Source organism: Lacerta agilis, chromosome 1 (assembly GCF_009819535.1).
Source record: "Lacerta agilis isolate rLacAgi1 chromosome 1, rLacAgi1.pri, whole genome shotgun sequence".
In the NCBI taxonomy this organism is placed as follows: Eukaryota; Metazoa; Chordata; class Lepidosauria; order Squamata; family Lacertidae; genus Lacerta; species Lacerta agilis.
Window position 1 is genome coordinate 19,841,178 of NC_046312.1, and position 63,352 is coordinate 19,904,529.

General features: G+C 42.6%; 4 protein-coding genes and 2 pseudogenes across 4 annotated transcripts; 2 read left to right on the forward strand and 4 right to left on the reverse strand.

Moving 5' to 3' along the window:
- Nucleotides 1–4,965: 4,965 nt before the first annotated feature.
- Nucleotides 4,966–10,069, forward strand: LOC117060611 (annotated as a pseudogene).
- A 3,204-nt stretch (nt 10,070–13,273) lies between these two features.
- Nucleotides 13,274–18,444, reverse strand: LOC117060766 (serine protease inhibitor 2.1-like). The gene is made up of 4 exons (XM_033173300.1): nt 17,865–18,444; nt 16,641–16,911; nt 14,631–14,784; nt 13,274–13,480 (listed from the first exon to the last, which is right to left on the reverse strand). The coding sequence occupies exons 1-4, from the start codon at nt 18,442–18,444 to the stop codon at nt 13,274–13,276; spliced, it is 1,212 nt and encodes a 403-aa protein (XP_033029191.1).
- A 9,000-nt stretch (nt 18,445–27,444) lies between these two features.
- On the forward strand, nt 27,445–31,476 carry LOC117060619 (alpha-1-antitrypsin-like). The gene is made up of 4 exons (XM_033173010.1): nt 27,445–28,063; nt 28,317–28,587; nt 29,210–29,357; nt 31,285–31,476. The coding sequence occupies exons 1-4, from the start codon at nt 27,454–27,456 to the stop codon at nt 31,474–31,476; spliced, it is 1,221 nt and encodes a 406-aa protein (XP_033028901.1). The 5' UTR covers nt 27,445–27,453.
- A 5,468-nt stretch (nt 31,477–36,944) lies between these two features.
- On the reverse strand, nt 36,945–40,170 carry LOC117041549 (alpha-1-antiproteinase-like). The gene is made up of 4 exons (XM_033140464.1): nt 39,516–40,170; nt 38,837–39,107; nt 38,394–38,541; nt 36,945–37,282 (listed from the first exon to the last, which is right to left on the reverse strand). The coding sequence occupies exons 1-4, from the start codon at nt 40,153–40,155 to the stop codon at nt 37,091–37,093; spliced, it is 1,251 nt and encodes a 416-aa protein (XP_032996355.1). The 5' UTR covers nt 40,156–40,170; the 3' UTR covers nt 36,945–37,090.
- A 7,938-nt stretch (nt 40,171–48,108) lies between these two features.
- On the reverse strand, nt 48,109–49,731 carry LOC117060783 (annotated as a pseudogene).
- A 2,406-nt stretch (nt 49,732–52,137) lies between these two features.
- On the reverse strand, nt 52,138–58,105 carry LOC117041556 (alpha-1-antitrypsin-like). Its single transcript, XM_033140477.1, has 5 exons — nt 58,087–58,105; nt 54,641–55,300; nt 53,960–54,230; nt 53,514–53,661; nt 52,138–52,474 (listed from the first exon to the last, which is right to left on the reverse strand). Exons 2-5 carry the CDS (start codon nt 55,278–55,280, stop codon nt 52,283–52,285), a joined length of 1,251 nt encoding a protein of 416 aa, XP_032996368.1. The 5' UTR covers nt 55,281–55,300; nt 58,087–58,105; the 3' UTR covers nt 52,138–52,282.
- Nucleotides 58,106–63,352: the final 5,247 nt, after the last annotated feature.

The following is a 63,352-nucleotide window of genomic DNA, read 5'->3' on the forward strand; positions in this document are numbered from 1 at the left end:
GTAAACAAACTGTTCAACAGCCAAATGTTTTACTCATTAATTCATTCTGAGGTCTATCAATAACCAGCTGTATGTTTTATTTCTAATGTAGAATTTATATAGTGCAGCCTGCAAGTATCTGGAGGGAGGAGATGTAATGGAGAATTAATTGTTATACTGCTACTTCAACTATAGGTGGCACTGTGTGCAACTGAGGCAGTGAATCATGCTGCTGTTCTAGTTTGTTCTAGTGCAATATGATTACAAATTGTTTGCATTTGTTTTGGCAAGTAGATTGAAAAAGATTTTAAAAGAATTGATTCAATTCATGATCAATCTGGATTTCTCCAGGTAGACAAATTAAAGATAATATTAGAAATCTATTGAATATTATAGAATACCTGGAAGTGAGAAATGAGAAAAAAGCAGCATTAATGTTCATTGACGCAGAGAAAGCATTTGACAACATATCTTGGAGTTTTATGAGGAAGGTGATGGAAGAGATGGGATGCGGAGTGCATTTTAACAGGGGAGTACAGGCTGTTTACTCAGAACAAAATGCAAAACTAATTGTAAATCGGGTGATAACGGATAAATGTATCAAGACAGGGGTGTCCATTATCACCGCTGTTGTTCATTCTGATCTTGAAAGTCTTGACAAGAAAGATAAGAGAAGATAGAGAAGTAGTGGGAATAAAAGTGGAAAAAACGAGCATAAATTAAAAGCATTTACAGACGATTTTGTAATAACGGTGGAAGATCCAAAGAACTCCCTCCCCAGAGTAATGAATATAATACAAGAGTTTGGTCAAGTGACAGGATTAAAATTAAATAAAAGTAAAACTACGGTAAATTGTTATTTAAAAAAAATCTTAAAGAATTTGAAAGGAAGGAAATAACAGAGATGGTAGGAATTGAAGTATATAAAAATAAAGTATTTAGGAGTTTGGATAACCACAAAAAATATAAATATTTTTAAAGATAATTATGAAAAAACTTGGAAGGAACTTAAAAAAAATGGAAACATGGAATAGGATGAATCTGTCCCTAATGGGAAGAATTGCAGCTATTAAAATAAATGTACTTCCAAGAAAGCTATTTCTTTTCCAAACTATTCCAGTAATAATGGGGAATGCATGCTTCAAAGACTGGCAAAGAGAGATTTCAAGATTTATATGGAATAGGGGGGGGGGAACCAAGGATAAAAAAAATAAGATATTAACAGATGTGAAAGAAAGAGGTGGTTTTTCACTTCCAGATTTAAAGTTATACTACGAAGCTGCATCTCTAGTGTGGATCCATGATTGGATCAAGTTAGAGAGAGAAGAGATAACAGAATTGGAAGGACGTGATAACAGGTTCAGATGGCATGTCTATTCATGGTATGGAAAAGGAAAGATACACAAAGGATTCCACAATCACATAATAAGGAAATCATTGTAAAAAGTATGGGAAAAATATAAAGATCTACTAGAACCTAAGACACCTTGGTGGCTATCACCTATTGAAGCATTGTCACTTAAAACATGGGGGGGGGATATAATGGCCAACATATAGAGATTTACTGGTTGAAGAAGGGAAATTAAAATTGAAAGAATATGAAGAAATAAAAGAACACCTCCAAAGGTGGTTGCATCATAGACAGCTGAAGGACATATTTAAAGAGGACAACAAAAAAGGCTTCTCATATTCGCTTTCCAAATTCCAAAGGGAAGTCATAGAAGAAAATACAAAATTATTTAAAAAGGCATATGACATCCTTTTGGAGTGGGAAACAAAAGATGAGGAAATAAAATCAGTAATGATCAAATGGGCACAGGATATAGGACACAATATACAATTTGATGATTTGGATAAAATTGTGGAAGATAAATTTGAAATTTACCAATTGTATACTGTTGAGCGAGAACTACATGAAGATGATGTATAGATGGTATATATCACTGGTGAAATTGGCAAAAAAATGTACAAAAAGGAAAAGAAAGAATGTTGGAGATGTGAGGCAGAAGGTACTTTTTATCATATGTGGTGGGATAGTAAAAAATGTTGAAAATAACATTTGTAAAACAACCAGAAGCTTTTTTTGCTAGGCATTCTAGGCCAAGATATACCAAAGGAGAAGAGGACGTTGTTCATGTATGCTACAACTGCTGCGAGAATCTTGATAGCACAAAATTGGAAGACTGGAGAAATACCAGCTAAAGAACAATGGCAAGAAAAACTGATGAACTATGCAGAAATGGCAAAATTGACAGACAGACTTTGTGAGAAAGGCAACAGTGACTTTGAAAGAGAATGGGAACCTTTTATATTTTATTTGCAGAAACAAAAGAAGACTAGTGACTTGATGGTAGGATTTAAATAAACACTCACAATTTTATTACCGTAGTAATAATATATAGTAGATAAGGAAGTAAAATAATGTAATTTTAGATATAGCAGCGTGTAATAAGGGGGAAACAAACCAGAAGTGGAAGTTGGGGGAGGCCCCAGGAGGGAGGGAAGGGGGACTGTATTATGAATGTTATGGGTATGTGATGTATGTAATAATAGAAAAAGAAAATGAATTTTAAAAAATAGTTTGTTCTAGTGCAATAATGCTGTTTCTCTATTAAGTAAAAATTTGGCAGAGCTGTCTGTTTTTCTCCTTTTTTATTGTACTCAAACAGCTCCCCTTTCCATTCCTAAGGTACTTGGTGTACTCTTGATACTATGTGTTGTATTCAACATTAAGTGTCCTGTTCTATGTAGTAAATTAAAACATATATTCCATATACGAACTTCCATCATATACCTGTACGTATGCAGATTGAGACCCTAGTATACATCTGTTTACATCTGTTTTCCTCTTGATGTAGCTCTTCTAAATGTTAGCAGGGAAAATGTCGGCTTGATGTTTAAAAACATTTGGCACAATTCATGAATTTCTTAGAAGAGTTTGTTCATCTGTGAATAAGGCTCTCCTGGGTTTCAGGAGGAAATGATGGAAATCTTAATGTACTTCCTGATTTCAGTTTGGTTAAAGCCACGTCTTGACAAATGCTAGCTCAGAGTGGTGCTTTTATCCTCCAGTAAGCAGCACAGGAAAGATTAAAAACAAAACATTATTGCTGCCAGTCACTGAGAGAACCTGATAGTAGAACGTTCTGCTCAAATCAATTTACTCTGTGATATTTTCATGTAAACCAACCAGTTGTCATCACTTTTAGACAGAGAGTGGCCATTGTAAATGGCAGGAGTGGTCTGTACTCCTCTTACTCAAACTTTTCCCTTTTCCATTCCTCAGGAGTCTCATATGAGAGAGACAAAAGCTGTGGAACCCTCAAATATCATCATGACACTTCCACACCATGTTTTTGCACTTGTGGCACCATGAGTTTCCCTGTGGAAGCTTTAGAAATCAAACTACTTTACAACTACTTTCACACTTTAGTGCACGGTTTTTGCCATCTCCGAAGTGATGAAACGAAGCACATCCTCCCTTGAATCCCTACTCAATGACAATTCACTTTGAACTTCACTGGCGAAACTCGCCATACTCTGGGATCTAACTTGTCCTAAATCCCACTGTTTAACTACAGCTCACTGGAACTGGATACAGTTGAGTTGCTGAACCACCACATATTCTTGTTTTTGAAACCATGAAGTCGTGATCATATCAGCTGGCGCAGCATCAGATAGAAACCATCTTGGTGTCCTTACCCAATTGGCTGCTGCTGCAGCAGCAGCAGGTAGAAGCAATCCAGGGTCATAAATGGAAGGTAACATAGGAAGAAGAGAGCTAACTCTACAAGCAAGAGGGAAGAGCAAACATCTCAGCCCAAAGGAGCAAGTGTCAAAGTAATAAGCAGGACGTTTTGGGGAAAACCCAGGTATGTATACAAATGATCTGAGAATGAATGAATTTATTTTTACGGTCACAGACCAACTCACTAAATCAACAATATAAAAGTGATACATTAAAATTTGCCCAGCAAATACCATACACGTATATACACGTATACAGCAGCATTTAAAATATATAGATTAGAATCGGGGCATTTAAAATATTGGCTAAAAATTGCCATTTAGGGTTCTGTTCATAGCGATAACACCGCTTGTTCTCTGAGCTTTATGGCTGCTACACAGTATTTTGCTACTTTCAGGGTAATCTCAGAGTCCCTGTCTTCTACAAGGCATAGAAAATCATTTGAAGGATTTTGTATAACTGGGGAAATAAAAACACGGCGTATGTCATTGTAAAAGCGGCAACGTAATAAAACATGAGTAACAGATTCTACCTCCGGCAGGCCACAGGGGCAGAGTCGTTCCAAATGATCTGAGAAATAAGGGACAGTGAAAGCTAGCTGAATGACTGTGAATGTACAGGTTAACATCAGGCCACCTGCCCCCTTGCAGAAGTGGTTGACTCTAAAAGGCTGCTGTTCTAGGAGCACTAGGCCCTGGTGAGGTTGTGTACTCTCTGTCTGAGTGGCTGAAGCAGCTCAGGACCCCCCCCCCAAAACCAGGACACCTTTCATTAGTGCTGTGGAAGGGAGAATGCAAGGCAAGCCTGCTGAGGATGTTGTGCAGCATCACTGGCAAGGATGATGAGCAAGAGGAAGCCCCAGGCAGTCCAAGCAAGTTATGCAGATGTGCAAAGGGACAATAAGTAATACCCACTTACTGAATCATTTGATCAAATTAATTCTGACCAATAAGGGCACAGTAAGCTCCCAATGTCTTCTGGGATCCAAATCCTGGCAGAACGTACAACTCAGGAGATAAATTCCTAGAGTAGGAAGCCTATAGAAAAGAGCTAGTGTTGTGTAAAACTAGGCAACAGTCAACAAATGAGAATGACACATTCCCAATAAATGTTACTCTACAACGAAAAGAATCCCTTTGAGTAGGTTTCCATAGAAGAGTGCTAATATATGCTGTTGTTTGTTTGTTTGTTTGTTTGTTTGTTTGTTTGTTTATGTGTTTAGGAAATCTCAAACTGCAATGAAACTCGCCATCCATTTCTCCTTGTTACTGATTGTCCTTCAAGCCCACAATGGTCATGGAGATAACGATCCACTTCAAGAAAAGCTAGCTTCCAGCATTGCTGACTTTGCATTTAAATTATCCAGACAAATAGCTTCACTCCAGGGTGGCAAAAATATCTTCTTCTCTCCTCTGAGTATCTCCATGGCGTTTTCAATGATCGGCATGGGTGCTAAATCCAACACCCAAAATCAAATTTACGAAGGACTCGGATTGAATTCAATTGACACTAGCAAGATCCATAAAGGATTTGAACAGCTCATTCAGATGCTGAACAGTCCTGGAGCTAAGACGGACATAGGAAATGCCATGTGGATAAAACAGTCACACCAAATTCTTCCTAAGTTTTCAGAGGATGTCGAAAGCTTGTACAAAACAGAGAGCTTTAAATTTGAAGAATCCTCAGTGGCTGAAAAGCAGATAAATGATTATGTGGGACAGAAAACCCATGGGAAAATTACTAAAGCAGTTGATGGCTTAGATCGAGAAACCATCATGGTTCTTGTGAACTATATCTACTTCAAAGGTATGTTAAAGAAAGTTAAGTTATAAATATTTAATGCTTTGTGTTCAATTGGCTAAAACTGGCAGGAATAACTTATACCTTCAAAACAAAGGAAGCTTTGCTAATTAAAGTACATAACTTTCCACCGTTGCCCACCAATGCTATTCGTTGCAAAGGGGTGGCTTGAAAGCTATGTGTTTATAGTTGATATTTTGAATGGTATATTGAAGATGGGGTTTTTAGGAGCGTTTCTACAGTGGAACCAGCAATTTAGTTGAAAGTTCTAAAAGACGTAGCATTTAATGCAGAATTAGAGAAAGAAAGGGGTTGAGGTTGAGGTGGCTAACCTGAAGGCTTCCAGGTGTTCTTGGGCAACATCTCCCACCATCCCTGACAATCGGCCATGCTGGCTGATACTGATGGTGGTGAAGTCCAGCAACATCAAGATCCCTGCCCCGGATGCTTATAAACCACACAGGAAGCAGTTTCACTTGACTTAGTCCATGTTTTAGCCCGCGGGATCCCACTCTTCCCATTTCTTGCTGTCAATAGCATGATGACTTACCCTTGGTAATCTTTTCTCCTTTGTCTGCACTCTCCTGATTCAACATACTGCTTTCATACCCATAGTTGAAGGTTCATTCTCCAGCAGGCAGCTGATACTCCTTTTTCATCTTAGATGACTGGAAATATCCTTTTAACCCTAAACTTACCCGTAAAGAAGATTTTTTTATGGACGAAGGAAAAACTGAAAGTTGACATGATGGGAAACACTGAGCATTACAGATATTTCCACGATGAAGCTCTGTCCTGCTGGGTAGTTGAACTTCCTCACAAAGGAGGTGCTGCTGCCTTGTTCATTCTGCCTGATGAAGGCAAACTGAAGGAAGTGGAGGATGCTATGGGGGAGGAAGCTTTGTCCAAGTGGAGAACATCTTTAAAAAGGGGGTAAGGCTTTTCTCTGCTGTTTCTAAATGCCTTTGTAGTAGTTAGTGCGGTGTAGTGGTTAAGAGCGGTAGACTCGTAATCTGGGGAATTGGGTTCACGTCTCCGCTCCTCCACATGCAGCTGCTGGGTCACCTTGAGCTAGTCACACTTCTTTGAAGTCTCTCAGCCCCACTCACCTCACAGAGTGTTTGTTGTGGGGGAGGAAGGGAAAGGAGAATGTTAGCCGCTTTGAGACTCCTTAGGGTAGTGATAAAGCGGGATAACAAATCCAAACTCTTCTTCTTCTCGTATGTATTAGAGTATGGAATGAAGGCATCTGTTTTAAAACTGTAAAATGCCTCTCTTTAAGTGTATGAAGATCTGACACTGCAAATGCAGTATATTCCTGAGTGTTCAATGTTCCGATTCTCATTTAGGGAAGAAATTCGTCTGTCCCTTCCAAAAATTTTGATGTCTGCATCTTATAATCTCAACAATCTGCTCTCTGGGCTGGGAATTACTGATGTGTTTAGCGACAATGCTGATCTATCTGGAATTACTGAAAGTAGTGGCCTGAAGATTAACGAAGTACATGTGTAAATATCATGCCTTGGGTATTTTATGGTATGAGATCAGGCTTTTAAAAACATTAAGTAACTGACAAATTTACTTCTAAGCATTGAGAACCGGCCTCTGGACCTTTCCACATTCTCTTGCTGTCTCAGGGGACTCTTTGCCTCTTTCCCATAGTAACCAATTACATGGGGTTGTATGCAGTGTTATTACTACTCAGAGCTGACCTGTTGAAATTAATAAAATGTATGTATGTATGTATGTATTTAATTTAATTTAATTTACCCACCCTTCACTGTAAGGTCCCAGGGTGTGTTACAACACTCAAACACAACATTAAAAACAAGGAGGATCATAGAATTGTAGAGCTGGAAGGGGTCCCAAGGGTCATCTAGTCCAACCCCCTGCAATGCAGGAATCTCAGCTAAAGCATCAATCACTGATGGCCATCCAATCTCTCTTTAAAAGTCTCCAAGGAAGGAGAGTCCACCACATCCCTTGATCTGGAAATAATAATAATAATAATAATAATAATAATAATAATAATAATAATAATAATAATTTATTTAGTAAGAGCTGTTCGACAGTGGAATTTGCTGCCAAGGAGTGTGGTGGAGTCTCCTTCTTTGGAGGTCTTTAAGCGGAAGCTTGACAGCCATCTGTCAGGAATGCTTTGATGGTGTTTCCTGCTTGGCAGGGGGTTGGACTGGATGGCCCTTGTGGTCTCTTCCAACTCTATGATTCTATGATTCTATGATTTGTACCCCTCCCATCTGGCTGGGTTTCCCAAGCCGCTCTAGGTGGCTTCCCATAAAAGATTAAAAATACATTAAAATTATAATTAAAAATTATACTGGAATGGACTTCCTTGGGAGGTTGTGGACTATCCTTTTACAGAACTTCATATGATTGGGAGTAATTGGTTGGACTGCAGTTGTATTTGATTTCATTTAATTGTCTAGTGGGGTAGATAACCTAGGCAGTACTGGGTGAAGGGAACTCTTGGTCCACCTTATGCTGTCTTTCATTGAGTCATTGTATGTGCACTTTTGGCTTGACATGCATTTGAGGTGAGCACCAAGCCCACCGGGCCACTATGTGCTTCTCAAATCACATGCCCAAGGTTCTCAGGACGAGGAGGAAGAATTCCTTCCAAACCTTTGTTCAGAGGCCACAAGAATTGCCTGTAAATATGCACAGGTGAATGGAGTGACTTGGTTCTGCCTGTCTTAAAGAACTTCCAGTCTGGACTATCTTTTGATTGGCTGCTTTGCTTTGCTTTTCTCCACAACACTGGGTCCTGAGTCGTCTTTCAGATGTGTTGGAACTTTTCCTAACCAAAGCAAAATTCTCAAAGGCAATGCAATTTTGTTTGTGTGCATGCAGTTGCCCCACCAGTAAAGGTCCCAGAATAATTCATAGACTCATAGAATGGTAGAGTTGGAAGGAACACAAAGGGTCCTCTAGCCCAACCCCCTACAATGCAGGAATCGTGGCTCATCCCTACCAACCCCCCCCCCCCAATTAGCCCCTCTCTCTTTTGCCATTACACACATACAGTATGGGCAAATGCATGCATTCGTGTGAGAGCAAACCAGGTGACAAGTGTGCCTCTAATTAGGGGGTTTGTCTTGCTGCAAAACTGTGAGCAGAAAAGGAAGTGGCATGGAATGCTTTGAGAGCATTCTCTGGGCAAGATGTCCTGGGGCAGTCTAAAGGAAGTGGTAGCTTTGTTAAATGCACATCCTGCCTTTATTCCATAGAGCTGAATATGTCAGTTATGCCACTACGCCACAAACCTACATGCCATACACAACACCCCCATACCACTCATGGGGAAGTAAAGATCAGTAGCTGTTATTTATTAAATTAAATTTGTATACTGCCTTTCATCCAAAGATCTCAATACAAAATATATAACACAAAATGCTCAAAATAAATAGGAAAAATACATAAGAAAAACATGAATGAAAACAAACCCATATACATATACCGGTATACAATTTGTAAACTGCTTTAATGTTTACAATCAAGTGGTGTATAAATTTTTGTAAAATAAATAAAAATAAATATGTACGAGACTTCTGCACTGAGCATCAACTTGTAACGGATACTGCCTGCATATCCAACTTGGGGCAGTTCAAATCTTATATTTTGACATGCAGACCTACTTAAACGCCATTATTTAAAAACAGCAAACGAAAAAAAGATGATCCATCAACAACATTGACTGCAGGGAGTTAATCTTGTGCCGCAGCTGCAAGCTTAGCAAAACAAACGAACATAAAATCCAATTTTGTAGTATTTAGAAAAACTGCTATAAACATACAACAGTGGCTCACTCATTCGTTAGTTTAATAAAGTACTGCCCTTCATCTGAGGATCATGGGGTGGCTTACAACACGAAAGTACGTAACATAACACAACACAACACACTGGCGGCTGACTGGAAGCCATTTAAACCTTAGACCCAATGGATATGTGTTTGTGTACATTTTTGTTTGTGTTTTTTTTCCTTGTGTGTGTTTTTGTGAGCTTGTGTGGTTGTGGTTTTTTCTTTGTGCATGTTTGTGATGGTGGGGGGAAGCACTGAGAAATGATTCTTGGAATGAGGATAGGGGGATTATAAATGTGTTTCGCTTCTCATCTGTGATATGTTGGAGGCTGTGATGGTTTCCAAAAATGAATATATCTTCCTTCCTTCCTTCCTTCCTTCCTTCCTTCCTGTGTGCAGGCTACCCACGAGGCTGTCCTGGATATACATGAAGAAGGTAGTGAGGCAGCTGCAGTGACCGCTGTAGACATTGGTTTCAAAAGTCTTATTCTCTCCTTTCCTATTGATCTCATATTTAACAAGCCATTCTTTCTTGCCATATTGGCACCAAATGATGGACCCATGCTTTTCATGGGGAAAGTAGTGAACCCTGTTCAAAAATGAACATCAGGGGGACCATTCAGAAGCTTCCAATTGCCAGACATCTTAGTGATGAAAGAGGACTTTCCCCCTTTCTTCGACAGAAGAAAGTGCCATAACCAGTAGTTGTTTTTAAGGACTACTATGACACCAACAGCAAACTGCATGTACAATAAAGATAATTTTAAAACGTGTCTCTATTTCATTTTTTAATATAACTTTTATGAAATTTTCTGTTTTACAATTTAGAATATTCATTTAAACAACCTTGAAATATCAATGACTTCCCTTCTTCTCTTTCCATGGTTCGTTTTGCATAACATAAATCCCTGCATATTTTACATAAACTAAACCATTCAGTATTCCATTATTACATCCATCAAAACTTATTTACACTTTTGAATTTATCTTAATGCTGCCAACGTTTTCAAGTGTACACAATTCCCCCATATAATCAATAAACATTTTGCAATCTTCTTTAAACAGATGTTCTTCTTGTTCTCTTATCAAACATGTCTCTATTTCAAATCTGTACTTCCTTTTACTGAACACTGTGAGTTACATTCCAGTAATATGTCAATCACTTAGTTAACTGTCCAGCTTAATCTCTTGACTGCAAAATAAATCTAATCAGATAGTAGATTTGTGAGGTTTGGAGCTTACAGGGTTAAATAAGCTCAACAGTCCGCCCCGCCCATAGGGAAGATGTGTCATACATCCGGGTAGTTCTGCCGTATACAGAAGCCTATGTGATTTGTGATGCACTGTTTATTTTCTGTTACATGTGGGTAGCCATGTTGGTCTGCCATAGTCAAAACAAAATAAAAAATTCCTTCCAGTAGCACCTTAGAGACCAACTAAGTTTGTTTTTGTATGAGCTTTCGTGTGCATGCACACTTCTTCAGATACTTCTTCAGATGTTTATTTTCTGTTCATTCTGGTTTCACTTTTAACCGGAGAGAGACATGTTGTCCGTATCTCTGGGGAAAGAATGTCCGTGATGTTATGTATTGAAGTTCTCACCCTAGGCCACTAGGGGTGTGTGTATATAGTTCATTCTGCTGCAGTTTTCACTCAGGTCCGCATATGCAAAAGAAGGATTGTAAAGTGACGTTCAGGGATTGGTTAACTGCGGAAAGTGGTTACTGTTGCTTTGTAGCTGAGTTCTATATAAGCAGGCTGCTGAGGCCTTCAGCTCACTTCTGTTCCAGCCTGAGAATAAACAAGAGCTGCTTGGAAATCACTGTGTCGTCTGCTGTGTCCACCCACAACTTAACACATGATATATGCTTGTAAATAAAGCTTGCTTGCTTGGAACAAGCTGGACTTTGTGGCAGTTATTGCTGGCAAGAAAGGCACACACACCGTTGCGCAGGAGAAGTTTGAACAACTCTGCAAAAGCACTGGAGAAGCAGAGGGAAAGGCAGCAAGAAGCGTTGCTGGACGCCATTAATGTTTTCCAAGTGCTAAACTGTTTTTGAGGCTTTTCCAGTTAAAACAAAAGCCCCAACAAGATTACTTTTAGTTTAACAGATGAAAGGGCATAAGAGCAGCATTACTCTGTCCATCTGCAATTCCCAGCCTCTGGTATATCGGGCCCTCCATCAAAGAGGGCACATGTTACAGTGCGACCTGGCAACCAAACCTTGTGTTGTGGGTGGGTCGATTGGATAGCCACAACACCCTATTGGTGGGTCCCTTGGTGCTGGGTGTAATCAGACCAATGGGACACTAGCCAAATGGATTGAGGGACCTATATTAAGCCCATGCATGTGTCCCTGAGCTTTCTCTTTGGACCAGGGCATCGGAACACCCGCCCACCTCTCCCTATATTTAGGGCTTACGGTTGACCTTGCTATGTCGTCATGTGTGATCTGTCATTGGGACAGGGGCACGGCAGGAATTTCCCCCACTTGGCTCATTGGCTGTTGCCATTTGGGTTTCGCCTGCTGTGTAGCAAATCATCACAACTTGTAAGGTTGCGGATAGGCTCTGATTCAGGTGAAAGGGATGGAGGAACGCTCTCACCATCCCTATTCGTAGGGTATTCCGTTAAAGGAGTCCAGGGACTCAATGGTTTGGGTAAACCCTGAGAGGGGTTGTGCCGGTGCCTGAGTCCAGGGGGACATCTGGGTGGTGGACTAGCCTGACCCCGGCTTTCCGCTGTTCCAGGTGTTCACCCTAGGCTGACCTATGCTGGTGCCCTGGGTCAGCGCTACCTGCAATGGTGCAGGGAGCTAGTCGAACCAGAGCCTATGAAAACACTCACTTGCTGTAATCAATAAAGTTATGGCCTAAATTCTGCCAAAAACCAAACCAAAAATTTGAGTCTTGTCTGAATTTATTTAGGTGGTGGTTGAAGTTCTAAACACACAATCATCCACCTTAGAGAAGGAGGTTTTACAGAACAAGCAAAAGACTCTCTCCAAGATGTACAAGCTGTTACAGAATGCTCAAATAGAAAAAGAGGAAAGGGGAAAGGCCATAATAAGATGGGAGCAGGACTTAGGTTATGTAACTGAATATAAAGAGTGGAAAAAAACTGTGGACAAAAATATAAATTTTACAGCATGTTATTTAATAAGAGAAAACTACCTGAAAATGCACCATAGGTGGTATTTAACTAAAATGAACAAATTGCTTAGTAATAAGTGTTGGAGATGCACAAAGCAGATTGGAACATTCTACCATCTGTGGTGGACATGTCCAGAGATCAGAAAGTTCTGGGACATCCTTTATATTATTCTTTAATATTGATGTATTTACTTTGCACTAAAAAAATTTAAAGTAGATTTTTCATAATCACAGATATTTTATCTAGCCACATCAACTGGTAGCAATGCTCAGCATTCTAAAGATGTTGATGTCTCATTTAATAAACTTTTACGACAACAAAAAAGACAGCAATATTTAATAACAAGCTAATCCCTCCATATGATTTATCATATATTCTTTTATTGTATTGTCTCAAGTCAATGTACATGGAATTAAATCTAATCTGGCATTATCTGGTTATATTTATTTTACAGCCAGGAATTAAGTGGAACAGTTGCCTAAACAGTTGAAATAGTGCCGGAATGTAATTCACAAGTTTCAACAACATGACAGCTACATCATCAGCAGGAAGGGAGAACATTTTGTATAGGTGCCTTGTTTAATGGTTTGAAATGCATCACACATTCGCTATAGCAGCTGACACTCCCCAACTTATCTACAAAGCCTTAGGGAGCCTTCATTTTTAACACGTTGGCATTTCTGTAAGATTCAGCAATTGACTTTATATGTTCCTTTTGAAGACATAAATCACGCTACAGATCTGAAATAGAAAATGGATGTTCCCTTGGTGTTCATGCTTGAAGTGGGTTCACTATTTTCCCCATGAAAAGCATTACCCCGTCATCCGGTGCCCATATGAAGAGAAAGAACGGCCTGTCAAATTTGAGTAGAACAGGGCGTGGGGCGTTGGGAGAAGCCCCAGTCACCTGACTTCCAAAGCTGACTGCAGCTGCCTCCGTCCCTCTTTCATTAACATCCAAGACAGCCTTGTGAGAAGCCTGCATAGGAGGGAAAATATATATATTGTTGGAAACCATCGCAGCCTCCAACAGAACCACAGATGCAGAGAGAGACACAGATTTTTAAAAGGGCACAGTTGTTTCTGCTCTCACACTAATGCATGCATTTACATACGTGTGCATATTGGCAAAATGGCTAATGGGGTGTGAGTGTTAGGAATTGGCTATGATTTCTGCACCAGATGACCCTTAGGTTCCTTTCCAACTCTACAATTATTCTATTAATTAATCTGGGGACTCAGCAAGTGATTTATATGCGTTATATGTGCGATATAACATCGTGCCACCATATGGCGATGTGGAGTCCTGTTTTTCTCTACCTGTTTTCCCTGCTTAAATTTACAAGGCTTTAAACTGAAGCGCTTTTTTGATGTGTCTAGATCAGGCATTCCCAAACTACGGCCCTCCAAATGTTTTTGCCTACAACTCCCATGATCCCTAGCTAACAGAACCAGTGGTCAGGGATGATGGGAATTGTAGTACAAAACATCTGGAGGGCTGAAGTTTGGGGATGCCTGGTCTAGGTCCAGCCTAGGTCCAGACAAAACTGTGTTGCATTAGAGAACTTTGCCTTAGCTACGGAAATTCAGCACTAAACTACTGTGGCTGCATTGTGGAGTCAGCAGCAAATATACTGCAGCTGCTAATTCCATAAATGAATTAAAGCATACGCAACATGCCAGTGTAAAATGAATTTAGATGCAATGAAAACAGCTTTGTGGCTAGAAACGACACCTTAAAACAATATAAAACAATAATGATGAAATAAAGGAACAGTCCACAATGCTTGGCACCTATCCAGGCTCTGCTAACCTCCAGATTGGGACTGCCCTAGAAGATGACTAAGCAACTGCAGTTGGTCCAAAATGCAGCAGCAGAATACTGGCTGGATTTCCATTTAGATCTTCTAAAACCCCTGTTTTAAAACAGCTGTGGTGGCTGCCATTTCTGGGCCCAATCCAAGGTGCTCATGTTAGTGTTTAAAGCCCTAAATGACTCAGCCCTAAATTGAAACACTGCCTCCTTCCCTATAGACCGTCTTACGTGCTGCAACCAGCAGAAGAGGGCCTTCTTGGTCATTCTTCCACCTGAGCAGTTTGCACATGCATGACCACGTTTATGTACGTACTGTGGAAACCATCAAGTTGCGACTTCCAGTACCGGTAATTCCCGATAGGTCAGCTTTGTTGGTAAAGACTTCAGTAATACCCATCCTGGACAGCAAATCTTTGAGATCATAGGATGTAGACATTAAAAATTTTGGAAGGTGCAGGCTAATTTCTCTGGGAAACAAGAGAACAAAAAAAATTAAAACGATAGTCTATAAGGAGTTTTATTTTGCCAACATGTACAGACCCTCCAAGTATCTGAAGAAGTGTGCATGCACACGAAAGCTCATACCAAGAACAAACTTAGTTGGTCTCTAAGGTGCTACTGGAAGGAATTTTTTATTTTTTATTTTGTTTTGACTATGGCAGACCCTCCAAGTGTCCATATTTTCCAGATTTACAGAAGCCAGCCAGGTTTCTGATTTGATCCCGGCATGTCCCACTTTTCCTTAGGACGTCCCTATTTTCATCGGAGAAATGTTGGAGAGTATGGAGTTATGCGACCCCTGAGCCAAGGAGATAAGTAACTATACAACCTTTAGAAGATATCTGAAGGCAGCCCTGTATAGGGAAGTTTTTAAATGTTTAATGTAGAAACAGCAGCAGCAGCAGCAGCAACAACAACAACAACAACAACAACAACAACAACAAAAGGACACCCTTATTTTCATCAGAGAAATGTTGGAGTGTATGCATGCAGCATTTACATTTTCAGATCTGCATACACTTGTTTTCTGCTATAATAGTTCTGATTGTGGTCTGCATTTCTTTGCTGATATCAAGAGTGGAAGCAGAATGGCTTCTTAATGGATCATTGTGAGCTACATATGAAGCATACTATGCCCCCCCCCAAAATCAAGCAGCGGTAAATCTGCCAAGCCCATGTTCCCCTGGAAAGGAGACTCAGTTTCTTTCTCCTTGGGGAGGAGCTCCCGTCTTCTCTATGGAAGGACCTCCCTCCCTATGCACTGTGGGATTTTCTAGCTGCAAGTTAAGGAGCTGAGGAGGAATCTTGGGGTGGGGGGCACCAACTGGCCACAAGACTCCTCATTTTTTGCTACTTCATACTACTGAGACACATGTGCTTGGCAATGTTTCTGATTGCTTTAATTGACTTTTAGTCTGGGCAGGAAAGACAAACCAGGAGATGAGGGGCAAATAGCTGAGGCAGTACAGTGGTACCTCAGAAGTCGATCGGATTTCATTCTGGAAGTCCGTTTGACTTCCAAAATGTTCAGAAATCAAGGCACAGCTTCTGATTGGCTGCAGGAAGCTCCTGCAGCCAATCGGAAGCTGTAGAAGTTGTGTCAGAGGTTCGGGTTCCAAAGAACGTTCGCAAATTGGAACACTCCACTTCCGCCTATGCAACATTCAGGAGCCAAAACATTTAATTCACAAGGCATTTGGGATCCAAGGTATGACTGTATTGGGTTAAGAGGACTCTATGGTCATGTGATGCTGCCTTGAATATGGCCATTGGGGTGCCCTTTAGGCTTGGCATGCACATTGGTGGGAGGATGCTGAGATAGCAGGGCCACTCTTCACTTGCCTAGTTCACAAGGGTCTTGGAGAAAGGAGGAAATATTCCTTCCAATACTTTTCTCCATGCCCTCAAACTTGCACAAGGGTGTGGAGTGACCTGGTTCCTCTCAGCTTGAGGAACTTTTCTGCACAGATTATATTTTGATTAAGCTAAGTATAATTTGGTCTGCAGATCCTGCAAGGAACCATACCATAGCTGCCAACCTTCCCTTTTTTGCAGGAAATTCCCCTATCAGTACTATACTATAGACTATAGTACTGATAGGGGAATTTCCCGCAAAAAAGGGAAGGTTGACAGCTATGAGCCATACTCAACAAAACTTTATCATTTTCACCACAACTGGTTTCCTGAGTCATCTTCTGGTGTATCGGTAAAAGTCCTTTGCACATATGTTCTCCTTTGTTTTTAAAGAATGCCTTCATTCCATACTCTCATGCACAATAAATACTACAGAGGTACTTAGAAACGGCAGAGAGAGAAAGCTTACCCTTGTTGTAAAGTTGTTTTCCACCTGGCCAGAGTATTTTGCCCCAATGCATCCTCCACTGTCTTCAGTTTCCCTTTGTCCGGCAGAACAAACCAGGCAACAGCACCTCCTCTGTACGGAAGTTCCACTAACCAGCAAGACAGATGTTCATCGTGGAGATAATTGACAGTCTCGGTTTTGCGCATCATCTTGACTTTCAAAGTTGTCTTTTCATCGACAAAAAAGGGTTCTTCCCAGGTAAAACGAGCTTCAAAAGGGTTCTCCCAGTTGTCTTGGGAGAAAAAGAATAGGTAACTGCCTATTTGAGGATTAACCTTCCAGCATGAAAGCAGTGCATCACATCATGCAAGTCCAGTCAAAGGAGAAAGACTACCAAGTGCAAGTCTACAGGCCTTTGAAGTTTTAGAAGAAGAAGAAGAAGAAGAAGAAGAAGAAGAAGAAGAAGAAGAAGAAGAAGAAGAAGAAGAAGAAGAAGAAGAGTTTGGATTTGATATCCTGCTTTATCACTACCCAAAGGAGTCTCAAAGCGGCTAACATTCTCCTTTCCCTTCCTCCCCCACAACAAACACTCTGTGAGGTGAGTGGGGCTGAGAGACTTCAAAGAAGTGTGACTAGCCCAAGGTCACCCAGCAGCTGCATGTGGAGGAGTGGAGACGCGAACCCGGTTCCCCAGATAACGAGTCTACCGCTCTTAACCACTACACCACACTGGCTCTCTGACAGAAAGGAAAAGACAAAAGGGGGAAAGCAGGGTCCCACAGGTCAAAATGTGGACTAAGTAGAGGGGCACTGTTTCCTGTCTGGTAGAAGCATCCGGGGACAGGAAATTTGGTGCCCTACAGATGTTATGCCCCAGCTGGCATGGCAATGGTCAGGGATGGTGGAAGGTGGAGTCCAAGAACATCTGTAGGGGCATAGCTTTGTCACCCCTCCCTCAACCCTTGCCCTTCTCTAATATTGCCTTGAACTTATGTATTTGGAACTTTCAACTCTTTTATACTTTACAAACTCTCAAAAATTGGTCTGAAATATAGTATTACAAAAATCAATTCAAGACAAGCAATTTTAAAGCCACCCATTTGAAAGTGATAACTTTTCCACCATTGCCTGCCAGATTATGTACTTTGGAGAGTTAATGTTCCTTTGTTTGTCATTCCTGCTATCTTCAGGTGATTAAGCAATTCAAAGCATTAAATATTTGTTACTCATATTTCTTCAACATACCTTTGAAGTAGACATAGTTCCCAAGAAACATGCTCGTGTCTTGAGCTAAGTTTTTAACCATTTTGGTTATTTTCCCACGAGTTTTCTTCTTCACATAATCATTTATCTGCTTTTCAGCCACTACATTGTCTTTGAAGTCAACAGCAAAGATCTCAGATTTGTAGAAATTTTGGAGATCCTTATTGTACTTAGTGGCTATTTTGATGCCCTTAGTTAGGTACAAGACATTCCCTAGGTTCACCTTTCCTGCTTTTTTGGAACTGGTCAGCACCTTGAGGAGCTCTTGAAATCCTGCATGTATCTTGCTTGTGTCAATTGTCGTCAATCCAAGTCCACTGTAGATCTGATTTTGGGTTTTAGACTTAGCACCCAAGCCAAGTGCTGAAAAAGCCATGGAGATACTCACAGGAGAGAACAAAATATTTTTGGCACCTTGATGTGAAGTTACGTGTTTGGAGAATTTAAATGCAAAGTCAACAATGCTGGAAGCTAGCTTTTCCTGAATCGGATCTTTACCTCCATGACCATTGTGGACTTGAAGGACAATCAGTAACAAGGAGAGGTGGGTGGCGGGTTTCATTGTGATCTGAGATTTGCTTAAAACACACAAACAAACCAAACACAACACAACACAGAATATGTTAGCACTCTCCGTTATAAACCTACTGAAAGGAATTCATTTTGATCAAAAGCAAAATTCATTGGGAATGAGACAACCTTATTTGTGAGTGTGGCCCAGTTCTACAGAACTATGTAACAGAAATAATTCACTTTGCATACAGTGATGTAACCCACCATCCCCAGCAGGTTTGCATGATGCCCTTAGTTGTGTCAGTGCAAGGTGTGCTAGTTTGGGGAGAGTCCTGTGGAGATGGTATACAGCCTCAATAGAGCCTATTCATCATCAACAAACCTTTTATTGGCATCACATACAAACATCCATAGCAAATCAATACAGAATTACTGCCTTCCCGGTGAAACAAAACATTTGTCAAGTGAAAGAAGCAAAACAGTCTAACATTACATCTCTAGGTCTCCAGGGAGATCAGACGTCTGCAATGTGTTTCAACGACAAAAAAACCAAATAAAGGTATTTAGCCACTATCTTGGTCAGCTCCTGGTTATACCCCGTAATAGATAGAGCCTATTCCTAATGTTACTTGCATTTAAGAATGGCAGACAGCCTCTTAAAAACAGCCACTTCAGCAAGGGAGCACAGGGCTTGAGATTAACCCCACACACCTTCATGAGCTTGCCTCCTACTGATTTTGTCTGCATTTTCGTTCTGTAGTTCTACTCCCCCCCCCTCCAAAAAAATTGCCAATCATAAACATTTCCATCCTCGTCTCTTGTGCATCATGAATTATGAACAAATGTTCCACGGATCCTTTTTTATACCTAACCTGGGTTTATTATAAAATGTTCCCGGGTACCTTGGCACTTGGTCTGTAGGGCCTGAGATGTGTGGTCTTCACTCTTGCCCATAGAGTAAGCTCTCTTGCTGGGTTGCTTTCAGTTTATAGCCCTGGTTAACTTCTACTTCCTGCTGCAGCAGGAAGGTAAGGGCAATTAGGTAAGGACACCTAGCTGGTTTGAAAAATACAAAAAGTTGGTGCCTCCCAAATTCAAGTCCAGTGGGCTGTAGTTTACTAGTGGGAATTAGGATAGTTCAGCCCCCTGAGTATGGGCAGTTTTGTCCGTTGAGTGAGTAATGTTTGATATTTTACTGTTTTGCATATGCTGTAAGCTGCCCAGAGTGGCTGGCAAAACCCTGGCAAATTATCATTCTGTTTGGAAGCTTCAGAACTGAAATACTTTACAAATGGTTTTAAAGAGAATTAATTGCTGCAATCTTTAACATGGGCCAAGGCTTACTCTTACACTATAGTTTATATTTAGAAAACAATGAACCTCTTACCTTCAGAATAGAGTTTGTATTATATCTCATATTGCCTGATCAACCTGGACTATTGATAACCATCATCTTGACTATACTTGTTACACAGAGGGTTCAAAGGAATTTAACGGCAGAATTAAAAACATAAGCATAAATAAAAATAAGCAGGTTTTGACACCCTGAAAACTCTGTAGATGCAGGAGACAGCCTTCTTCTACCAACTGGGAATCCCACAAAATTGCAAATATTGAATTAGATGGGAAAGTGTCTCTTTGAGGCTGGGTTAGACAACATTGTGTCACTGTAGTCATTGTTCTCAAAAGATGAACTTGCTCTGATAGTCCATTGTCTCTAGTTAAAACCTTCCTGGTTAATCATCTTTGATTGACTGACTACCTGCTCATTCTTCTTCTTCTTCTTCTTCTTCTTCTTCTTCTTCTTCTTCTTCTTCTTCTTCTTCTTCTTCTTCTTCTTCTTCTTCTCCTTCTCCTTCTTTCCCCCTACAAATCTATTTAAGAACAGATTTTAGCATTGCTCATCTCTCCATTGCTACATGCATGTTGATGTGCTTCGTTGTTAAATTGCCCCTATGCTTTCTAATAAATCCCATCTTTTGCTACAATCTCTGTGTGGGCACACTTTTGTAACTTGGTAGGGTTCAAATGCTTTTGAATTATGGTGCTGGAGGAGACTCTTGAGCATGGACTGCAAAATGATCAAACTTATCCATCCTTAAAGAAATCAGCCCCGAGTGCTCACTGGAAGGACAGATCCTGAAGTTGAGGCTCCAGTACTTTGGCCACCTCATGAGAAGAGAAGACTCCCTAGAAAAGACCCTGATGTTGGGAAAGATGGAGGGCACAAGGAGAAGGGGACGACAGAGGATGAGATGGTTGGACAGTGTTCTCGAAGCGACTAGCATGAGTTTGGCCAAACTGTGGGAGGCAGTGAAAGATAGGCACGCCTGGTGTGCTCTGGTTCACGGGGTCACGAAGAGTCGGACACGACTGAATGACTGAACAACAACAGGGTTCAAATGCACACACACAGGACAATGCTTAGTTTTGCTCCATCTACAGGTCCTTTTGTGGGGAGTGTTTCTGCAGGATCACATGGGTGACCAAATATACATGTCTGTCTGTCCGACCATCCCTCCCATTAACAATGGCCAGCCTCTGGGTAAAAGTGACCTACGTAAAAATACCCCAAAGTAAAATTGACTTGAGCAGAATATTCTACCATCAGGTTGCTTCAGTGGCTGGCAGCAAAAATGTTTTGTTTTCATATTTGCTGTGCTGTTTACTGGGGGATGAAAGTGCCACAGTTTGATCCTCCACACCAGGGTGCAAAGATCTGCCCAGCGCCCCCAAATTTAGTTTAGCCCCCAAATTAACTTTTATTATGCTTATGTCAGACACCATGCTTACGCCTTATCTCTTGTTACAAAAGAAGGGAGGAAAAAGAAACAAACTTTTTTTATTTGCTCATTTATTTTACAATACACTTATACTCGTTGAGTCTGACAAGTGCCGCCATTGTGAATGACAAGCGCTGCCGCTGGCGCAGCGCGTCTTTGGTAAATGAGTGCACAAAGCCAAAAGTCCTTTAGTGAAACAGTAGGTATACATTTTGGTAATACCTATATGTATTTTGTTTTTCTAGCTTGATCATAATTATTATTATTTCATAACAGGTAGATAGTTAAGAGCTTAGGCAGCTTCAGCAGCGGCCCTGCTCCACACTGAACCAGCATTTGTCAAGACGTGGCTTTAACCAAACTGAGGTCAGTGAGCACATAGAGATTTCCATCATTTCCTCCTGAAACCCAGGAGAACATTGATCACAGATGAACAAGCTCTTAAAAAAAAATCTAACTTCTAAAAAAACAGTAATGCATGAATTATGCCAAATGTTTTAAAATGTCAAGTTGACGTTTTCCATTGTGCAGAAGCTGAGGGTCTCATCAACAGCTACATCCACCTAGAATTCAATTGACCTTCCCATCATAAACCCATCCCAGTTATGTGTCCTGATCTTGTTGAGAGCATTGAAGCTATAACACTTCCGTGTTCTGATGAATATTTATCAGATGTTTCACTCTCCATGCTTATCTCATCTGTGGTCTGTACCCATTTAGATTGCAAGCGTGCATACTGTTCCCCTAATGCTTGTTCTGTTTCTTCTGCTAGTTTCACTGTCCATTAGTTCCACTTTCCCGTATTCTTGCATCAGCCTATTATACCAGTATATCAACTTAGTAGAGTTCCACACGACCCTATATCCTTGATGTATCTAGTTTCCCCCTTTTCCTAATTTAGTTAGGTACCTTCAGCAATGAGCAATGGTTGCCTCCTTGGCAGCCCATTGCAGCATCTGGCCTTTTCTTCTCCTGCTAGCAGCTATGAATCATGCTTAATTTAACCTTAAGAGAGCAGAACCTAGTATTCAAATAATTTCAATCAATAATGAGGGCTTCAGACATGCTTCACATCCATTCCCATCTGCCTTCCAGCTTGGCCATAGCACCAAAACTGCCTTGGGTGCCCAGTTGGAAGAGAGATGGCAGTGGGGGTGTGTGTGCAGAGTGTGACCTTGTTTTCTCTCCATGACCTCCCTGAGGTTGTTGAACACAGTAGCTTTCTGGATTAGCCTGGGGAGATGGAGGGTGGGGTGGGAGCACTGTATTGTTGCACCCCACCCAGTCTCTGAGCTCCTGCAGCCAATCAGAAGCCACGGAAGCATCGTCGGACATTCAGCTTCCGAAATGATGTTCGAAAACTGAAACACTCACTTCCGGTTTTTGATCGGGAGCCAAAATGTTCGACTCCCAAGGCGTTCAGGAACTGAGGTATGACTGTATCCATATTCTATTTTATGTTTCCAAATGGATTACTGGGTATTTGCATATATTGCTCCATTTTTCACCCTTCTCCAAGATTCATTCATGTAACGTATTTCTGATTGATATTACTATCATAGCAGTTTTCCAAAAGAATCAAACACCTCTTAAATCATCTACCTTTTTAATATACTTCTAAGAACTTGGATACCATATAAGGTGGTGTACCACAAATGCAGTACCCCATTGGCTATCTAACTTTCCCTCTTTCTCCGCATGTGACTTTTGAACTACAATATGTAATCATCCTTCCCACCATGAGCACTTTCCCAGTTATGTGTTCTGATCCTTCTGAAAGCTTTCAAATGATAGCACGACCCTGTTCTGACTGTTTACATTGCCACCAGATACTCCAGCCCAAACTTTAGATGTTTGCCTCGTGTTCTTAGCTGTGCTCTCTTTATAGATCACAAGAATGAACAATGTTGACCTCCTAGGCAGCCCATTTTGGAATTTTGCCTTCACAGTTATTCATTATGCTCAGTTTAATTTTAAGATAGCAGAGCATGATTTTCAAATGATTTCAATGAAGAATGGGAGCATCAGGTTCCTACAACTTCAAACTTGCTTGGAGGAAACTGATTATCTACATCCTTCAAGCCTGGCCACCAAATTGAAACTGCATTGGGCAACTCTGTTTGATGATATTTAGAAGGGAGAGGTGAGTGGCTGTCAGTGGCATAGGAAGGGGTGGGCGGAGGAAGCGGAGCGCACCGGGTTCCATTTCTGAAGGGGTGACAAGAGGGCACCCCTTGGGGGTGCCATCGTGCCCCTGCCCGCAGCCGTGGGCGAAGGATCCTCCATGCGACGGCGCCTCTTGGTCTCTCTCTCTCTCTCTTTCTCTTGCGCACTACAAGTCTATGTCACATTTCTCTCCCCCAAGGGAGAGAAACTGCACATCCAATAAAGTGGAATCTGTTACTCACATTCTTCTATTTTGTGAACTTTATAGCGAAGAACGATCTCGACTTATACTACCCCTTTTATCAAAATTTACACCCTTGCAATATTATTTGGAATTCTCCCCCGAAATTTTACGTAAATTCCTTTTGGAAGACTCTTTGAGCTCAGTATCCTATGCTGTGGCCAAATTTTGCAACTTAGCTATTAGAAAATGTAAATCTCTTCTATAGAATAATATATTATAAACTTTTTTAGTGCTGTTTTTTATTATTATTTCTCTTATTATTCTGGCCCTTTGGATTTCCCCCTCCTGTGGTGGTGATGTTGTTGGTCTTCCGTTTGGAGCTGTGTTGTTTTGTATTGCTGGCTCTTGCTGTAATAAAATTAATGCTGATTTCTCTCCCCCTTCCACCTATCGGGCTTTTCCTTCTTGTGCAAGCTCGAGGGATGGGGAGGAGGTGGGGGGCGGCGAAGTTGCCTGCTCCCTCTTAAAGGCGCAGTGCCAATTCTTTCACTTGGCTTGAGTGCGGTCCTGCTGTCAGGACAGAAGTGATGAGCAGAGCGCCTTGACTCCCTCGCGGCCGCACCTCTGCTGTCAGCAAGCAGCTCATCCTCTCTCCGCCTTCCCCCCCCCAGCTCTGGATATTGGGAGTCATGGGGGGGGTCGGCACGCCGTTACCCCCGCTCCTGAGTCCTGACTGGAGCCTGCAGGAGGAGGCGGGGAGAGGACGAGCTGCTCAGCTTTGCCAGCAAAGCCATGCAGCTCCCTCCCCCCCCCCACACACACCTCTCTTTCTTTTTACTCGGCAAAACATTGGCATTCCCATTTTTCTTTCATTTTCTTTTTTGCAAAAGCGTGCGGGGCGTCTGAAGACTGGAAGCACTTGTGAGAGGGTTGCGGGTCAGAGGCGTAGAAGAAGAAGAAGAGTTTGGATTTGATATCCCGCTTTTCACTACCCGAAGGAGTCTCAAAGCGGCTAACACTCTCCTTTTCCCTTCCTCCCCCACAACAAACACTCTGTGAGGTGAGTGGGGCTGAGAGACTTCAGAGAAGTGTGGCTAGCCCAAGGTCACCCAGCAGCTGCATGTGGAGGAGTGGAGACGCGAACCCGGTTCCCCAGATTACGAGTCTACCACTCTTAACCACTACACCACACTGGCTCTGGTAGGAAGGGGGGCGGACATTCAGCGCCCGCCCACGACTCCCAAGCCTATCCCGAGCTGTCTATATGGGAGGGGGGTTGATAAAAAAAAAATTCCACACTGGGTATACCTGGGCTTGCTACGCCTCTGGTGGCTGAGCCACTTCCGCCTATAGGCAGGAGGTGGCGTTGCGGGTATCACAACCCGAGCATGCGTGCAGGGGCTGATACACAGCCCCTGCACGATTGGAGGACTTCCCGACGCCTCCCCCCAGTGGCTGACCAATCCGGACGGCTGAGGGGAGGGGCCAACAGCCCTTTAACTGGAGACGGCAGGAATCCTTCCCCCTCTCCTTTCGCTGCCCCCAGCTGCTTCAGTTCTCCCGCCCACCCACCCTTTAGGTTAGCTATTGACCTTGCTATGGACTCTGGTTGGTCGCCCCAGTTGGCTGGGGGGCCTGGTAGGACTTTTTCCCATTTGGACTAGCCAAAATCGGGTTTTTTCTCGTAGCAATTCGTCACAACTTTGGTTTGGCGGTTAGGCATTGGATAACATCAATAGAGGTAAAAAGGGGAGGTAGCGCCATCACCTGCCCCTCACTGGAAGGGTATTCCGTTAAAGGTTTCCGGGGGGCATGGTCCCGTCCGAAGCCTAGGGAGGTCAGGGCCGAAGCCACGCCCCAATGGTGATCACGGGGGCAGTTCCCCTTGATCAGCATCAGGGGTGCTGACCTTCCTGGTTAACCCTTCACGGACCTCCAACACCCGGGTTGGGGGTCAGATATAGTGGTTAGGATCCAATGCCTAAGCCAATACCGCTCAACATCTGTAACCAATAAAGTTGTGGCCTTTACGCCCATTTAATTCAAAGAATGTGTCCTGTGTTGTTATTCACCTGGGAGGGAGGGATATAGCCACACAATGACTCTACTGGTTCTCTTTGAGGCTTTCAATATGCTTGATAATGGTATGGAGGCTCTGGGTGTGGTGCTGCTTCACGCAGCATGGTGGAGGCGGGCGAGGGCAGCAAGCTGATGCTGGGAAGGGCCGTGTCCAGCCTCTGCCTCTTCCCTGGCGCCCTCCAGAACTTGGCACCCTGGCACCCTGTGCTACTAGCCTCTATGGGTAAGATGCCCCTGACTGCCTTTAATATCAACAAACCTGCAACACACTGACAAATCTCCCCGTTTCCAGAGGGCTAAACTATCCTAAACCCCATTATCAAACCACAACTCACTGGCATTGGACACAGCTTGTGAGATATAAAAACACTGGTCCCAAATGGGACCCTTAAAATAAATTCTGAGCAAAGTTAGTGAAGCAGCAAAAATTTATTTAGTGATCACAAAAAACATACTTGCAAGATGGGTGTCCAAAGCAGGCACACCCAGTTCTGGTAAAGACGAGTACATATCACCTGTCTCAAAGTGCAAGTCCTTCCTCTGTCCACAGAGGTCACAGATTTCCCTCTTCTTACACAGCTCAGTAGTTAGTCCACATCTATCCCCCCCCCCCTGCAAATAATGACCTCAGAAACTTAACTGTTGCTGCTGTGGCTAGCTAGCTGTTCTGATCTAATTGGCTGCTGCAGGAGGAGGGAGAAGCTATCCAGAGTTATAAATTGAAAGGAACTGAAAAAAAACATGCTGTTCAAGCAAGACGGGAGTCTCAGAATCTCGGCCCAAGCAATCAAGCACCAAGTGCCAAGCGGCACTGGGGAACACTTCCAGAAAACCCAGGTCTGTATGAAAGGGATGGGCTCTGCCTGAACCAGAATGGGGAAAGACAGTTTAAAATGATTGCTGGGGGAAAGTGAGCAGGATCTGAAGAGTGCCTGCTTCAGAATAAATCATCCATTAGGGATGAGGGCGAAAATGTTTATGATACCCTAAAGGAATAGAACTAGGCGATAAAACTGCAGGATCACTTAACAACATTCTAAGGAAGCCAAAGCACTGTAGGGCAACACAAATGCCAAAAACATTTGGTAGAAGACACAGTTTGCACATGTTTATACACTAATGCTATCGGCCTATGAGCCAAGTGGGAGACAATTCAACACCCGTATTATAAAAATATTGGACTTTACCCCCATCTTAGCTCTCACCTGGGATAAAACAATCACTCCACTCTGTCTCCCAAATAGGGAACAGTTTCATGCTAGGTCAGACTCTTACTCCAGGGGCATGAAAATACCATGTCTATCTTTCTATGTACATTCAACACCAGTTTCAGTCACTGAAATGGAGAGATGGAACAGGAACATACACCCAATCTTTCTTTTTCATTTTGTGGCAATATGAAAGTGTCACCAAATACAGCCTGAGAGGCACTGGAAAATAGGAACAACGTGGTTCCACCTTGGTTCAACAATATCCCTGGGGTAGTTCAGTCGAGCTTTTCGGAAGGACTCAGAGATGCAATCGCAAAGTTCAGGGATGATTGTTCTGGCAGCATTGATTCAAGGCTACACTTTCTGCTTTGTGTTATGGGCCCTCTTTGGCTTGAGATGTCTATGTCATAGTCAACACTGTGGTAGCTCTGCATGAGATGAACACAGTTCAATGCCGATTGTCCAGTGACCTTGGATATTGTGAGGACACTTGGTGTTTTGCCTTGGTAGAAAAGAACTCATGCAGCTAGTAAGCTAATAGACACCACCCAACTGCAAACATTCTTCATTAGGTCATGGTAATGAGAAATTTTAAATGTGATTCTTTCTGTACAGACCATTTCCAGAGGAACACAATGTCTCATACCCACCTATATGTGCTTCTTGCTGGGCTCTGTGTTTTTGCCCATTGTCACCATACTTTTGAACGCCGGGAAGACCATGACAGTGATCCACCCTCTTTGAAGATAGCCCCAGGAAATACTGGGTTTGCCTTTAAATTGTACCACCAGCTTGCTTCCGAGCATCCTCATAATAACATTTTCTTTTCACCTTTGAGCATTTCCACTGCGTTTGCCATGCTGTCACTGGGAGCTGCATCCACCACGTTGAGTGAGCTTTTGTCAGGACTTGGCTTTAACCAGGCAGATCTCAGCGAGCAGGAAATACACGAAGGTTTCCGCCATCTCTTCCAGATGCTAAACAACCTCGATGGTGAAATCCACTTGAGCATTGGGAATGCCCTATTCACAGATGACCAAGTGCATCTCCTAGACAAGTTCTTGGATGATGCAAAAACTTTTTATGAGACAGAAGTTTTGCCAACTAATTTCAAAAATCCTGAGGAAGCTGAAAGTCAAATCAATAGCTACATTGAAAAGAAAACCGATGGGAATATAGTTAATATTTACAAGAAGCCTGACACAGAGGCTGTAATGGTTCTTGTAAGTTATATCTTCTTGAAAGGTAAGTCATGAGGACTTGTTTTATACACTGTTGTAAGTTCTTTTTGCTTATTCCTGCACTAAAATCCACTAGGAAGACCTAAGGTTGAATTTCCAGAAATGAAAAAACAAATAGTTTTTATTGTTCCAAAAAGTCATATTCCTTTTAGAGTTTGTGAAATGGCTTTTTACCGTAAGCATGGTCTTATTTTGGCTCTCTTCCTCCTGCTCTCTGTCTCCAATGACCTGTATGCTGTTGTTGTTTTTTCCATAAGCCTTTTGGGAAACCCCTTTCAATTCTCAGAATACAAAAGAAAATGACTTCTTTGTGGATGAACAAACAACAGTGACAGTCCCTATGATGAAAAAAGACAGCTTTCTTGAGTTTTACCAAGATGAGGATTTGTCCTGTAAGGTTGTAAAGCTTCCCTACAAGGGCAATGCTTCAGCATTATTTATTCTTCCTGACCAAGGGAAAATGGAGCATTTGGAAGATGCTCTTAACGAAGACGTTTTGTTAAAATGGATGAATTCACTGCAACCACGGTAAGGAGCCTGCAGTCATGGAAAGAGTGTTGCACTTGAATATATTAATGCAGTTGATTATAGCACAGTGCTGATAATGCCACGCTTCTTCTTTGGCAATCACTCATAGCCGAGTAAGATTGTCTTCCATAAACACGGTTTTTAACAATGAGTCCATAAAGTGACTGTGGAGGCCAAGTCTGGATCCACGATTGCAGGTTCGATCCCTGTATGGGACAGCTGCATAGTCTTGGATTGCAGGTTTGGAATAGATGAACCTCAATGTCCATCCCAACTCTACAATTCTATGATCCTATGTGTGCATATATAGAGATCTTAATACATTTGTTCAGCTTTATCTGATGCTAGTCCTGCTCAGAGCACATCCATTAAAATTAATGCAGATATTTTTGTCTTGTCTATTAATTTCAGGGGGTCTACTCTGAGTAGGACTAGCACTGGATATAACCCCATTGTTATAAAAATCTATTTATTGTGATCATTGGCTACTATTTTGTAATATTGTGCTTTTAGCAATAATTCACAGTCCCTTTTAATCTAGCCATATTGTAAATTTCCATTATTTGCTTTACACATTTTTCTCAAAGTGTACCTCTCCAGCCTCTGATTCCTCTTTCAACAGGAGAATACAGCTATTTCTTCCAAAGTTTTCAGTCTCGGGCAGCTATTCTATCAAAGGGCTATTAAGAAAAATGGGTATTACTGATGTATTTACAGACAGAGCAGACCTCTCTGGATTTACTGGGAACCCTGATCTGAAGGTTTCCAAGGTAGGCTTCTCAAAATCAATCTTGTTGATCCAAAGGCTCTTTATTTTATTTCATCCTACATTTTGAGTCAAAGGGTTTAGAGTGCTTGCACCACAATCCCATCTCTCATGGAGAGGAGCAGCCAAAAAATAATTGGTATTCCAGCTGTGCTGATGAAATTGGCACCACAAACTGCTTGGTGACAGTTGAGGAAAAGCCCCAGGTCTTCCAACAGAACTAGTGGAGAAACCCTTAAGCCCCAGCTAACATCATATAAGTATACATAAAAACTGGCATCAATTAATTAAAAAAAATCTTAAAATTAATTCAGACAAATTAAAATCTGGACAAATTGCAGTTATCAGGTTAAGATTGAGAGTGGTTAATACTTGCCGGGACCAGCTGTTTTCACTGATCATATAAGGGAACAGGCTGGGAGGCCTCCTTCATGCTTGTTCTTATACAAAGGAAAATAATTATGCAGCAAATTCATTTCGTTTGACTTCCTCCCATGGCTTCCAATTTCAATCAATCGTCATCTTGCATATCATTATTTTTCCTCTATAAATTTCAAATCTTATTTATAAATAGATTGTCCAAATTTAACCCATCATAAATGTTACAACCCTGCTAATGTTTTAACATATCTACAGTGTTCTTTAACATATTCTATAAATTTTATCCAATCTTGTGAAATTTCTTCTATCATCTTTATTATCCATTCTTCCTTCATTGGTGTACCTTCTTCTTTCCATTTTTGGGTAAACAACATTCTGGTGGCCATGGTAGCATACATAAACAATCTATTTAGGTTCTTTGGTACGGTATCTCTTCCCACACTATTCCGAGCAAAAAGGCTTCTGGTTTTTTTTATGAAAGGTTATCTTAAATATTTTTTAAACTCATTATAAATCATTTCCCAGAAGTCTTTTGCCCTTCTACAAGTCCACCACATGTGCAAAAAAGATGTCATCATTATCTTTACACTTCCAGCATACTTTCATGGAGTTTTTATACATCTTTGCAATCTTAACTGGGGTTAGGTACCAATGATACATAATTTTTATATAGTTTTGCTTTAATGAGCAACATAAAACAAATTCTAAATCCTCCTTCCACAGCCTTTCCCATGACTTGAGTGGGATATTATGTCCCAAGTTTTTTGCCCATTTTATAATTACATCTTTAACCTCTTCATCTTTTGTTTCTCATTCCAACAGTAGCTTATACATTTTTGTTAATAGTTTTTCATTATTTTCTAACAAATCTTTTTCACACTTTAAGAATAACTTCCCAAAGCCTCTCTCCTTGTCACTTCTAAATATGCAATTTAGTTGGTGGTACTGCAACCAATCTGTTAACAAAAACTTTTTTTCTTCAAAATCTTTTATCTTCAATTTATTTTCTGTTTTTGTTAACAGATCTTTGTATGTGACCCAATTTTCTTTCATGTTTACTTTTTTCAAAAATATCACTTCCAATGGGGAAAGCCACCAAGGTGTTTTATTATCTAATAGATCTTTATATTTACCCCATACTTCGTATATTGATTTCCTCACAATGTGGTTCAGGAATCCCTTTACATGAACAGATAGATAATAATTGGGCTTACTTTGAAATAACCCCGGGCTTACTTTGAAAATTTGAGACCAGGTTTCATTTTGAAAAGAGTAAAACTTGTGATGCATTTTTGAACTAACCCTAGCAATGGTGAGGAAGAAGAGAAACTGTACAGTCCCCTGAGGCCAAATTCTTGAATAATTGGAGGCATGCACAATACACTCATGATTGGTGGGAAGTAGAGATTAATAGTTCATAGTTGTGAAAAATGACAAAATGAACATTATCTCACATACCCTCTTCTGCTTGCAAGGGCCAGGACCATCTCTATCTAATGATAAGATATTGGCCTATGTTTGAGACTAATTCTTGATTGTCTTATTGGCAGGCATTTCATGAAGCTGTTCTGAATGTCCATGAAGCTGGCACTGAAGCAGCAGCTGCCACTGCGGTGGAAGCAGTTGGCCGGAGAATGCGTCCTACAGTGATGTTTAACATGCCCTTCCTTGTTCTCATCTTCCATGACATCACCAATTCCATCTTGTTCATGGGAAGAGTTGTAAACCCCCGTGAACAGTAATTATGCAGTTAGGATACATCTTGCATGACTTACAATTATGTTCTGGTTTAGTGTACAGTGTGTATGAAATTGTATTTTGAGTTAAGGCCACCATTGGCACAAATTATTAAACAACTGAAGGATTCGTGACATTATTGTTGTTTTTAGTTTGACCAGCTGTTGCTTATTGTAATTCAAATGATGTTTGCCCAAGATGGACTTGAAGTGCTTGAAACTCAAGAGCAATTTCACACATATGTTGTCATTATTTTATTTATTATTATATTTTATTACGAACATTCACAGCCTGACCTTCATCTTGGGCAGCATAAAAACAACAAAAACACAGCACACAAGATTACCTTAAAACACAAGAATGAACACACACAAAAACTTGCATAGCAATTTTACACAACGCCGCTCTCACTCTTGAACGGGGGCAAATTTGCCACACCTTGATTCCCCTGGGAAAGAAAACACAGGTGATCTCCCTCAGAGGTGCTGTGCTCCTGACCCATGTGCAAGCATGGGTTGAATATGGAGGTGGAAGAGCAGACCCCCTATTAAGCTTTGCTCTTCCCCAAACACACCAGTCTTCACTTCAGTGCGCCCTCTTTCCCTTTGCAGGATGGGCTTTTGCTGAGAACTGCATAGGAATTTTGGAGGGAGACCCTCACTTGCTTGGGGAATCCTCTTTTTCACCTACTTCATACTGCTGGTAGTGCTTTGGTGTACTGGTGTTGTATTTTACCTCGTTTAACTGGCTGTTAATCTGGGCAGGAAATACAACTAAAGAGATGGAGAGGCAAATAACTGAGGCCATATTGGGCGAAGAGCACGCTTTGATCAGCTTATGCCTTCTTGTGTTGGGTCATTTGCAGTGCCCTTTGAGCTATCTATGTGCATTGGGGTGTATGCCAAGCTGGTGGGTGTGCGCTTCTCAAGTCACATGTCAAAGGTTCTTGGAAGAAGGAAGAAGTAATGCTTTCAATCCTTTGCTGTAGGGCCACATGTATTGTCTGCGGAGTAACCTAGTTCCTCCTGTCTTAGGGAAGTCCGCTTACCCCTTCCTGGGTGTGGCAGTATTGCGGGTCAGCCAGTGCCTCCTCTAATATTGCATTTTACAGCTGCTTTCGTCTTGCTATGGCATTGGTGGTTGCTGTATTCAGGGCCGGGTAGGAAAATGCCTTTCAGGCAAATTGGCTATGGCCGAAGGGTGAGCCTACCTCCTAGCAGTCATCATAAGTTTAGTGGTTTAGGCACTGGGTAACCTTGGTCTTGGCTGCAGGGGGAGGTTGTACCCTCAGCTCACCTTCCCAAAATAGGATACCCTGTTAAAGGGATCTGTGTAGGAGTTGCTTCTGTCCTTATGCCTGGATGGGGGCCTGAGCCTCAATACTCCCCTAGGCAGCGATCCATGCTGGGATTTCCCCATTTGATGTAAGTCCTAGGAATTCCTGCTGCTGGGTTGACACTTGAAGTCATTTCTGGCATACGGGCCAGAAGTAAATTGTTACCCATTGCCTAGGCCAAACCTCTTCATCTGTAGTCAATAAAGTTGTGACCTGATTTGATCCCATACTGATTGTGTGGTGTCCTTCAATTCTGGTCCGGATGGTGAAGTGGCAGGGGGAATGCATGGCCTGAGTCTACAACTTTCTGCTTTGTGCATGTGTGGGCACACATTAATCCAGCTTTATCACTGGAGGCTTGATTGGTATCTGGGGTATGAAATATCTTTCACCAGCCTTAGTCTGAAGGAACCTGCACATTTTGCCTCATAGCATTCTTTCCAGGAGGGCAAGAGCATTTCTTTTCTTGAAAGCTCAGTCTGGGGTTCCTACCCAGGGCCACCAGTGAAAGCCTTTGCAGATGCCATGGCACCCACAGGTGCCAGGTTGGAAACCACTGGCTTCATTTTAGTAACTCAATCACTCATGTCGCTCCCCTTAAATAAACTGCATATTTGTAACTGTGAAGAAAGAAAGAAAAACACCAAGTGATCATGCATACAACTCAACTAGTGTTTAATTTGTTCCGGAACATGTGATAGTAATGACCCTAGTAAAGTAACTGATATCTAAAAGCATCTTTTCAAACATGTCTCATATTGGAAACCCCATGTTTTTTGTGCTGCAACGCAAGTTGTTGAATCATGCCTCGGTAAGATTCTTGACTTTTGCCATGAAAATGACGGTGCTGGTTTCCTTTTCAACAGTCAGCGACAGAAAGGGGTGGCTGAAGTCAAGTTTAGATGACATGGAGTAGGGAACACGTTTAATAAGAGTAGTAGCTTCTGTGCCATTGTCATGGACATCTAAATAAGCCTTCTGAATAGCCAGGGGTAGGGAGAATAGCAATACTTTAGTATAATATAGTGATGAATCGGGGTTTTAGTATGAGAAAAATTACTCCTTCAAAACAGACAAATCCATTGAATGTCTTAAGAAACAACATCTTGTGATCATTTCTCTTTCTGATTATCTATTGATATAGTTCTCCTAACCATCTCTAACCATCATCTATTTTGTATGTCAGCTTCAAGGAACTGATGAAATTTTCTGAAAATCTTGATGTAAATCTTCTCCACAAATATTTTTTTCCTAGTTCTTGTCTTTCCCCCTTAATGTTGATAAGAAGCAAGATCCCTGTCCTTTCTGATTATGCTGAGGCTTGCCATAAGTCAGGGGGGAATTTTGCAGGATGCATGGCAACGCGATGGAAAAAGCATCGGAAACAGCTCAAAAAACTTAAAATCACTACTTTGGGGTTGATATATATAGATATAGATATAGATATAGATATAGATATAGATATAGATATAGATATAGATATAGATATAGATATAGATATATATAAAATGTACAGTTGCACCTTAGAGACCAACTAAGTTTGTTCTTGGTATAAGCTTTCGTGTACATTAATATATTTCAGCTGCCTCAGACCAACATGGCTACCTACATGAATCTAGTACTTTGGGGTTGTTTTCCCCAAAAAAGCTTAAAAATTCAGGTGGATTTCTTAAAAAAGCTCAAAAGTAATTTTACTTTATATGGCAACCCTAATTATGCTAATATATGAAGACTTCTCTCATATGATATAGGTAGATCATGTAGAATATTACCTTATTACTCATATAATATTATAAACATGTATACACTTCAGGTTTCCAAAAGTAGCCAGGACATAAAAGATAAATACAAAAGTTTATATAACTGGATAAAAAAATAAAATATAGTGTTGCCCCCCCCCAAAAGCTCAACAACTTTACAACTTCGAGGTTCAAAAAAGTTGAAGCTGAACAACTTTTGTGACCAGATTTTTACTTCTTGAAATATGGCAACCCTATAAAATATATAATATACTTGTAATATACATACAAAATTATGTTGCAGAAACAAAGCATATGTGTACACACACACACTGCATATGGTTAATCAAAGGTTTGTTTTTCGAAAAAGAAAAAGACAGTGCTTGAGCATTTCAAGAAAATGGGTATCACAAGGGCTTAAGGGAAGGCCTTGGTTTTGGGGAGAAGTGTCTCTCTCTGTGTGTGAGAGACAGCTTTAGTTCTCTGGTGACAGAGAGAAGCAAGAGATGGAATTGGCTGATGGGTGGATGCGGGTCAGAAAAACGCAGGTCACACAATTGAAGTTGAATCCTGAAAAGACAGAGGTGCTTTGTGTTCTGGGCAGTGTTGCACATCCTTGGAAGGAGTAGCTCTGTAGGTTGGCGGTACTACTGGATACAACATTGTCACTATCCAAATATTCCTTTGAATATCAACTGAATTGCAGTACATTGTCCACTACACTGATAAATCTCCCCATTCCCAGGGAGCTAAACTATCCTAAATCCCATTGTCACTATTGAACGCCGGGAAGACTATGGCAATGATCCGCCCTCTTTGAAGATAGTCTCAGGAAATACTTTGTTTGCCTCTAGATTATACCACCAGCTTGCTTCCAGGCTTGCTTATAAGAACATTTACTTTTAATGTGAAGAGTGTCTGGTTCACCTAAAATCATCCAATGTCAGGGGCTGGTCTGAATCGGATGCCAGAGACTGGTCTGACTCTGAAGATGGAGGAATGCAGTCACAGACAGTTCAGCTTGTAACAGGGAAAGTAGGGGAGGATTCATCCCCCATCTTCCGTCAACATTCCCAGAAGCAGATTTAGAGGCCATGCAGTTGGGGGAAGAGTTAGACAGCTTTGAGATTATAGCTAGGCAACCAGGAGAGAGGGAGTGTTTGGGAGATTCTTCAATCGAAAGTGGCAGAGAATTCCCTCCCTCCCCTCAAACTTGGAGGACTGAAAAGGTTAAAGAACAATGCAAGCCCAGGGGCAGGAGAGCAGGCCTTTGGCGCACTTCTTTCTGCGGAAGGGGAGGGGATTCAGAGTGAGCAACTGACATCCTGATAGAGGATGGCCCAGGGCTGCTCTTGGTAGTTGTAAATAAAACGGACTATAATCCTGCTAGAGGCTTGCTAATCCTTATTGGAAGCTCCCAGAGAGAGGGGAAACTCCCATACCTGCCAGCGTATCTGACATCCAATAGGGATAAGGGGGGGGGAGAATTATGATACTTTAAATGGGAAGGATGGCAACTAGGCAATGAACCTGCAGGGGCATTTAACAGCAATCCACGGAAGCCAAAGCACTGTAGGGTAAAATGCACACACCTAAGACATTTGACAAGAGACACAATATACAGATATTTGTTTGAGAAAACCATGCTGGGTCTTAGTAATCACAGCATCCTTTCCTAAGTGCTCACAGGCAGATCGTTTAATTTTCTATTCTAGGACCTTGAAGTCAAGGTCACTGGTAATGTCTTCTCCCCCTCCCCTTTTGAAGATGGGGAAAACATTTGCTCTCCTCCAGACTGCAAAGACCTCACCTGTTCTCCAAGAATTCTCCAAGATTATAGACAGAGGCTCTTAGATTACAACAGCAAGCTCCTTTAGTGCCCTTGGATGCAGCTCATTAGGCGCTGCAGATTTGAATTCATTTGAAGTTCCCTTAACATCTTTTTCCCCTTAGACTGCAGCTCCCTCTGTGGATTATTTTTTCAACAGATTGAGCACTGCTTCTCTTATCAGTGAAGACAGAGGCCAAGTATGCATTGAGCAGTTCTGCGTTCACTCTGCCACCGAATATAATTTCTCTGTGTTCTCCACACTGAGGACCTACTACTTGCTTTTTCTTCCTCTTGCTTTGGACATAGTCAAAGAAACCTTTTTTATTGTTTGTAACCTCTCCTGAAAGCCTCACCTCATTCTGAGCTACATGACCTTCTCCCTGCAACTGTTGGCTACTTGTGGATACTACACCTGCACAAGAGATAATAATAAAATACTGTTGACCTGATCTCTCAAGTGGCACAGGTGTTTACACCCCTAAATAATCATGGAGGGAACGCTAGAGAGCACACTTAAATAAACAGCATATTTCTTAAGATTGTGAAAAAAGATAGAAAAACGCCAAATGATTTTGCAGACAACTCAATCAGTGTTTTATTTGTTCAGTTTGGGAACATGTGACAGTAATCACTCTGATACCTAAAAGCAACTTATCAATCATGCTTCATATTGGAAACTCCATGTTTTCTGTGCTGCAACACAAGTTGAGCAATCATGCCACAGTAGGATTATTGACTTTTGCCATGAACATGGTGGTGCCAGTTTCCTCGTCAACAATCAGCATCAGAAAGGGGCGATTGAACTTAATTATGGGAGGAAGGGACATAGGAACAATTTCAATGGCAGTAGTAGCTGCAGCTTCAGTGCCATACTCGTGGACATTTAAATAAGCTTTGTGAATAGCCTGCAAAGAAATACAACAAAAATTAGTGCAAGATTGTGTCTGACTCACGGTTTTATCATGAGAAAATCTAGGCCTTCAAAACAAACAAATCCATTGAATGTCTTAAGAAACAACATCATGTGGTCATTTCTCACTCTTATTATCTATTGATCTGGTTCCTCTAACCAGTTCTGAGCATCATTTTTTTGTATCAGTGATCCTCAAGGAACTGATGGAATTTTCTGAAAATCTTCATGTCAATCTTCTCCATAATTATTTTTTCCTAGTTCTTGTCTCTCTCCCTTAATGTTGATGAGAAGGAAGATCCCTGTCCCTGGCTGATTATGCTAATAATACTAACACTTCTTTCATATATACATCATATATAATATTACCCTATTACTCCTATAATATTATAAACACTAGGTTTCCAAAAGTAGCCAGCACATAAACATATAAATACAAAAGTTTATATAACTGGATAAAACACATATTTAGTAATATACTTTAAAATTATGCTGCAGCAAAACACACAGCATATGGTTAATCAGGAATATTTTTCAAAAACAACTACAATGCATGAGCAGGTCAGACTAAAGCAGTTATGTGATAAACGATACTGTCTGCACAAAGCTTGCAAATATATCAAAATTCTCCTCCTTCTCCAATGCTAAATGCAGTCTTTGCAAAGCAACTGGTAGCTAATCATTTGCTCTTGAAAATTCTGCGTCAGAGGTGGGGAAGCTGTGGCCCTCCGGATGTTTTTGGATGCCAATTCCCATCAGCCTCAGAGAGCATGATCAAAGGAAGAGAGAGAGCTGGGGCTTAAGGGTCTCTCCATCAGTTCTATTGGGAGACCAGCTCCATTTCGGCTCCCTCCCCAACTGTCATCAAGAATCACTCATGCCATTAGGCTATAGTAGAGAGAGAGAGAGATGGGATTTTGGTGCCTCTTAATCATCATAGCTGGAAGAGCAAATATTTTTGGCTCCTCCTCTCCATGAGAGATGGGATTGTGGTTCAAGTACCCCAAATTAGGTTCATTTGAACCTTCAGACAAGAGTGTACCTCTGGTGGAAAATGGAGGATGCAAGAAAATATAGGTCAACCTGTTGAATTTTGAGCAGCCTACCTTGGAAATCTTCAGCTCAGGCTTCCCAGTAATTCCAGAGAGGTCTGCTTGATCTGTGAATACCTCCGTAATATACATTCTTCTTAAGATCCCTTTGATAACATAGTTGCCAGAGATTGTAAACTTTGGAAGGAATAAATCTATTCTCCTGTTGAAAGAGGAACCAGAGGCTAGTGAGGTATTGCTTTGGGGAGAAATGTGCCAGGAGGATTTTTGGTGTCATATGGCAGGACATAATTCCCATCAAAGATGTGCTCTCCCAATTCCACATTCCTAGCATGTTTGCACTCCTGTCTCAGCAACGTCTATGCTCGATTGATCCTGTTTGGGGAACTACAAAGGATTTGGTCATTATACAGCCTATCACTACCCCACAAACTCACAACAATATATTTACACCTACAAATATATACTACACTTTCCACTATTGCATGCACACTTACCGTGATTGCGTTGAATTCATCCATTTAAACAAAACGTCTTTGCTAAGAGCATTTTCCAACTGCTTCATTTTTCCTTGGTCAGGAAGAATAAATAATGCTGAAACTTTGCCCTTGTAAGGGAGCTTCACAACCTCGCAGGACAGGATTGTATCACGGTAAGTCTCATACCAGCTGTCTTTGTTCATCATTGGGACTTTCACCGTTGTTTGCTCATCCACATGGAAGTCTCCTTCTCTTGTACTGAGAGGATTGAAAGGTTTTTCCCAATTGGCTTATGGAAAGAACAATAACAGCGTACATGTCATTTAATTCTTCAATATATTAATTTTCACACTCAGAGCTTTTAATAAAAGCTCCTGTTTTAGTGGCATCTTACTGTACTGAGATACCTGCCTTTATAGCTCTGTTCTTAATCTAGTTCCCAATTTCTTAATCTCATTTCCAGGGAAAGGGTACTCACAATATATTTGATTTGTTGATAATGGTGGAGGTCAATTTTCTGATTGATTAAAAGAACTTCTCTGTGATGAGAAGTCTGAGAAGATTCTTCTCACACAATGGGCAGATGATGACTCCAGACTAAAGAGCCAACAAATCTGAACCACAACTTAAACTTTAAACCTTAAACTGAGAACATCTAAGAAGCAAAACATGTATAAAATAAGTCCATCTGACTTACCTCTCATGTAAATATAGTTCACAATAACCATTAGAGCCTCTGGGTTAACACCCTGGACAGCATCAACTATTTTCCCATTTGTTTTATTTTCTATATAGCTATTGATTTGACTTTCAGCTACTGCAGGATTCTTGAAGTTAGTCGGAATCACGTCCGTGTCATAAAAATGTTTGGCATCATCCAGGAACTTTTTCAGGAGTTTCACTTGGTCACCTGTGAATAGGGCGTTCCCAATGCTCAGGTGGAGTTCAGCATTGGGGCGGTTCAGTATACGTAAGAGATGACGGAAACCCTCATGTATTTCCTGTTCGGTAATATCTGACTGGCTAAAGCCAAGTCCTGACAAAAGCTGACTCAACGTGGTTGTTCTAGCTCCCAGTGACACTAGGACCAAGGCAGTGGAAATGCTCAGAGGGGAAAAGAAAATGTTCTTCTTAGCGGTCTCCGAAGCAACGTGGTGGTAGAATCGAAAGGCGAAGTCAGCATTTCCTGGGCCTATCTTCAAAGTGGGCAGATCTCTTTCACCTTCAGCCGGAGGAGAATGGGCGTGGTCATGGTCCTCTTTGTGGTCAGGGGTATGGTGACATTGGGCAAAAGCCCAGAGCCCAGAAAGAAGCAAACAGAAGTGGAGGCGAGACATTGTGTTCCTCTGGAAGTCGTCTGTGAAGACAAATCACATTCAAAATTCATCGTTGCAATGGCTTGCCTTTGAGTCATTCGACTCTTATATGCCTTTCTGGCAGGATTTTTAAAAACTCACTTTCTTTTCTTTTGGCAGAATGTTAGACACATAGTGATCTTTGTTAATGCCTTTATTAAGGTTGGAGTGAGGTAAAATAAAGCTGTGGCCCTCCACTAAAGAGTTTTGTGGCAGCTTTTGTGACAGCACAAGGACTCAGAGCACAATCCTACCCATGTATAATTGAATGAAGTGGGGCTTACTCCCAACTAGGCACCAGGCTATCTAGGTGACAAGCAACATCTGCAATCCTCACACCAGGCAGGCAATTCCTCCTGCAGTCTGTATGCCCATCACATATATTCCTAACTACCACAATCCCCCACCAACCCACTGGAGAGGTACCCATGGCATGAGAGGCTACATGAGCACCCCCCAAGGAATGGGTCCCTTCTAAGAGAATGCCTTCCTCTTCCTCAAAGTGATGTTCTCCTTAATTGAGAACTTCATTTTCCCTGACAGTAGTGGGGTTGTCGTTGTGGGAGCGGGAGCGGGACCTAGCTACCACCTCCCCAAAGGCCTTCTCCACCACTGTCTTGGCTTCTCGTACACTACATGCATGGTTGGTTGGTTATGTTGTTGTTGTTGTTTTCGTTATCCGATTAAGAGTTTGGGATTTCATTGGGTAGATTGGTGTGCCCTGATCTCCTTGCTTGGCTGTTGAACTCACATGTCTAAGGCACTTTATCAGCCGGAGCTGATTCTGGTTCTAAATTTATATTCTCCTGAGTTGTTCCTCCCAGCTACTGTAGTAGGCAATAAGATCAGGATGTGTGGCTCAGATTCCGTTAGCCTCCTGGGGACTGGGAGTGGACAATGGGTGCTCATTAGGTGGCTAGTAAATTAAGTTTAAATAGTTGATTAATCAACCGGCCCACTTCCTGAAGAAAAGCTACTGAAAAGGCTCACTGCTGCAGCTTTTACTTTATTTTTGTTTTATTTACTGCCAACAGCACACTTTTAAAAATGCCTGTTGCCATATAGTTTTAAGTGGTACACTGCACTCTTGTTTTGGGTCATTAATTTGCTACCAAGGCTTATGATGAAGAGTTGAGGGAGTTGGGTATATTTTAGTCTGGAGAACAGAAGGCTGAGAGGTAATAGGAACGCCATCTTCAAATATATGAAGGTCTGCCATATGGGAAGTGGAGGGAGCGTGTTTTCTGCTGCTCTGGAGCCAGTGGATTCAAATGACAAAAAAAGGAGATTCTGACTAAACGTGAGGAATAACTTTCTGACCCTAAGAGCTGTTCAACAGCGGAATGGACTCCCTCAGAAGTGGGAGAAATCTCCTTCACTGGAGGTTTTTAAACAGAGGCTGGGTGGCCATCTGCCAGGGCTTATTCAACTGTGATTCCTGCATTGCAGGGGCTTGACCCGTTGGTCGCTTCTAATTCTATGATTCTATGTCATAATCTCCTAGCCCCATTTCCGAAGCTGCTTCTCTCTTCTATTCCCCATTTGCACCTCTGTTTCCACCTTTGCCCCCATTTCCATGCCTCCTCCTCACTTTTCCTTTGCTGTCATTTCCACTTGCACACAGACCACCCCCATGGCAACCTCCTAGATCTTCCCTCTCCCATACATTGCAACTATTAAGCCATCTTTTCCCCTTCCTCCCAATTCCAAAGCCATCCCTCCTATTTTGCAGCCCCTTTGTTACCCCCACCCAATTTTCAGCTTCACTCCCATTCCCATGCCTTCACTTCCCTCCTTTTTTGCAACTCTCCCTTGCACACAGACCCCCATTTAGCTCCTTCGATCTTCACACCCAGTGCTAATTCTAGCCACCCTTTTCAACTCCCCATTTCTAAAGCTGCTTCTATTCTGCAGCCTCCTTCGAACCCACTCCCCTTTTGACCACCACCTCCTTTTTCATACCTGCTCCGCTCCCCTCCACTTGCACACAGACCACCCCTGTGGCACCCTCCAAGCCATCCTCTGTCATAGCAGCACCGGGAAAGGCACGTTTGATACTTACGTTCAGAGGTGTCTCTTGGAAGAAGCAGGGAAAGCTCCTTGCAGTGAGCTACTATTTATCTGTGTTGGGGCACTGTTGAGAAATGTTCGCTAAACAGGGCAAGCTAACCCAAGAAGGACAAATATTGACCACGACATGCATTGCTGGTCACCTGTACTCCCAAGTCCACAGCGTACTCTCCCCTGGAGTGAGGGTTCCACTGGGTTTTCCTGGATCCTGTACAGTACAATATGGTGATTGGGGCCCCTGCATCTCTCTGTCCTGGAAGTATCTTTGCTTCTTTATCTATTGTTGCAGAATAGATTCCAAGCAGTAACAAGATTCCAGGGGGGCGTTCCAGGCACTCACCTAGGATCTGTGCTCCTTTGGAGAATTGAAGACATGGCAGAGGCTGTTGCAGCTTTAAGAAATATGGTTTGTTCCCTGTTTACACCACTGCAATCTTGTATAACACTATTTTGCAGGGTGAGCTGTAAGCCAGGCTGCTCAGGTGGCAGATTTGGGTTCAATCTTCACAAGTGGTACCCAGCCTCATCTCTTCACAGCTGCTTGAAATATTCCTCACACACTGGAATCAGCAGAAGCTTCATTTTACATGCACTTCCGCTTTTAAGGCGCTAGGGAGCAGTGGGAGCTGTTAATGCACATGACGGGCAGCGGGGATGGATAACAACAGCCTGGGCTTCTTGTTCAGGTTGTTTGCTTTCTTATGAAAGAGGCTTGAGGCAGGTGAAAAGTCATCTAGGGTGCCCACTGAGCCTCTTGGTCATATTAGGCTTCCTGCCTGGCCCCCTGGCCCTGATTGCAGGAAGGTGGGATCATCCTCAAAAGCTGATAGCTTCCAACAACTTCCTAGAGAAAACAAAATAAAAAATAAAATAATTCCTTCGAGTAGCACCTTAGAGACCAACTCCTGTATTTGTCACTCCATAAGACACACCTAGTTTTTAGAGGAGAAAAGGGGGAAAGCCCTGTTTTTTTGAGGATCAGCTCAAAGTGGTGCAGCTTTTTTTGCAAAGGAAAAAGCCCTGCTTTTTTGAGGATCTGCTGAACGTGGTGCAGCTTCTTTTTCAAAGAGGAAAAGCCCCGTTTTTATGGGGTTCAACTCACAGTTCTGCAGCTTCTAGTCCTACAGCCATTTCTGCAGTTTCCAGACAGATAATCTAATCAGCCAGTCACATGTCGCTGGGGAAACAAACAGCCTCCCTCTGCATTCAACAATGGAGGCCTGGGCAAGGGGGCGGGGCTGGAAAGGGAGCCGGGACTCTTATCTCTCTCCTGATCTCTTGCTGATCAGCTGCTGAGCGGGGTCCTTTCAACACCCCCTTCTATCTTTGCAAAATAAAAAAAGAGCACAATCTGCTTTTTGCCCCTAGGCAATTCAGCTCCAGGGACCATGCATTCGCTCCATAAGATGCACAGACATTTCCCCTTACATTTTAGGAGGGAAAAAGTGGGTCTTATGGAGCGAAAAATACGGTAAGTTTGTTCTTGGTATGAGCTTTCGTGTGCACTCATCTCGCTTTCAGGCCAAGAGAGCCGGCATTTGTCCACAGATAGCTTTCTGGGTCATGTGGCCAGCATGACTAAACCGCTTCTGGTGCAATGGATCACTGTGACGGAAACCAGAGCACACGGAAACACTGTTTACCTTTCCACCGCAGTGGTACCTATTTATGTACTTGCACCGGTGTGCTTTCAAAACTGCTAGGTTGGCAGGAGCTGGGACAGAGCTGGGACAGATTCGAACCACCGACCTTCTGATTGGCAAGCCCAAGAGGCTCAGTGGTTTAGACAGCCTTAGGGCTCTATTCCTGCCAGTTACCACCTGGCCCAGGGCGGGGCCTGACAAGCCCACAAAAAGGACTGCTGCCGCCTCTGCTCTTCTGCTGGTTGCTGCCCAGGAGGACTCTCCTGTGCCTTAGGGCCCCGTTCCTGCCACTCACCACCTGGCCTCAAAAGGACTGCTGCCATTGCTGTTGCTGCCCAGATCAGTGCAAAGCTCTTTTTTAAATGTTTTTAAATGTTTTTATTATTATTATTCCTTTTCATCTTTTTTAATTCTTTTGTTGTGGGGGTGGGATAGATGTTCAGTGGGGTTTTGGGTTTTGTTTAATTTTGGTTATTTGTAATTTTTATAGTTTTTGGTTTGTATTGTTGTGTTTTGTTTTCTGTTTTTATATAGGTTTTATTTTGTTCTTAAGGGGTGGGGTCAGGGCTGCCTGGGAGGGAGTCCCGGCCAACAAAATGGCTGGGGCAGGTTCCACAGGGGGGGGATGCACTGGGACAACCGATCTCAGTGATCACAGGCAGGAGGAGGAGTTATGCTAAGACCAGACCATGTCATTGCTGAGGAGGCAGGTTTAGTCGTTGTCTGAGGACTATCCCTGCCTCCGGGTCTGGTCCTGACCGGACGGATACTGGAGTCAGCAAGGGATACCCACATGACCTGAAGATGCTGCTGTGCAATGCCAGGTCAATGTTGAATAAAACCACTGCCATCCATGACTTGATTGTGGATGGTGGACTTGACCTGGCATGTGTAACAGAGACTTGGTTGGACGAAGCAGATGGGCCTGTCCTTGCCGCTGCTTGTCCACCAGGTTTCTCTTACGCACAGCAACCCAGGCCTTGTGGGCGGGGAGGGGAGGTTGCAGTGATTTTTAGGAAGTCATTAGTTTCCACCAGGCGTCCTATTGGGAAGTTCTCTGAGTGCATGTTCTGGAACTTGGGCAATAGGGGCAGTACAGGATTCCTTTTGGTGTACCGACCTCCCCGCTGCACCAAGGATTCCCTGCCCAAGCTGCTTCAGGTCGTGGTGGATGTTCTCCTGGAGTCACCTAGTTTGGTCGTCCTAGGCGATTTTAACATCCATGCCGACACGACCTTACAAGGGGCCGCTCGGGACTTCGTGGAAAGCATGGCCTCCATGGGGCTGTCCCTGAATAAGTCTGGTCCAACTCATAGCTGAGGACATGCCTTAGACCTGGTATTCACCTCTATGGATGTTGATGATATGACATTTAAAAAAAGCGAAACTAAAGAAGTGCCATGGTCAGATCACTTCCTGGTGCAATTGGACTTCTCCGCAACCCTTCCCCTCTGAAGAGAGGTGGGACCAATTCAGATGGTCCGCCCCCGCCACTTAATGGATCCAAATGGTTTCCAGAGAGTGGTAGGGAATACTTTATCCCATTTTGATGGACTTTCAGCTGATTCCCTGGTGGCCCGCTGGAACGTGGAGTTAACCAGGGCTATTGACTGTTTGGCTCCGAAGCGCCCTCTCCGGTTGCATGGAGCCCAGACAGCCCCATGGTTTTCCTCGGAGCTGAGGGCGATGAAACAATCGTTGAGACGGCTAGAGCGCCGGTGGCAGAAAACCCATTCTGAATCCAACCGGACACAGGTTAGAGCTCAACGTCGAGCCTACCAAGTGGCGATAGCGACGGCGAAGAAGACTTTCTTCACCACCTCTATTGCATCTGCAGAAAATAGCAGCAGGAGACTCTTTCAGGTGGTTCGGAATCTATCGGAACCACCTTCGTCATCGGGACCTGGTAGGGACCCCAAGATATCCTGCAATGCGTTTGCAAAGTTTTTTGCAGATAAAATCGCTCAGATTTGGAAAGAGGTAGACTCTACCGTGGGAGCAGGGCTGGGGCGGGAGAGTGCCAGAGTCCTGTCTAGTCCAGTTGCATGGGATCAATGTGGACAGGCTGCTTGGACAAGTGAAACCAAACACCTGTCTCCTTGATCCTTGCCCATCCTGGCTTATGAAAGCTAGCCGGGAGGGGCTGGGCTATGGGCTCCGCGGGGTGATGAATGCTTCCCTCTGTGAGGGAGCATTCCCAGACCCGCTGAAAGAGGCGGTCATTAAACCGCTTCTTAAAAAAACATCTTTAGACCCGCTGAAAGAGGCGGTCATTAAATCGCTTCTTAAAAAATCATCTTTAGACCCGGCCAATATGACCAACTATCGCCCAGTCTCAAATCTACCATTCTTGGGCAAGGTGATTGAGCGGGTGGTTGCTGAACAACTCCAGGCACGCCTGGAAGAAGCGGACCATTTGGATCCCTCCCAAGGCCTCATCATGGGACTGAAACTGCCTTGGTCGCGCTGGTCGATGATCTCCGGCGGGCTAGGGACAAAGGTGAGAGCTGTTTCCTAGTTCTGCTGGATCTTTCAGCGGCCTTTGACACCATCGACCATAACATCCTTCTGGACCGGCTAGAGGGGTTGGGAGCTGGGGGCACTCTTATACAGTGGTTCCACTCCTTCCTCCTGGGCTCGCGTCTCCACTCCTCCACATGCAGCTGCTGGGTGACCTTGGGCTAGTCACACTTCTTTGAAGTCTCTCAGCCTCACTCACCTCACAGAGTGTTTGTTGTGGGGGAGGAAGGGAAAGGAGAATGTTAGCCGCTTTGAGACTCCTTCGGGTAGTGAAAAGCGGGATATCAAATCCAAACTCTTCTTCTTCTTCTTCTTCTTCTTCTTCTTCTTCTTCTTCTTCTTCTTCTTCTTCTGGGGTGCCTCAGGGTTCTGTCCTCTCCCTCATGCTTTTTAATATCTATATGAAGCCACTGGGAGAGAGCATCCGGGGGTTTGGGCAGGGTGTTCATCAGTATGCAGATGATACCCAGCTCTACCTCTCTTTCAAATCAGAACCAGTGAAGGCCGTGAAGGTCCTGTGTGTGTGCCTGGAGGCGGTTGGAGGATGGATGGTGGCTAACAGATTGAGGTTGAATCCTGACAAGACAGAAGTACTGTTTTTCGGGGATAGGAGGAGGGCAGGTGTGGAGGATTCCCTGGTCCTGAATGGGGTAGCTGTGCCCCTGAAGGACCAGGTGCGCAACCTGGGAGTCATTTTGGACTCACAGCTGTCCATGGAGGCGCAGGTTAATTCTGTGTCCAGGGCAGCTGTCTACCAGCTCCATCTGGTACGCAAGCTGAGACCCTACCTGCCCGTGGACTGTTTCACCAGAGTGGTGCATGCTCTGGTTATCTCCAGCTTGGACTACTGCAATGCGCTCTATGTGGGGCTACCTTTGAAGGTGACCCGGGAACTGTCACGGCTAAAAGAAAAATTGGCCGCTGTTTCTTTAATACTAAAAAGAAGAAAGTCAGCATGAGTCAGCAGCCTGCGATGACTCATGCTATTTCTCACCAAATTGTACCTGTGTATATAAAGTGGTTGAAATGTTAGTATTGGTTGTTTTGGTTAAAGCTGGTAGTGCTGGTGTGTGTAATAACTGTTAGTCGTGTTTGCAGACAAAGACTCTTTTAAGAATAAAAGCAGTACTCTGCAAAGATACTCTGCTCAAAGACTCCTTTGTGCCAGTGCAGGTTCGAGGAACAGGTGAAGGAGCGTCTCCACCCCCATCATTCAGTCCGGACACTGAGATCCATATGATATAGATCATGTAGAATATTACCTTATTACTCATATAATATTATAAACATGTATACACTTCAGGTTTCCAAAAGTAGCCAGGACATAAAAAGATAAATACAAAAGTTTATATAACTGGATAAAAAATAAAATATAGCGTTGCCCCCCAAAAAGCTCAACAACTTTACAACTTTGAGGTTCAAAAAAGCTGAAGCTGAACAACTTTTGTGACCAGATTTTTACTACTTGAAATATGGCAACCCTATAAAATATATAATATACTTGTAATATACTTACAAAATTATGTTGCAGAAACATAGCGTATGTGTACACACACACACACTGCATATGGTTAATCAAAGGTTTGTTTTTTGAAGAAGAAAAAGACAGTGCTTGAGCATTTCAAGAAAATGGGTATCACAATATATTTGATTTCTTTTGATAATGGTGAAGGTCAGTTTTCCGACAGATTTAAGGAACTGCTCACACAATGGGCAGATGATGACTCCAGACTAAACCACCAACAAATCTGGACCTAGAACCACAACTTAAAAGTTTAAACCTTAAAGTGAGAACATCTAAGAAGCAAAACGTGTATAAAACAAGTCCATCTGACTTACCTCTCATGTAAATATAGTTCACAATAACCATTAGAGCCTCTCGGTCAAGACCCTGGCCAACATCATCTAATTTCCCTTTGGTTTTGGTTTTTATATATCTATTGACTTGACTTTCAGCTACTGCAAGATTCATAAAGTTAGTTGGAAGAACATCTGCCTCATAAAAATGTTTGGCATCATCCAGGAACTTCTTCATGAGTTTCACTTGGTTCATCTGTGAATAGGGAATTCCCAATGCTCAGTTGGATTTCAGCACTGGGGAGGTTCAGCATATGTAATAGATGGCACAAACCCTCATGTATTTCCTGCTCGCTGATATCTGGCTGGTTAAAGCCAAACCCTGACAAAAGCTGACTTAATGTGATGTTTTTAGCTCCCAGTGACTGTATGGCCAAGGCAGCGGAAATGCTCACAGGGGAAAAGATAACATTCTTCTCAGCGGTCTCCAAAGCAAGGTGGTGGTAGAATCGAAAGGCCAAGTCAGCATTTCCTTGGACTATCTTCACAGAAGGCAAATCTCTGTCACCTTCAGCAGCAGGAGGAGAATGGTCATGGTCCTCCTTGTGGTCAGGAGTATGGTGACAGTGGGCAAAAGCCCAGAGCCCAGCAAGAAGCAAACACAGGTAGCTGTGAGACATTGTGTTCCTCTGGAAGTTCTCTGTTGGGGGGGGGGGTCGCATTCAAAAATTATCATTGCAACTATACAATGAAGGATGTTGGCATTGTGTTTATGTCTACTTTATATTAACATGGCAGACAATCTTTATTTGTTGCTTTCGTCCTTACTGGTCTCTTTAAGCTTCTCTGGTACTGTTGTGCGGAGGGCTCTGGTTTGCATTTCAGCTATTCAACTCTTGTCTGCCTTTCTGGCAGAAAAAACTGAAAAACCCACTTTTTCCCTATGGGCAGAATATTAGGAACAAATATTAGGAATATTAGGAACAATCCCATGTTTTTGTTTTTGTTTTTAAAAAAGAAACAAACATTCCAGTTCTCATCATGAACACTCATCATGAAGTTGCTATAGGAAGTTCCAAACTTCTAACAATTAAAAAATAAATAAATGGCTCTAGTACTATATGCTCTTGAGTACCTCCAGAAAAAGCACAGGTTAAAACCTTTCTCAATGACCCAAAATGGAATAAGGTAAAATAAAGCAAGATTTTGTTGTTGTTGTTGTTGTTCAGTCGTTCAGTCGTGTCCGACTCTTCATGACCCCATGGACCAAAAGCAAGATTTACCTGATGCTATTTCTAACCACCCCTTTCAACTCCCCATTTCTAAAGCTGCTTCTATTCTGCAGCCTCCTTTTCAACCCATTTTTCACTGTCACCTCCTTTTTCATACCTTCTCCTCTTCTCTCCTTTCCTGACATCTCCATTTGCACACAGACGACCCCCATTGTACCCTCCAAGCCAACCTCTGCTGTAGCAGCATCAGGAAAGGCACATTTGATACTTACAGTACGTTCAGAGGTGTATCTGGGAAGACGCAGGGAAAACTCCTTGCAGTAAGCTGCTATTTATCTTGGGCAACTGTCTCCTTCATTAAGCAGAACTGACTACCCCAAGAACAACAAATATTGACCATGGCTTGCATTGCTGGACACCAATAGTCCCAAGTCTACAGCGTACTATCCCCTCTAGTGAGGATAAAATTGGGCGTGTCAATGGGTTCTCCTGGCAATCTCATACCCCCCCTCAATTGTCCCATTTTAAGTGGGACATCACTGGACACAAAAGTCAATCCTGGATTCTGTTTGGATGTTGGAATGTCCTATTTAAGATGGGCACTCTGGCACAAATCAACAAGGCCAACCGTGCTGTTTCCAAAGGTCCTGAAGGCAGGCCAAGGAGGAAGGGGGAGGAAGGAGAAGGAGGGAACTCATGTCTGTAGTATAAAAAAAAAACTTCCATGGCTTAAGGGAAGGCCTTGGTTTTGGGGAGAAGTGTCTCTCTCTGTGTGTGAGAGACAGCTTTAGTTCTCTGGTGACAGAGAGAAGCAAGAGATGGAATTGGCTGATGGGTGGATGCGGGTCAGAAAAATGCAGGTCACACAATCGAAGTTGAATCCTGAAAAGACAGAGGTGCTTTGTGTTCTGGGCAGTGTTGCACATCCTTGGAAGGAGTAGCTCTGTAGCTTGGCGGTACTACTGGATACAACATTGTCACTATCCAAATATTCCTTTGAATATCAACTGAATTGCAGTACATTGTCCACTACACTGATAAATCTCCCCATTCCCAGGGAGCTAAACTATCCTAAATCCCATTATCACTATTGAACGCCGGGAAGACCATGGCAAGTGATCCGCCCTCTTTGAAGATAGTCCCAGGAAATACTGGGTTTGCCTCTAGATTATACCACCAGCTTGCTTCCAGGCTTGCTTATAAGAACATTTACTTTTAATGTGAAGAGTGTCTGGTTCACCTAAAATCATCCAATGTCAGGGGCTGGTCTGAATCGGATGCCAGAGACTGGTCTGACTCTGAAGATGGAGGAATGCAGTTGCAGACAGTTCAGCCTGTAAGAGGGAAAGTAGGGGAGGATTCATCCCCCATCTTCCTTCAACATTCCCAGAAGCAGATTTAGAGGCCACGCAGTTGGGGGAAGAGTTAGACAGCTTTGAGATTATAGCTAGGCAACCAGGAGAGAGGGAGTGTTTGGGAGATTCTTCAATCGAAAGTGGCAGGGAATTCCCTCCCTCCCCTCAAACTTGGAGGACTGAAAAGGTTAAAGAACAATGCAAGAACAGGGGCGGGAGAGCAGGCCTTTGGCGCACTTCTTGCTGCGGAAGGGGAGGGGATTCAGAGTGAGCAACTGACATCTTGATAGAGGATGGCCTAGGGCTGCTCTTGGTAGTTGTAAATAAAACGGACTATAATCCTGCCAGAGGCTCGTTAATCCTTATTAGAAGCTCCCAGAGAGAGGGGAAACTCCCATACCTGCCAGTGTATCTGACATCCGATAGGGATAAGAGTGGGGGGGGGGAGAATTATGATACTTTAAATGGGAAGGATGGCAACTAGGCAATGAACCTGCAGGGGCATTTAACAGCAATCCACGGAAGCCAAAGCACTGTAGGGTAAAATGCACACACCTAAGACATTTGACAAGAGACACAATATACAGATATTTGTTTGAGAAAACCATGCTGGGTCTTAATAATCACAGCATCCTTTTCTAAGTGCTCACAGGCAGGTCGTTTAATTTTCTATTCTAGGACCTTGAAGTAATGTCTTCTCCCCCTCCCCTTTTGAAGATGGGGAAAACATTTGCTCTCCTCCAGACTGCAAAGACCTCACCTGTTCTCCAAGAATTCTCCAAGATTATAGACAGAGGCTCTTAAATTACAACAGCAATCTCCTTTAGTGCCCTTGGATGCAGCTCATTAGGCGCTGCAGATTTGAATTCATTTGAAGTTCCCTTACCATCTTTCCCCCCTTAGACTGCAGCTCCCTCTGTGGATTGTTATTTCAACAGGTTGAGCACTGCTTCTCTTTTCAGTGAAGACAGAGGCCAAGTAGGCATTGAGCAGTTCTGCGTTCACTCTGCCACCGAATATAATTTCTCTGTGTTCTCCACACTGAGGACCTACTACTTGTTTTTTCTTCCTCTTGCTTTGGACATAGTCAAAGAAACCTTTTTTTATTGTTTGTAACCTCTCCTGAAAGCCTCACCTCATTCTGAGCTACCTGACCTTCTCCCTGCAACTGTTGGCTACTTGTGGATACTACACCTGCACAAGGGATAATAATAAAATACTGTTGACCTGATCTCTCAAGTGGCACAGGCATCTACACCCCTAAATCATCTTGGAGGGAACGCTAGAGAGCACACTTAAAATAAACAGCATATTTTTTTAAATTGTGAAAAAAAAAAAACGCCAAGGGATTTTGCAGACAACTCAATCAGTGTTTTATTTGTTCAGTTTGGGAACATGTGACAGTAATCACTCTGATACCTAAAAGCAACTTATCAATCATGCTTCATATTGGAAACCCCATGTTTTCTGTGCTGCAACACAAGTTGAGCAATCATGCCTCAGTAGGATTATTGACTTTTCCCATGAACATGGTGGTGTCAGTTTCCTCGTCAACAATCAGCATCACAAAGGGGCAATTGAACTTAATTACGGGAGGAAGGGAGAGAGGATGAATTTCAATGGCAGTAGTAGCTGCAGCTTCAGTGCCATTCTCGTGGACTTTTAAATAGGCTTTGTGAATAGCCTGCAAAGAAATACAACAAAAATCCATTGAATGTCTTAAGAAACAACATCATGTGGTCATTTCTCACTCTGATTACCTATTGATCTGGTTCCTCTAACCAGTTCTAAGCATCCTTTTTTTGTATCAGTCAGCCTCAAGGAACTGATGGAATTTTCTGAAAATCTTGATATCAATCTTCTCCATAATTATTTTTTCCTAGTTCTTGTCTCTCTCCCTTAATGTTGATGAGAAGGAAGATCCCTGTCCCTGGCTGACTATGCTAAAAATACTAACACTTCTTTCATATATACATCATATATAATATTACCCTATTACTCCTATAATATTATAAACACGAGGATTCCAAAAGTAGACAGCACATAAACATACAAATAAAAAAGTTTATATAACTGGATAAAACACATATTTAGTAATATACTTTAAAATTATGCTGTAGCAATACACACAGCATATGCTGAATCAGGAATATTTTTTTTAAAAAAAAACTACAATGCATGAGCAGGTCAGACTAAAGCAGTTATGAGATAAACGATACTGTCTGCACAAAGCTTGCAAATATATCAGATTTCTCCTCTTTCTCCAATGCTAACTGCAGTCTTTGCAAAGCAACTGGTACCTAATCATTTGCTCTTGAAAATTCTCCGTCAGAGGTGGGGAAGCTGTGGCCCTCCGGATGTTTTTGGATCCCAACTCCCATCAGCCCCATAGAGCATGATCAAAGGAAGAGAGAGAGCTGGGGCTTAAGGGTCTCTCCATCAGTTGGGAGACCAGCTCCATTGGGGCTCCCCACCTCAACTGTCATCAAGAACCACTCATGCCATTAGGCTATAGTAGAGAGAGAGATGGGATTTTGGTGCCTCTTAATCATCATAGCTGGAAGAGTAAATATTTTTGGCTCCTCCTCTCCATGAGAGATGGGGTTGTGGTTCAAGTACCCCAAATTAGGTTCATTTGAACCTTCAGACAAGAGTGTACCTCTGGTGAAAAATGGAGGATGCAAGAAAATATAGGTCAACCTGTTGCATTTTGAGCAGCCTACCTTGGAAATCTTCAGCTCAGGCTTCCCAGTAATTCCAGAGAGGTCTGCTTGACCTGTGAATACCTCCGTAATATTCATTCTTCTTAAGATCCCTTTGATAACATAGTTGCCAGAGATTGTAAACTTTGGAAGGAATAGATGTATTCTCCTGTTGAAAGTGGAACCAGAGGCTAGTGAGGTATTGCTTTGGGAAAAAAATGTGCCAGGAGGATTTTGGGTGTCATATGGCAGGACATAATTCCCATCAAAGATGTGCTCTCCCAATTCCACATTCCTAGCATGTTTGCACTCCTGTCTCAGCAACGTCTATGCTCGATTGATCCTGTTTGGGGAACTACAAGGGATTTGGTCATTATACAGCCTATCACTACCCCACAAACTCACAACAATATATTTACACCTACAAATATATAGTACACTCTTTCCACTATAGCATGCACACTTACTGTGATTTCGTTGAATTCATCCATTTTAACAAAACGTCTTTGCTAAGAGCATTTTCCAACTGCTTCATTTTTCCTTGTTCAGGAAGAATAAATAATGCTGAAACTTTGCCCTTGTAAGGGAGCTTCACAACCTCGCAGGACAGGATTGTATCACGGTAAGTCTCAAACCAGCTGTCTTTGTTCATCATTGGGACTTTCACCGTTGTTTGCTCATCCACATGGAAGTCTCCTTCTCTTGTACTGAGAGAATTGAAAGGTTCTTCCCAATTGGCTTACGGAAAGAACAATAACAGCGTACATGTCATTTAATTCTTCAATATATTAATTTTCACACTCAGAGCTTTTAATAAAAGCTCCTGTTTTAGTGGCATCTTACTGTGCTGAGATACCTGCCTTTATAGCTCAGTTCTTAATCTAGTTCCCAATTGCTTAATCTCATTTCCAGGAAAAGGGTACTCACAATATATTTGATTTGTTTCAATAATGGTGGAGGTCAATTTTCTGATTGATTAAAAGAACTTCTCTGTGATGAGAAGTCTGAGAAGATTCTTCTCACACAATGGGCAGATGATGACTCCAGACTAAAGCACCAACAAATCTGAACCACAGCTTAAAGTTTAAACCTTAAACTGAGAACATCTAAGAAGCAAAACGTGTATAACACAAGTCCATCTGACTTACCTCTCATGTAAATATAGTTCACAATAACCATTAGAGCGTCTGGGTCAAGACCCTTCACAGCATCAACTATTTTCCCATTTGTTTTATTTTCTATATAGCTATTGATTTGACTTTCAGCTACTGCAGGATTCTTGAAGTTAGTCGGAAGAACGTCCGTCTCATAAAAATGTTTGGCATCATCTAGGAACTTTTTCAGGAGTTTCACTTGGTCATCTGTGAATAGGGCGTTCCCAATGCTCAGGTGCAGTTCAGCATTGGGGCGGTTCAGTAAACGTAAGAGATGATGGAAACCCTCATGTATTTCCTGTTCGGTAATATCTGACTGGTTAAAGCCAAGTCCTGACAAAAGCTGACTCAACGTGGTTGTTCTAGCTCCCAGTGACACTAGGGCCAAGGCAGTGGAAATGCTCAGAGGGGAAAAGAAAATGTTCTTCTTAGCGGTCTCCGAAGCAACGTGGTGATAGAATCGAAAGGCGAAGTCAGCATTTCCTGGGCCTATCTTCAAAGAGGGCAGATCTCTTTCACCTTCAGCCGGAGGAGAATGGGCGTGGTCATGGTCCTCTTTGTGGTCAGGGGTATGGTGACATTGGGCAAAAGCCCAGAGCCCAGAAAGAAGCAAACACAAGTGGAGGCGAGACATTGTGTTCCTCTGGAAGTCGTCTGTGAAGAAAATCTGGCAGGATTTTTAAAAACTCGATTTCTTTTCTTTTGGCAGAATGTTAGACGCATAGTGATCTTTGTTAAAGCCTTTATTAAGGTTGGAGTGAGGTAAAATAAAGCTGTGGCCCTCCACTAAAGAGTTTTGTGGCAGCTCAAGGACTCAGAGCACAATCCTACCTATGTATAATTGAATGAAGTGGGGCTTACTCCCAACTAGGCACCAGGCTATCTAGGGAACAAGCAACATCTGCAATCCTCTCACCAGGCAGGCAAGTCCTCCTGCAGTCTGTATGCCCATCACATATATTCCTAACTACCACAATCCCCCACCAACCCACTGGAGAGGTACCCTTGGCATGAGAGGCTACATGAGCACCCCCCAAGGAATGGGTCCCTTCTAATGGAATGCCTTCCTCTTCCTTAAAGTGATGTTCTCCTTAATTGAGAACTTGTGGGAACGGGACCTAGCTACCACCTCCCCAAAGGCCTTCTCCACCACTGTCTTGGATTCTCGTACACTACATGCATGGTTGGTTGGTTATGTTGTTGTTTGTTGTTGTTGTTGTTGTTTTCGTTATCCGATTAAGTGTTAGGGGTTACATTGGGCAGAGTAGGGTGCCCTGGTCTCTTCGCCGTGCTGCTGAACTCACATGTCTAAGGCACTTTATCAGCCAGAGCTGATTCTGGTTCTAAATTTATATTCTCCTGAGTAGCTCCTCCCAGCTACTGTAGTAGGCAATAAGATCAGGATGTGTGGCTCAAATTCCGTTAGCCTCCTGGGGACTGGGAGTGAACAATGGGTGCTCATTAGGTGGCTAGTAAATTAAGTGAAATAATTTGGCTCCATGAAATGTGAAATGTTGCCTCCATTTCTAAACACCCTGTATTGAGAACCAAAGTTAGAAAGGAAAGATAGAAGAAAATTAGATAGAAGGACTATAAGGAACACCATAGTAGTAAAAAAGAAGGGATAGATCGATATCCTGGGACGATGACAAGTTGAAGCCATAAAGGAGGGGGAAGTAACATATAGTAGAATTAGACAAGAATGTACAGAAAAATGGAAGAAAGAAGTATTGCTAAAGGTTAGCAGAAACTGATCTATATGAATATTGAAATCGGATATTATTATGTTTGTTTTGTTTATTGTTTCTAATTTAAAACTGAATTATTGGGAATATAGGAATGTATTATTTGAATGTATTTTGTGGTTTCTTTTTATGAAGAACTCAATATGTAATTTTTAAATTTTCTTTTTTTGGTTATTGTTTTTTTCTTTCATTGTTCTTTTTTTCTTTTTTGTACCTGATGTAATAAAGTTAATAAAGTATTTAATTTTTTTTAAAAAAATTAAGTTTAAATAGTTGATTGATCAACCGGCCCACTTCCTGAAGAAAAGCTACTGAAAAAGCTCACTGCTGCAGCTTTTACTTTATTTTTGTTTTATTTACTGCCAACAGCACACTTTTAAAAAATGCCTGTTGCCATATAGTTTTAAGTGGTACATTGCACTCTTGTTTTGGGTTATTAATTTGCTACCAAGGCTTAAGACGAAAAGTTGAGAGAGTTGGGTATATTTTAGTCTGGAGAACAGAAGGCTGAGAGGTAATAGGAACGCCCTCTTCAAATATATGCTATATATAAGGTCTGCCATATGGAAAGTGGAGGGAGCGTGTTTTCTGCTGCTCTGGAGCCAGTGGATTCAAATGACAAAAAAGGAGATTCTGACTAAACGTGAGGAATAACTTTCTGACCATAAGAGCTGTTCAACAGCGGAATGGACTCCCTCAGAAGTAGGAGAAATCTCCTTCACTGGAGGTTTTTAAACAGAGGCTGGGTGGCCATCTGCCAGGGCTTATTCAGCTGTGATTCCTGCATTGCAGGGGCTTGACCCGTTGGTCCCTTCCAATTCTATGATTCTATGTCATAATTTGAGTGCTCACTAGAAGGACAGATCCTGAAGTTGAGGCTCTAGTACTTTGGCCACCTCATGAGAAGAGAAGACTCCCTGGGAAAGACCCTGATGTTGGGAAAGATGGAGGGCACAAGGAGAAGGGGACGACAGAGGATGAGATGGTTGGACAGTGTTCTCAAAGCTACTAACATGAGTTTGGCCAAACTGCGAGAGGCAGTGAAGGATAGGCGTGCCTGGCGTGCTCTGGTCCATGGGGTCACGAAGAGTCGGACACGACTGAACGACTGAACAACAACATGTCATAATTTCCTAACCCCATTTCCGAAGCTGCTTCTCTCTTCTATTCCCCATTTCCACCTCCATTTCCACCTTTGCCCCCATTTCCATGCCTCCTCCTCACTTTTCCTTTGCTGTCATTTCCACTTGCACACAGACCACCCCCATGGCAACCTCCTAGATCTTCCCTCTCCCATACATTGCAACTATTAAGCCATCTTTTCCCCTTCCTCCCAATTCCAAAGCCATCCCTCCAATTTTGCAGCCCCTTTGTTACCCCCACGCAATTTTCAGCTTCACTCCCATTCCCATGCCTTCACCTCCCTCCTTTTTTGCAACTCTCCCTTGCACACAGACCCCCATTTAGCTCCTTCGATCTTCGCACCCAGTGCTAATTCTAGCCACCCTTTTCAACTCCCCATTTCTAAAGCTGCTTCTATTCTGCAGCCTCCTTCGAACCCACTCCCCTTTTGACCACCACCTCCTTTTTCATCACTGCTCCGCTCCCCTCCACTTGCACACAGACCACCCCCGTGGCACCCTCCAAGCCAACCTCTCTCATAGCAGCATCGGGAAAGGCACGTTTGATACTTACGTTCAGAGGTGTCTCTTGGAAGAAGCAGGGAAAGCTCCTTGCAGTGAGCAACTATTTATCTGTGTTGGGGCACTGTTGAGAAATGTTCACTAAACAGGGCAAGCTAACCCAAGAAGAACAAATATTGACCATGACTTGCATTGCTGGTCACCTGTACTCCCAAGTCCACAGCGTACTCTCCCCTGGAGTGAGGGTTCCACTGGGTTTTCCTGGATCCTGTACAGTACAATATGGTGATTGGGGCCCCTGCATCCAGTGGTGTAGCAAGGGAGGGGCAGGGGGGCAGGGCACCCCGGGTTCCAGACGAGGGGGTGACACTCCCCAGCCCCTCCTGCCACTCCCCAACACCCGGCACCCCACCCCTGCTGCTCCCGCGGTGACCGAGCAAACTGCCGAGGAGCAGTGGCTCATGGGACAGCCCCATCTGTAAAGCAGCACGGACGTGGCAGCCCACAAGCTGCCGCCCGCCCAGCGGCCTGCCTGGTCGCCGTGGAAGCAGCAGCACCGGGCCAGATGCACTGCGCATGCCTGGAAATTCCGGGCATGCGCAGTGCATCCAAGTCGGCGCCACTGCTCCCGCGGTGACCTGGTGAGCAGGCGGCGGGGCATAGGGCCGCCCTGGACAGGTAGATTCCAAGCAGTAGCAAGATTCCAGGGGAATTCCAGGCACTCACTTAGGATCTGTGCTCCTTTGGAGAATTGAAGACATGGCAGAGGCTCTTGCAGCTTTAAGAAATACCGTTTGTTCCCTATTTACACCACTGCAATCTTGTATAACACTATTTTGCAGGGTGAGCTGTAAGCCAGGCTGCTCAGGTGGCAGATTTGGTTTCAGTCTTCACAAGTGGTACCCAGCCTCATCTCTTCACAGCTGCTTGAAATATTCCTCACACATTGGAATCAGCAGAGGCTTCATTTTACATTCACTTCCGCTTTTAAGGCGCTAGGGAGCAGTGGGAGCTGTTAACGCACATGACAGGCAGCAGGGATAGGTAACAACAGCCTGGGCTTCTTGTTCAGGTTGTTCGCTTTCTTATGAAAGAGGCTTGAGGCAGGTGAAAAGTCATCTAGGGTGCCCACTGAGCCTCTTGATCTATATTCAAGATATGATTTCTTATGACCAATTCTACATGACCTGAAATTGGCTTTTCCTATTGGCTGCCTTTGCCTTCCATTACAGTGAGACGGGATAGTCACGTCTCTCTTTTAGTTACCGGTAAGTGTTGCTGTTTAATTTACAACCAGCTGGTAAGAATGGATCACTTTGATAACCTCATAGCATCTGTCCCTTTGAAGTAGATATGCTAAAATCCTGGAGGCCTGGGTAGTGTCAATTTGGCCAAGGATGTTTACCCTTCATTTCCTCCTATCAATCTTCTGTCCTTTCTTCTACCTGATCTTTGGAATGATAATAGACCTGTAGCTAGGGAAGTTAGTTCCTGTAAAGAACCAGTTCTACAAGGTTCAAAGAGTCTTTGTTCTCATCCTACTGCAACAAACCTCCCTTTCACACTCCCCTCCCCCTGTTACTAAGTTTATTTATTTTTATTTTTTAATTGCTCAGGTGTTCCAGGTCAGACTAATTAGCCACCCCACCTGTCCCTCGGAGGTCCATCAATGAAGTTAACTCCCTGGTAGTTACAAAACGGGAGTATCTTAGTAACCGGAGTGTCTTTGTCCAGCTGCCGCGGCCGTTTATAATCCTTGTTCTGGGCTTCAGGGGTTAAACACCTTATTGCCTACAGGCCCAGGGTCTCTCTCTCTAGATCCCTCACTGTAGCAGTCTGCTAAACCCTTTTAGCAACTCAGTGGCATACACAATGTTTCAGCCCGCTAGCCCCTCCTGAGTGAAACCCCTAAGACACAAACTAACACCCCACAGCAGTGTTTTTCAACCTTTTTTGGGCAAAGGCACACTTGTTTCATGAAAAAAATCACGAGGCACACCACCATTAGAAAATGTTAAAAAAAATTAACTCTGTACCTATATTGACTATATATAAAGTAATTTTTCAATTTTTCCCACGGCACACCAGGCAACATCTTGCGGCACACTAGTGTGCCGCGGAACAGTGGTTGAAAAACACTGCCCCACAGGACAGTTTGGACTCTTCCCTGGGTTCACCTCTTCATGAGCAGTTTATAACCCGCTGGACCCAAAAATTGACGACTGACTTATAGCAACAAAAGCTAGCCTTTATTTTTTTTAAGAGCATAACGGTTTCAGAGAACCAAAAGTTTAAACGTAGTTTCATAACAGCCTAAAAGGTTTACTATTCAGTATAACATACTCAACCTTTGACCTAGCCTAACCTACCCACCACTATCCTGGTCTCTAACCCTCTCTCCCTCAGTCACCACTCACTCCCTCTTTCTCCCTCTTGACCAACTGCCGTTCCCTCCTTTTAAAGAGCGAAAAGTCCCGCCTCCTGCAAGTGAACTGCCACTCAAACAGACAGAATTTTAACTCTTCACATGCTGGGGTTTCTGACCATACCCTGCCTAAGGGCAGATCCGTTACACCTACCCTCGTGGGTTTTTTGGGGGGGTTGCTGTCAGGGATAGAGGGACTACTCGGGAGGAGCAGGGAGAGACAGAGGTGCAAGCTGGAGCTGGGAGAAAAGATAGTGATTCCTCCAGGGAAGGGGAGTCACTGAGTTATAGAGAGCAGCCACCCATAATCTCCATAGATTCATCTCCCAGCTCAAGCCCCCATTAGGAAATGTCTCCGGAAGAGGAGGGGATGGAAGGCTTTGGTATGGCAGGGCAAAGACCAAAAGCAGTCAGTCTCAGACAGGAAGAAGAGACGAGGGGGTGGATTGGCTGACCTGGCAGCCGAATTAAGAAGAAGGAAGATTCTTTTCAGTTGGGAGTTTCCACAAGGCATAACGTTCAGATACAAAGAAAGAAGAGTAAGAATAAGATCAATTGAGGATAAATGGAATTTTTTAGAGAAACACGCATCAGATTTTGAAGGCTCATCACTAGATTTGACAAGATTATACCCATCTGTTCCAGGAAGACCGGCACCAGGAGAAGAGGAAGAAGAAGTACCAGGAGCAGTAGGAGGTTCTGCCTAACAAGATGATGCTGAAACTATTGACATGGAACGTTCATGGTTTGAACCAGAGGCCCAAGAGACATAGAGTGAATCATGCATTAGAAAAGAAGATTTTAGATATAATCTGCTTACAGGTGACCCATGTAATTTGGCAGCATAGAAGGATTTTACAAAATAAAAAATTAGGACATGAATTCATTTCTTCGGACAAAGTCAAGAAGAGAGGAGTTGTAATATATGCAAAAGAGAAATATAACCCAAGACAACTGTTTAAGGATGAAGAAGGGAGATACATTGCGATTGAGATAACAGTGCAAGGCGAAAAATACATGATCCTGGGTATTTATGCACCAAATGATGGAAAAGCTATTTTTTTCAAGAATTTTTTTTCCAAGGGTCATGTTTCTGTAACGTTCTTATAGTTAATGTAACTTCTGTTATTTTTCTTTAATTAAAACAACTCCTAATTATACTTTGCAGTCTCCTCAGAATGCCTCTTGTTGTGCACTTACTCATTTTAAATACGCCAACAGGTTGCCCTATCTCCCCCCTACTCTTTATAACGTTCCTGGAGGTTCTACTGAATATGATTAGAAGAGAACAGTCGATAAAAGGGATTAGGGTGGGAGAGAAAGAGTACAAATTGAAAGCCTTTGCGGACAATCTAGTGCTCTCCCTACAAGACCCAGAAACCAGTGTGGTTAAAGCATTAGAGACAATAGAATCATTTGGACAGGTAGCAGGATTTATGTTGAACAAAGCAAAGACTAAAGTTTTAACTAAAAACTTATCAATTATGCAGGTACAGAAATTACAAACTCAAACTGGACTTAGTTTTGTCAATAAAGTCAAGTATCTGGGAGTGAACCTGACTCCTAAGAATCTGAACCTGTTTAAGGATAACTATGAGAAATTATGGAGTGAGATAAAAAGAGATTTGGACATATGGACCAGATTGAAATTGTCTTTGATGGGCAGAATAGCAGTTATTAAGATGAATGTATTACCAAAGATGCAGTTTTTATTTCAAGTGTTACCGATTATTGACAAGCTGGACTGTTTCAGAAGGTGGCAAAAGGATTTATCTAAATTTATCTGGCAGGGGAAGAAACCCAGGATAAAATACAAGATTTTAACAGGCTCTAAGGAAAGAGGTGGATTCTCACTGCCAGATCTCAGAATTTATTTTGAAGCTGCAGCCTTTTGCTGGTTGAAGGACTGGTTTAAGTTAGAAAATTCTGATGTTTTGGACTTAGAAGGACATGATGATGTATTTGGTTGGCATGCTTATCTTTGGTATGCTAAAGTTAAGGCCCACAAAGCTTTTAAATCTCACATTATTAGGAATGCATTGTACCAGGTTTGGATTCGGAATAAAGACTTGCTAGAGAGAAAAACTCCCAGATGGATATCACCAGTTCAGGCTAAGGCCTACAAAAGACCTAATATGCCTGCTAATTGGCCGAAATATGCTGATATATTAGAACAAGAAGGTCAGAATTTTAAATTGAAAAGTTACGAACAATTGAAAGAGAAAGTATCTGACTGGTTGCAATACTACCAGATAAATGAAGTTTTTAAGTTGGATAAGAAACAAGGCTTTCAGTCAGAGAAATCCAAGTTGGAAATGGAGCTAATAGAACCAAATACTAAAAATCTTTCCAGAATGTATAATTTGTTGCTAGACTGGCATACGAAAGATGAAATGGTTAAATCAGTTATGATTGATTGGGCAAAAGGCGTAGGACATAATATAATGTTGGAAGATTGGGAGAGGTTGTGGAAGAAGGGTACTAAGTTTACTGCATGTAATATGTTAAGGGAAAACATCATGAAAATGATTTATAGATGGTATTTAACTCCAGTTAAGCTAGCTAAGATGTATCATGGTTTGTGTAATAAATGCTGGAAGTGTAAGCAAGTACCTTCTTTCATATGTGGTGGACGTGCCCAAAGGTAAAGGACTTCTGGGAGAAGATTTACAATGAGCTTAAAAAGGTGTTGAAAAACACATTTACTAAGAAACCAGAGGCCTTTCTGCTAGGCATGACCAACTATGAAATCTCCAACAAAGATAGAACATTCTTTATGTATGCCACAACAGCTGCTAGGATTTTAATAGCTAAAAACTGGAAAACTGAAGAGCTACCAACAGTGGAAGACAGGCAGATGAAGTTGATTGAATACATGGAACTGGCAGAACTG

Bases quoted from the DNA above. Each gene is read 5' to 3' on its own strand.
- LOC117060766 (XM_033173300.1), bottom strand. From the start codon at position 18,444: ATGAAACCCGCCACCCACCTCTCCTTGTTACTGATTGTCCTTCAAGTC. The intron at 16,912-17,864 runs GTATGTTGAAGA...TTTTCTCCCAAG, and splicing joins GAACTATGTCTACTTCAAAG to ACAACTGGGAGAACCCTTTT. The intron at 14,785-16,640 runs GTAAGCTTTCTC...CTTGTTTCCCAG, and splicing joins AAAACAACTTTACAACAAGG to AGAAATTAGCCTGCACCTTC.
- LOC117041556 (XM_033140477.1), bottom strand. From the start codon at position 55,280: ATGTCTCGCCTCCACTTGTGTTTGCTTCTTTCTGGGCTCTGGGCTTTT. The intron at 54,231-54,640 runs GTAAGTCAGATG...TCTTTCCGTAAG, and splicing joins GAACTATATTTACATGAGAG to CCAATTGGGAAGAACCTTTC. The intron at 52,475-53,513 runs GTAGGCTGCTCA...ATTTCTTTGCAG, and splicing joins CTGAGCTGAAGATTTCCAAG to GCTATTCACAAAGCCTATTT.
- LOC117041549 (XM_033140464.1), bottom strand. From the start codon at position 40,155: ATGTCTCGCCTCCACTTCTGTTTGCTTCTTTCTGGGCTCTGGGCTTTT. The intron at 38,542-38,836 runs GTAAGTGTGCAT...CTCTTTCAACAG, and splicing joins ATGAATTCAACGCAATCACG to GAGAATAGATTTATTCCTTC. The intron at 37,283-38,393 runs GTAGGCTGCTCA...ATTTCTTTGCAG, and splicing joins CTGAGCTGAAGATTTCCAAG to GCTATTCACAAAGCTTATTT.
- LOC117060619 (XM_033173010.1), top strand. From the start codon at position 27,454: ATGTCTCATACCCACCTATATGTGCTTCTTGCTGGGCTCTGTGTTTTT. The intron at 28,064-28,316 runs GTAAGTCATGAG...TTTTTCCATAAG, and splicing joins AAGTTATATCTTCTTGAAAG to CCTTTTGGGAAACCCCTTTC. The intron at 29,358-31,284 runs GTAGGCTTCTCA...TCTTATTGGCAG, and splicing joins CTGATCTGAAGGTTTCCAAG to GCATTTCATGAAGCTGTTCT.